At 41.1% G+C, this 62,818-nt stretch overlaps 3 protein-coding genes and 1 long non-coding RNA gene across 7 annotated transcripts; 2 read left to right on the plus strand and 2 right to left on the minus strand.

The window, feature by feature from the left end:
• Window positions 1-1,521: 1,521 nt before the first annotated feature.
• On the minus strand, window positions 1,522-3,777 carry LOC139433993 (uncharacterized). The gene is made up of 3 exons (XR_011643393.1): window positions 3,686-3,777; window positions 3,478-3,588; window positions 1,522-1,603 (listed from the first exon to the last, which is right to left on the minus strand). It is a non-coding gene; the product is annotated as an uncharacterized lncRNA (long non-coding RNA).
• A 14,820-nt stretch (window positions 3,778-18,597) lies between these two features.
• cax2 (cation/H+ exchanger protein 2) lies at window positions 18,598-31,449 on the plus strand. 3 transcript variants are annotated; one of them, XM_071203485.1, is made up of 21 exons: window positions 18,720-18,783; window positions 19,553-19,602; window positions 23,452-23,595; window positions 23,698-23,804; window positions 23,920-24,028; window positions 24,520-24,636; window positions 24,715-24,776; window positions 25,563-25,715; window positions 26,245-26,436; window positions 26,534-26,633; window positions 27,247-27,388; window positions 27,476-27,659; window positions 27,929-28,028; window positions 28,377-28,498; window positions 28,593-28,624; window positions 28,827-28,939; window positions 29,222-29,367; window positions 29,455-29,549; window positions 29,621-29,699; window positions 29,804-29,912; window positions 30,614-31,449. In XM_071203485.1, exons 3-21 carry the CDS (start codon window positions 23,580-23,582, stop codon window positions 30,685-30,687), a joined length of 2,052 nt encoding a protein of 683 aa, XP_071059586.1. In that variant the 5' UTR covers window positions 18,720-18,783; window positions 19,553-19,602; window positions 23,452-23,579; the 3' UTR covers window positions 30,688-31,449. The 3 variants fall into 3 exon arrangements, with proteins under 3 accessions (XP_033940381.1, XP_033940380.1, XP_071059586.1); XM_034084490.2 differs by lacking the exons at window positions 18,720-18,783; window positions 19,553-19,602 and adding an exon at window positions 18,598-18,685; XM_034084489.2 differs by lacking the exon at window positions 19,553-19,602 and having other exon boundaries at window positions 18,602-18,783.
• On the minus strand, window positions 31,435-37,794 carry LOC117447673 (kelch domain-containing protein 10-like). Of its 2 annotated transcripts, XR_004552259.2 has the most exons (11): window positions 37,540-37,794; window positions 36,315-36,407; window positions 35,407-35,628; window positions 34,559-34,713; window positions 34,336-34,484; window positions 34,156-34,240; window positions 34,010-34,076; window positions 33,879-33,926; window positions 33,652-33,791; window positions 32,589-33,206; window positions 31,435-31,870 (listed from the first exon to the last, which is right to left on the minus strand). XR_004552259.2 is itself a non-coding variant. In XM_034084491.2 (10 exons), the coding sequence occupies exons 1-10, from the start codon at window positions 37,616-37,618 to the stop codon at window positions 32,997-32,999; spliced, it is 1,248 nt and encodes a 415-aa protein (XP_033940382.1). In that variant the 5' UTR covers window positions 37,619-37,794; the 3' UTR covers window positions 31,435-32,996. The 2 variants fall into 2 exon arrangements, 1 of the variants encoding a protein (XP_033940382.1); XM_034084491.2 differs by having other exon boundaries at window positions 31,435-33,206.
• Window positions 37,795-41,614: 3,820 nt separating this feature from the next.
• LOC117447915 (ubiquitin-conjugating enzyme E2 H-like) lies at window positions 41,615-53,969 on the plus strand. Its single transcript, XM_034084919.1, has 7 exons — window positions 41,615-41,893; window positions 45,766-45,842; window positions 46,019-46,093; window positions 46,178-46,217; window positions 48,719-48,771; window positions 50,655-50,783; window positions 51,525-53,969. Exons 1-7 carry the CDS (start codon window positions 41,841-41,843, stop codon window positions 51,647-51,649), a joined length of 552 nt encoding a protein of 183 aa, XP_033940810.1. The 5' UTR covers window positions 41,615-41,840; the 3' UTR covers window positions 51,650-53,969.
• The last annotated feature ends 8,849 nt before the right edge of the window (window positions 53,970-62,818 follow it).

Here is a 62,818-nt window from a genome sequence, read left to right on the forward strand (position 1 = left end):
CACTTCATTTCACTGAAGTGTTTACTGTGGAAAATGATGGATGTACATTTGTGAATAATGTTTGGTATTTTCTTATAATCCATTATGACCTGAAGGTTTTCTTCCCATACAGGATTTTGTTACACATGAGTTCATGTGTAAAGAGGGGGAGTGTAAACTTCACAATCTATATTTTTCAATCTGACCATTGATTGACAGTTTTAGAATGAACCTGCTCCATATCTGGGGATAAGATACTGTTTGATGGATGTTGACATGTTTCTAATATTGATTGAGTTATAACAGGTAACACAGATGCAGAATCAGTGGCCAAGGGGCTACTGTGAGAGATGTAAGTCCAGAATGGAATACTGAAGAAGTTGACCTGTGATGATGAAACAATTTTGTAATATTTCAACAGGTATTAAAGTAACTGAGGTTTGAAATGTAGAAAGAACATATTGCAGTTAAAGAGCTTACGAAATGAAGGACAATACTGTTCTTATTACGATAATATATATACTATTATTAATGGGAAATCATGTCATTCATGACAATATGCCCGCTGTATTTATAAATCGTGGTTTATTACAACTTTCCATGCTCACTTCCGATGTTACACGACCGCTCCGAACAAAACAGCTTTCGCCGGTTAGTGACGTCACGCACGTCACGAGTAGAACACCTGTTGAATAATACACTACCTCTGTGGCTGATGTCGGACTCTGGAGACAGAATCGAGTGACAGACAAGACTCATTTGGCGGAGATCCGATGCGGCAACAGAACACAGACTGGTATACATTTGACTTTAATTCATAGAGATTCTCAATAAATAGTAAATCAATAATAATACATCGTAATGTAGCAGGCAAACTTGGCTCAGGCAACAGAACAGAGACTGGTATATACATTTGACTAAAATTCAGAGATTCTCAAAAAATAGTAAATAAATAATAATGACTCTGCTGAAATAACCAGTTTAGATAAATGTAGCTGGTCAGGCTGTTGTAAATTGACCAGCCAGTATATATTAGGCTGGAATGGTTGGCTGGAGAGGGACACTTCAGCTGGCCAGGATGGCTGGTTTATCCATCTATCACCAGCTTATGTTTAATAATAGTATTAAATATACCCTGCTGGGAGCTTACCAGGATTCCAGGTGACCAGCATACATTAAATACTGGTATGATTATTTAAACAAGAGAACATAAATATATTACAAAGATTCATTGTGTCATGTATTCTGGTATCTACAAATAAAGACATTGTATAGTGTTCATAATAGTATTTTTAATTTAATAAATAGCTAGTTAATATAATAAAATACACAGTAACAATACAATAATTATACAAATAACAACCAACCTGCAAATCAACCTACACATCAAAATAAATATATTATCTAAAACCGGTGCATTTGATTTAAAATAAAAGTAATACATAGAATTCAATATTTAAATGGTAACAAAAACCGTAACACTATGTATGATAAGAACAAGGCAACAAAGAAAGTGTTTGTTATTTTTCCTTGTTCATGTCTATAATGTTTCCCGTTGTGTAGCGTCCAGCCTTTCCCAATCTGGCCTGCACTTCTGTCTGTTGAAGCCACTTCTTGAAGCAAACTGAAAAGAAATGTACAGATATAAGTACACTGTAAAAAGAAAACTTAATATTTACGTTAACATTTGGGCTGCTGTGGTTGCCAGAACCGTTAAAGTATAATACATTACAAATTACAGTTGGTTGGCATAGAGTCTAGACGTTACAGTCAACAATTGCTTATGGTGAATTACAATGGCAAAAACAAATAGAGCTAGTGTACACGGTGCAGCTGTATTATCTGGGAAATAGAAGAATCGGATCAGGATTCGGTATTGGCAGACAATCAATATCAAATGAATCGGATCATTATTAGCATCTGATCACCTTTGTCGACTTGCAGCCTAAATACAAAGATAACTCCACTCCTCTCCTACCACTCTTATCTCTAATAAGCCTTGTTAGAACTAGTGTCCGAGTCATAGGGTCCAGAGGCCTGTACTACGAAGCCGGTTCAACCTAACCTGGATATGTTTGAGTTAGCCGGTTGGCCTAATCCAAAACATACGTGCTCTCGCTAAACGGTCCTACGACGCGGGTTATCAAGTGGATCGCTCAAGCCAGCCGTGTCCTATCTAGTTAGGTGCGCGTTCACATGAAAGGGGTGGTATTTGGAGCATTCGACCAATCACAAACATGGAGAAGCGTACTGACAGTGCAGCGTCATACTTCCTGAATGAAAAGTGCACTTTAATACTAGTCAAATATGAAGAAGTTAAACTTTAAACATCCATGACTTAAACACTTGATCAGGATCAAAGCCACAGAGCTGCACCTGCAAGGTGAACACAGCTGGGAACAGAACAAGTGTTTGAATGTGTACATCAACAGGTTCATGATATCACTGCCCGTCTAACACACCGTCTGACTTTAATTACATTTGACTCGAGTGTTTCCTCAACTTAATGTGTTGCTTAAAATAATGCTTCTGCATCCAGTCTGTGACGCTGTGAGTGTTGCACGGCCAGATACGGCTCAGCTGACTCAGATCAGGAGATATGTGATACATTATGAAGTGATATGCCGCGGACTGTACTTAATGTTACTCTGATCCGGGTACTGATGTTGTGGCAGATATTTCAGTAAGCTTTCTTAACGCTAATGTTCTAATAGTCAGATTGCTCTGAAGATGGAGGTGATATTCTATTAATGTTCACGTTCACACAGTCGGTGATTTTTGCCGGCCGTCTTTCCTGCAACGGCAGCTTTTCTGTGTTTCCTTTCTCCTGTGACTTGATCGCTTTAAACTCCGCACACTGAGCTCTGATTGGTCAGCAGGCAGTGCTTTCACTGAGTTGAGCTCTTAGCCTGCAACCTAACCTGCTCCGGGGCAGTTTAGCCGTTCAGCATAAGTTACCATGGAGATCTAGCCCGCTAAAAAGAGAACCAGCTTCGTAGGACCGGAAAGCCGGAGTTTTCCCTGAAGTTATCCGCGAAGAGAACATCCTGCTTCGTAGTACAGGCCTCAGGACTGACTGAAGACATGTGGAACAGAGGACAGGCATGGTTCCATGTACAGGAAACTGGAACTTTGAACAGGTGTTTTCATCTTTTCTGCCTGAAGATTCACAAGTTCTTGATCAGGTGTTTGATGTGGGCTGGCATGATCCTTTCTGCAGCGATAAATAAAGAAAACAAAGATTTTTTTTTTAATAATGGTAATGATGGTAACAACAATAATATTAGTATAATTATGTATATAGCACTTACACAATTGCAAAGTGATTCTCACAACAAAAATAAAGAACAAAACAATATCAACAATAAAAAAACTAATTATTACAGGAATGTTGAGACAAATAAATGTTTTTTCAGTCTTTACAATGCTCGGAAATGACCTTCCAAAGGCTAAATTCAAACTCAATACCATAAATAACTGGGTACCAAAGTGCTTTACCTGATAGAACACGCTCCACACGGAGCAGCAACCACCCGGCTCGGCCTTTTGCTGCATATCATCTCCTCCCTCTATCTCTCTCTCTCTCTGGTGTTAGGTTCCAGTAGATCTCTACTATCCAATAAAACAGAAATTCCCCAAAAAAATCATATTAAAAAAGTTAAAAACAATGACTGGCTGTTGGCATTGAAATGGATTAGAATCTCACCTTTTTCCTGGATGTCAGGAAGGCCATGGAGTCGTTCCCTTCAAGTCCGCAACCAGTCATAGGAGTTCAAATGCAAAGCCTGAATGATGACAAGAGCGAGAGACATACATTTTACAATTATATTTTTAATTCATACCAGAGCAGTGTGAACAGGCCCTGTACGACATGCAAAGAACAGATCAAATCCCCTGACAGACTCACACACTTTGGTGATGTCCTCATCTGATAATGTTTCATTTTTTAGCAGCAAAGTAACATTACTCAAAGTATATGTCAGACCCAACTCATTTACAGTATGTTTTGCATCTCCTCAACAATGGTCTGTATAGTTGAGTAGAAAAAAACTGTCCCTACAATTTCAGGTAGATTAACACACATTTGTAAGAAAAGTTTACAATGAAGCACAAAATCCCTCTTTGTATTAAGCGAGCTGCCACAGAAAGTGCAGCTTAACATGCTAACCTTTGGTGAGCTACAGTAAAGCTAACTTCATGCTCAACACAAAACCTTTAATGTGCATTACATTGACGATTTTAAACACAACTTAACTTTCTCTACTTGTAAGATAACGTTTAGTTAACTTACCCTTAAATAACTACATCACGTTTTTCAGTGGAAACACAAACTGCAGAAAACGTTAGCTGCTAACTGTTGTTAGCTAAGACAGCTAGCTCTTAAGGGAAGTAACATAGCCTCATGGCAAACGTAAGGTTGAGTTAACGTAACGTTGTAAGAAAGCAAAACGAACCTTCGAGAAAGCGTTTACTCTCTCTCAGTGTGCGAACTATACCACGGTCACCGGGGGAGCCGGGATTTTTTTTTTGCGGGGGCCTCCCCCGGGCTCTCTGCCCGATAAAAAAAATGCTGATCCGTGCATTAATAGCAACAGCACAGACATAGGCCTATTATATAGAGAAAATCTGTTGCACACGGGGTGGTGCCACAGGTCTACATTTACATGAAACGTCCCGATGGATCATGTTCATGTCAACAGATTTCCCGAGCATGTATGGGCTACGCAAACTTCAATCAACTTGATAATAAGTAATCCACGGACCACCAATGTAACGTTTGACTGTTTAATTAAATCAACTTAAAATGTCTCAAAAATGTGATCCACTCACTCCACTGTTGGCTGGCCGCGGGACCACCGCAGCAACTTCGCCCCCCCCCCCCCCATCTCGAGCAGCAGGCAGGGAGGCAGAGGAAGAACAGGTGGAGTGGTCATCAGTAGCATCATCATCATCTTCTTCCACATCTCCTTCGACCTCTACTATGGTAGTTGTAGTCATCAAGTTAGCTTCTCTTGACTCGTCTTCTTGTGTCTCTTCAGCCCCCAAGTTAACGTTAGCTGTCAAGTTAGCACTAGCACTGACGTTAGCTCCCTCCTCTCTCGGTTCTGTTGTAGCAGCAGTCACAACGTACGATGTGCTACCACCAGCTACATTCGGTTGGTCTTCTTGATCAGGTTGTTTGGCCGTCTTTTTAAAGAAATTGCCCAAGGTACGTTTTTTTTTTCTTTTCGACATGTCAGCAGCAGCAACAATGCCTGGTAAACATGCAGTGCCAACTAAACAAGCTTGTGAGTGAGTGGGTAGTGGGTGGAGCTGCGGGCAGCATACAAGCAGGCGACACTTTTTTCATGAATCATAAACTATAATTTTATTTCACTTATTTTACACCTTTGAAAAAAAAAACATGCCCAAAATGGAATTTATTTGGTCATCATATCAGTATTTTAGAGAGCTCCCCCCAAATTTCACAAACCATGTTCCCAGGGGAGCTCATGTCACCACTAGGGGAGCTATAGCTCCCCCTGCTCCCCTCCAGTTTGCACCCTGCTCTCTCTCCTTAGCGGGCATTTTTGATTTTTCGAAACACGATCTCTTGATGTGCTGCCCCACACATCGTCGGTTTCATCGACCCCGGGTTACCTGGTCTAGCAAACGTCCGCCTCCTACGACGCACTTGTTTTGTCCATATACGCAACATTTGATCATTTTTTGGCCACAAAAACATCCCATAACCAGATGTTGAGACGGCCCCACATCCCCATACAACATATCGCTTGCCAATTATTCTTGGCGTCTTATTGCTGTGCATCCTTTGTCGTAATATTTGGCCCTTCAATGCATTCAAACGGGACTGAGCTCAGCTGTGTTCCACTCATGACGTCACCGCCGGAAATGGCCGAAGTTGATGTTTCCGGCGCAACGAACGATTGTTACTAACTGACAACTTTTGTATGCTGTTATAATCGTGATTTATTAAAAATAGATCAATAATAAAAAAATCATATGGCACATTCCACAATACAAATGCAACCTCTATCATATACTAAGCCCACTAACAGGTGCTAAAAGCATTTCGTAAGCTCTTTAAGCTAAAACATAGTAATGTAATGACACAGAATTTAATTTAAACAACATCATGTAACTAGCCTGGTAAAGAAGTAAAAGCCATAGACTTTATTGTTTAGGTCATTATGGGGATATACATTTCATCTAAATTCATAATAGAAAGACATTTGATGACAGTTTGTTGGAATTCTGTATTCATACGCAGTGGGGGATCAAAAATCTGAGGGCCCAGGAGCCCTGAGCGTAGGCTTGAGGGATTTGTATCAGATTTCTCCACACAGGTTGCTGGCGCCAAAAGGGGGACCCAGGAGTCCGACACAGCGGAGTTCGTCTGGCTGAAGGTCATCAGGACAAAGTGGCTCAACCCCAGGCTCTCCGGCTCTGACCAAGTGACCCAGCGGACCTCTCATGCCGTCCACATAGGAGGAAAGGGGGACAGCTGGTGCCAGTGTGCGGCGGGGAAACCACCTGCTAGGACCGGGGACAACATCAGGACGGACGTGGCCCTCGCAGAGGAGGTCGACTCGGTAGCAGCCATCAGTGGACCGAAGGAGGAGGATCGTGAGGACATCTCTCCAGCAGTCGACTCGGGAGGCGCCATCAACGGGCCGGAGAAGGAGGATCGTGAAGACATCTGTATTCCCATGTATTCTCCTATCTGCGTAATGGCCTCATTAGCAAAATGTGAACCGTTGTCACTAGAAATTTTGTCTGGTAGTCCCCATCTAGGAATGATTTCCCTCAGTAGTGCCTTTGCCACAGCATTTGCTGTCTGTGCTTTTACTGGGAAAGCTTCAACCCATTTGGACCACATGTCGACCACCACCAGACAGTGCTTCTTACCCTCTGATGGGCTAAGCTCAATGAAATCGTCTACACTTCCAAATAGCCCCAAAATCGTGTACTACCCCGAAAGCATGACGTGAGTCAGTGTAAATAGTCACGGTTTTGCCTTCTGCAAACGTGCAGGCTTCAGTTAGTGCGATGAGCTCTGCTGCTTGTGCTGATAGGTGACATGGAAGCGGTCCAGAACGGAGTACAGCAGAATCTGAAACAACAGAAAAACCCACCCGATTAGTGCCCCCTTGGTCACGAGAGGCAGACCCATCAACATACAAAATGAGGTCAGCGTTGGTCAGAGGAACGTCTTTTAAGTCCGGTCTAGGTGTGCACACAATGTAAAGTACGTCAACCGTCTTCAGGCAATGTTCAAACTAAATGAAGTCTCTCCTTTTGAAACATCATGTGTTGAAATAAACACCTGCAGTTCAAAAATAAAAAGTGAATTGCCTAATATTTTGGTTGTGGAATCAATTAATTTATTTCTTTAAAGGCAAAAACATGAAAAAGCTAAGAGAAAAACCCTATTGAATACAATATTATTTGGAGCAACTTAATTTATAAATGGTTGTCAACTTAAAAACATGTGTTCATGTTCAACATGTGGTAATTAAGTACATACAATTTAATATTACATTTAAATTATACGGTAAAACAAGTTGGAACTTTTGGAGTAATCAACTTAAAAACTTGTGTTTATGCTACCAATTATTAAGTAAGTGGTAATTGAAAACACCTCTGATTGTAGAGGAAAAGCCTTCTCCCCTAACCCAAATAACTTTGTTGCTTTAACAACATTTCAATAGAAGTTGTCTTAACTCAATAACCATAGATGCAACCTATTGCCTTGATTTTCTTTGTTAAGCCAAGGCATTTGTTTTTAGAGTGTACGTAGACTGGGCCTCCCATATAACCTGGCTGAGCCGATATAAAAACCAATCAGCAAATAACTTTTCAATACATTATTGAATACTGGTTTTGAGGTACTTTTAGGTTGGAAGTGAACATAAGTCAGAGGTAAATGGTGTACTTTTACTCCACTACTTGTATTTAATACCTTTAGTTACTTCACAGATGTGGATGAATGATTGTTAAATCAGACTTTAGTTCCAGAGGAGAAAATCCACAAGCTACCCCGCAGTATACAACGTACTTCAAACTAGCTGCACCTTCACCAGCTTTGAGAACACTTTCATGATCGATCATTATAAAACATATCATATATATTATTCTGAAATGGACCAATCTGCACAACGACTACTTTTACTGTCTTTACTTTCACTATATTCTGATAATACTTTTCTACTTTTACTTGAGGAACCTTTTGAATGCAGGACTGTTACTGTAACACTCTGGTACTTATTCCTTTACTCAAGTACAATATCTGAGTACTTATTCCACCTCTAGTAGTGTATTAGTCTGAATTGTAGCTACAAAATCACACAGAGATGCATACAAATAGACTCACAATGGTAACAAGTGGAAAATAATATGTACTAATGTGTACAATGATTTGTAGGTAATTTTGACTACTCAAGACACCTGACTTATACATCTTCAAAGTATTGGCTTTCAGAATATTAAACTTGTTTCGGCAAATTCAGATGATAAATACAACTTTGAAGCTTGTAACGGCATAATTACAAGCAGAGAACGGACTAATGTAACATCACAGCAAGCATAACAACAGCTGTGTGTTATGAACACATACGCAAGAATGACATCATCTGTCGCTTAGTGACAGGTTTTGGCAGAGCAGCCAATGATGCAATACGCTGATCTGAAAGCGCTTTCCCCTCTCCTGAAATGACATGACCCAAAAATGTAACTGTTCTTTGTACATATTGGACTTTTTTACCATTTAGCCTTAACACAAACGTGTGAATGTGTAAGGTTTACCATTATATTCAAATGTGAACAAAAATGGACTGTCTTTGTGTACCGGAACACTGAAAAAAATGCATTTGAGACATCTATGGCAGTAAATATGTTGCAGAGGCTGGAACTTTTGGAGTAATCAGATAAGGATTCCGGACGAGCGTGCATGCACAGCTGCATTTACATCGTAAATCCTGGACAAATCTCCACTCGTCAGGAGGTTTTGTCTCTGTCTTTTTTACAGGAAACACTGGAATCGTTACACGGAATAATGACCCCTTGTTTAAGCGGAGAGGTAAACACTGGCCGAATGCCATCAACAACTTCACGTTTAAATGGATACGGGACGGAACGTGGACATTAACCCTACGTCATATCTGTGAGCTGCCCAAAGTGAGTATGGCACATCTGAAAGCGCGGCAGGAAGCTCAGAGATATGAGAATTACCTCATCATCCTCAACCAACAGCAATGTGCGCAGAACGGCTACGTTCGTGCACATTTTCATTTGATACACGTCACGTGACATAGAGTACATGACATATTCTGTGTGTGTAGGTGCCCAATCAGTGACTGACTCCCAATCTTTAACGATTGGACCCAAATCCCTCCATCTATCAGTGGGCCCCCTGGCTAGTGAAATGTGTGGACCGCCCCTGGGATTTGACACAGTTTGTGTTGTGTGGCTGTGACGTGTAACAGAACCAGCAAACTCCAATACATAGTTTTAAATATGAGCTCATCATTCACACATTCTAACAGAAAAACTCTCATCATAGCATTTACACGGATCCTTCAACCACGTTAGCAGTACAATGCAAATGAGAAGCCTCCACACAGCAGGTGGAAAAACACGTTGATCAGTCAAACGCAACAACGCCTGAGAATCAGGATATGTCAGCAGCCCATTGATACACATTCACCAGTTATTTATCATCAAATGACAGTTTGTTGAACCATCGTAGGAGATGGCTGTCGGACTTTAAGACCCTCATTTGTGGAAAAATGAGGTCCAAGCCGAACCGGAGAATCAGATCTCTGCCCAGTAAATGTATTGGGCAAACAGATGATAAAATAACTGTTTTTTATTGATGTGGGAAATGGATGACTGTCATCACCGTTATCTTTACTCTGAAGTGGTACAGAAACTTCTCCTTTACAGTTACCCAGCTCCTATTGAGTGAATAAATCTATCACTAAATTTGCATTCAGGCAAATCTGCCCTTTTTTTACCATAGAATGTGTAGCCCCAGAATCAACCAAAAATGTAACATCAACACCCATGACTGCCAAAGTCAGTGTGGGACATTTCTTAATGCAAACATTCACTGTCATATTTCAAATATGTACCCTCTTTAACCACAGACATGTTCTCTAATTGCGTGAGGTGCGAGGTGCGAGGTGTGTGTGTGTGTGTGTCACTTCCCTGGTTAGATGCTGCTGGCTGAATTTCCGTCTCGCTCGATTGGGCCCCTTCCTCCCCATCGTAGGTCAGTCTTTGTGAATGGTGGCCCCGTCCTTGCTGTCCCCCTCTGCCTCCATTGCCAGTGTTCTGTGAGCAGTCCCATAATCCAATGTTCAACACTGTCACACTTGAAACATCTTTCGTCAAATGAAGGTCTTGCTTCTCGTCCTCTGCCTCGGAAAACCTCCTCTGCCTCTCCCTCGGTATTGTGAGCGGCCAGCATTTTGCGTAGCTTGCGCTGTGTCTGTGAGTCCGTTGAGAAAGGCATTACTGATGTGTGTTTCCCAAACACCTGCTTGGTCTCCTAGGGCATCGGGTTTGTTTATCCCGCTGTTGTCCCCATCTACTTGGGCCTGGTGAGGGTGGACGAGCTTGTAGTTGACGCTGACTGCATGGCTGGGGCTTGTAGTGGCGGTGGAGGTGGTTGAGGTGTTCCAACCGGATTGCCAGGGTTGTACGCCGGAGGAGGGAAGGGATACCCAGAGTCGAGGAGAGGTCATTCAGGCCTGCAATGGAAGGACACAGAGATGTCTGGGGTTTACATGTCTTTTGGAAATAATGTATTTTCCTTCTTTTCTTCACATTCATCTTCAACCTTAATATTTTCTTTAATGCCCAAGGCCAACTGCCTGTTTTTACTCCCCAGTATTATAAACACTTTCTGTGAGTGTCCAGTTTTCTATAAGTCTTTTACTTTAACTTTATTTGTTACCCTTCATTCCATCTTCATGTTCTTGTAATTTATTCTTTAGGTTCTTGATTTTTAATTTACTCAAAAAACCTCCCTTAGGAAATCCGAACATTTCCATCCATATATTTAATTTAGACAGACTGTCCTCACCATATTTTGCTCGCATGACATCCACAATCGGACCCTCAGGAGGGTGTACAAACCCCCTACTCTGCTTTGCTCCCATAACAAAGTCTTTAAGTGTTACCAAAACACCCCGTGTTACCAAAACACTATTTTTTCATCCGTCGATGATACAGATATCCCAAATATCCTACTTTCGAGCAGTCCCTCTCATAAATGTCATGTCGAGTTTAATTACGTTTAACTTTAAACAATTTAGACTCTGTACATCTCACCGAGTATTGAAAGCCTTTTGAGTTTGTTGGATCTCGTGAAGTCAATCGGTTCCACCCCGGCGCTGGTCCTCTCGTCCCGTACGTTTTCTGTCGAGGTAGAGGAGGATCCGAGGATCCTGGAGCGCAACCACCAGCGTCCGGAGGTGTCCCCAATTGAACTTGCAGAGATCCTGCCGACAACGCCACTTGTTATGGAAATCTAGGACCCAACACGGCTGGAGAGTACAAGTCAAAGTGATCAAAACAAATAAATGGTGAATCGAGCAGAGCTGTCTTTTTGGTTATTTATTTGAAGCTTCAAATACATGATACAATAATAAAATAGACACAGGTCGAACAGAGTATACAATAGTCTGCTAGAGTGTGCGCAGTACAATGTGATAGCAGAGGTTATATAGAAAAAGAGTGGGAACGTTATAAATCTTGTGTTCACACGGTCACATTGTTATTAGACACCTTCTGTCCTTGAGCTGTAGATAGCATAACGGTTCTCAGAGTAGGGAAGTTCTTGTGTGACTGTGTGTGAGTCTCCCAGTAGCCAAAGCAGCTCTGTGGCCTTGAAGCGCTGGGGAATAAACCCAAAGTAGAGTAGAAGAAGAAGAAAACAGCACATGACATTTATGAGAAGCATTTGGTTTAAGCATATAAGGATATAATAAAAATGTCCACTACACATCTCTCCAGCATCGACCCGGAAGCCGCCATCAGCGGGCCAGAGGAGGAGGATCCGAAAGACATCTCTCAAGCAGGCAGCCCAGAAGCCACGGTCAGCGGATCGGGGGGACATAGACACGGCAAGCCAGGATGGCCCAGGAGACTCCACTCTCCGCTGAAACAGGTGGATATAGCCGGTGTGGAGTTTGTTCAATACCCCATTTTTTGAGGAACTTTGCTTCAATACCCCATTTTTTGAGGAACTTTGCTTCAATATCCCATTTTTTGAGGAACTTTGTTTAATAATCCATTTTTTGAGGAACTTTGTTTAATAACCCATTTTTTTAGGGAGAAGCTGCCCCTTCCCCATCCATCCATCTTCTCCCGCTTATCCGTGGTTGGGTCGCGGGGGTAGCAGTTCCAGCAGAGAGCCCCAAACTTTCTTTTCCCTGGCGACATCAACCAGCTCTGACTGGGGGATCCCAAGGCGCTCCCAGGCCAGCGAAGAGATATAATCCCTCCACCTGGTCCTAGGTCTACCCCTTGGTCTCTTCCCAGCTGGACGTGCCTGGAACACCTCCCTAGGGAGGCGCCCAGGTGGCATCCTAACTAGGTGCCCGAACCACCTCAACTGGCTTCTTTCGACGCGAAGGAGGAGCGGCTCAACTCCGAGTCCCTCCCTGATGACCGAACTTCTCACCTTATCTCTAAGGGAGACACCAGCCACCCGGCGGAGGAAACCCATCTCGGCCGCTTGTATCCGCGATCTCGTTCTTTCGGTCATGACCCATCCTTCATGACCATAGGTGAGGGTAGGAACGAAAATGGCCCGGTAGACAGAGAGCTTTGCCTTCCGGCTCAGCTCCCTTTTCGTCACAACGGTGCGGTAAAGCGACTGCAATACCGCTCCCGCTGCTCCGATTCTCCGGCCCATCTCACGCTCCATTGATCCCTCACTCGAGAACAAGACCCCGAGATACTTGAACTCCTTCACTTGGGGTAAGGACTCATTCCCTACTTGGAGTGGACAGTCCATCGGTTTCCTGCTGAGAACCATGGCCTCAGATTTGGAGGTGCTGATCCTCATCCCAGCCGCTTCACACTCGGTTGCGAACCGATCCAGTGAGTGCTGAAGGTCGCAGACCGATGAAGCCATCAGAACCACATCATCTGCAAAAAGCAGTGGTGCAATCCTTAGTCCACCGAACTGCAGACCCCCCCCCCCCACGACTACGCCTCGAAATCCGATCCATGTATATTACAAACAGGATTGGTGACAAAGCGCAGCCCTGGCGGAGGCCAACCCTCACCGGAAATGGGTCCGACTTACTGCCGAGGACCCGGACACAGCTCTCGCTTTGGGAGTACAGAGATTGGATGGCCCTGAGTAGAGACCCCCTCACCCCATACTCCCGCAGCACCTCCCACAGTAACTCCCTGGGAACCCGGTCATACGCCTTCTCCAAGTCTACAAAACACATGTAGACCGGATAAGCGTACTCCCAGGCCCCCTCCAGGATCCTTGCGAGAGTAAAAAGCTGATCCGTCGTTCCACGACCAGGACGGAATCCGCATTGTTCCTCCTCAATCTGAGGTTCGACAATCGGCCTGACCCTCCTTTCGAGTACCTTGGAGTAAACTTTCCCGGGGAGGCTGAGTAGTGTGATGCCTCTGTAATTGGCACACACCCTCTGATCCCCCTTTTTGAAAAGGGGGACCACCACCCCGGTCTGCCACTCCTTCGGTACCGTTTCCGACTTCCACGCAACGTTGATGAGACGTGTCAACCATGACAGTCCCTCAACACCCAGAGCCTTCAGCATTTCCGGGCGGATCTCATCCACCCCCGGGGCTTTGCCACTGTGGAGTTGTTTGACGACCTCAGTGACCTCCCCCCGGGAGATTGGCGTTGATCCCCCGTCATACTCCAGCTCTGCCTCTAACATAGAGGGCGGAGTTGTCGGGTTCAGGAGTTCCTCAAAGTGTTCCTTCCAACGTCCCAACACTCCATCAGTTGAGGTCAACAACGTCCCATCCTTACTGTACACAGCTTGGATGGTTCCCTGCTTCCCCCTCCTGAGGTGTCGGACAGTTTTCCAGAACAACTTTGGTGCCGCCCGAAAGTCCTTCTCCATGTCTTCTCCGAACTTCTCCCACACCCGCTGCTTTGCCTCGGCCACGGATGAGGCTGCTGCCCTTCGGGCCTGTCGGTACCTTGCAACTGCTTCGGGAGTCCCCCGGGATAAACAAATCCCTGAAGGCCTCCTTCTTCAGTCGGACGGCTTCCCTGACCACCGGTGTCCACCAGGAGGTTCGAGGGTTACCGCCCCTTGAGGCACCTAAGACCTTGAGACCACAGCTCCCCACCGCGGCTTCGGCAATAGAGGCTTTGAACACCGACCACTCTGGTTCAATGTCCCCAACCTCCACAGGAATGCCCGAAAAGCTCCGCCGGAGGTGTGAGTTGAAGGCCTCCTGAACTTGGGCCTCCTCCAGACGTTCCCAGTTCACCCGAACTACACGTTTGGGCTTACCAGGTCTATCCAGAGGCTTCCCCCGCCACTCGACCCAACTCACCACCAGATGGTGATCAGTTGACAACTCCGCCCCTCTCTTTACCCGAGTGTCCAAAACATACGGCCTCAGGTCCGATGATACGATAACGAAATCGATCATGGACCTTCTGCCTAGGGTGCTCTGGTACCACGTACACTTATGAGCATCCTTATGTTCGAACATGGTGTTTGTTATGGCCAATCCATGACTAGCACAGAAGTCCAGTAACAAACCACCACTCCGGTTCAGATCAGGGGGGCCGTTCCTCCCAATCACGCCCCTCCAAGTGTCTCCATCATTGCCCACATGTGCGTTGAAGTCTCCCAGCAAGACTAAGGAGTCCCCTTCAGGAGCCCCATACAGGACTCTTTCCAGGGTCTCCAAGAAGGCCGAATACTCTGAACTGCTGTTGGGTGCATAAGCACACACAACAGTCAGAGTTTTCCCCCCCATAACCCGCAGGCGTAGGGAGGCGACCCTCTCGTCCACTGGGGTAAACTCCAACAACGAAGCACCTAACCGGGGACTTGTGAGTATCCCCACACCCGCCCGGCGCCTCACACCTTGAGCAACTCCGGAGAAGAATAGAGTCCAACCCCTATCCAGAAGTAAGGTTCCAGAGCCGACGCTGTGCGTAGAGGTGAGCCCAACCAGATCCAACTGGTACCGCTCCACCTCCCGCACAAGCTCCGGCTCCTTCCCCCCCAGAGAGGTGACGTTCCACGTCCCCAAAGCCAGCTTCTGCCGCCCGGGTCTGGTCCGTCGAGACCCTCCGCTTTCACTGCCACCCGTCTGGCAGCGCACCCGACCCCATCGATGTTTCCCGTAGGTGGTGGGCCCCTTCCCCTTCGTACCAAATGCCCTTTTTGGCTTACCCGTCGGAGGAGGACGAGTACGATGACTCAGCCGACAAGGACAATTTTTTAACATATTTTGGTCTCCCTCCACTGTCGTAAGAAGTTGTTATGGTGGACTGTTCCTAAAGGTTTAAAGTGCTCTAAATCCCAGCTTCTGATGGATTTATATAAATGTTGGGGAACAGACATAGAAAAGAATGACAGTGGTTATGTTCCAAATGCTGTGTATAAGTTGATCTCTAAAGGTGAGATCAAAAGAGGGATTAAAGCAAACAGATATTGTTCTAAACTGTATTAAAGTAAACAGGTATTATCTTGAACTGTATTGAAGTGAACATGTATTATTTGGGACTGTTTTAAAGTAATCCTATATATATATAAACCTTCTTACTTACACTCCATGACCCAGACACCCTGACACACACACCATACACTCCCTGACCTAGATATCAACATACACACACACATACACTTCCTCTTACCAAACACACACACATGTCCTTTTCAAGGTTCTTTTAGGGGCCAATATAATCTCAAGCACCAATATATCTGTGTACAATGTTTGATACCAATATATCTGTGTACAATGTTTGATTGTTTGAGAAAGAATAGTTTGTGTGAAACCTTCCCTGGGAAATTAAAGGAGTAGAATCCGGTGGAAGATAAGCAGTGACTCTCCGCCCCAAATATGTCCATATATACTGTTGTTTATTCATGCCAAATGCCCCCTGTTGCTGACTGGCTGGTCCCGATATCTGTATCACACGGCAGTGGAGCGGGGAGCCCGGAGTGCTCTGTTACAGGGCACTCTGTATTTTCGTATTGTGTCTTTTTACCATTAAAATCTGATTATTGTTATAACTTTTATGCCGGTGTTTTGAACTCCTTTTCTTATTAATCTGACCAGGCTCATCTAACGGACGGCGAGGAGCAGAGCTGGGCTTTAAGCCACCACTACTGTGTTTGCTCCTACAATACCCACCGGTGCGCTCTCTCTCTCTCTCTCTCTTTCGCTCGCTTGCGCACGCACACAAAATGGCTCGTGCCACACACACAGAGCAGAGCTTGAATGAAACAGACCCAGAAGTAAGCTACTTGTAATCACGAGGCCTATTATGTGCAGAATCCCTCTCGCTTTCAGGTGGTTTTGATTGAGTGTCCACACGTGGACGTTTAAGGACTAAAAAACGATCAATTTGTCACTTTGCTGTTAGCAAATCATTTGGGGCTCTCGCTAACAGGAAGTCACTCAAGTGTCACAAAGTAATTTAGCCTATGGGTAGGTCAAAAATCGAATGGGTGCTGGCCATTGGCCTAATCATATCACCTGTGTTGGCTTTATGTTTTTGATCAAACATTTATTTGTTTCACATTTGCATTGATGTAATCAATAATTTTTCTGATTTAATTTAATAAAAAAAACAATAATTTTCGGGGGGGAAAAAACAAACACATATTTCTTGGGGGTGCTTAGGGGGTGCTTTGGCAAATCTAGGGGGTGCTTCAGCTCCCCCCTGGCGCCGCCCCTGATTATAATGCCGCGGAGGAGGGGGGGGGGGGGGGGTGTGTGTGTCTTCAGAAGGTCCAGTTGTGATAGACACGGTTCGCCACTGGGAAATAGCAATACCAGTTTCACTTGGAAAAGGAGAAGGAAAAGCAATAATTAAGAAGAAGGGTATGGAAATATGGCAGAAAAGGTGGGAGGAAGATCAGAAAGGGAGGAGATACCACAAGTTACATAAATTAGTCATAACAAAGATCTGAAAGGAACAGACGGGAGGAGATCATCATCACTAGACTCAGACTGGATCATACAGGATTATACGGCACAATGTTTATAATGGGAAAAAGTGAAGTTGAAGAATGCAGGGGGTGTAGAGTGAAAGAAAATGTGGAACACAACACATCATATTACACTGCAACATGTACAAAACAGAGAGGGAAAAACTAAGAGACAGGGTCAGAGAGGCAGGAAGGGAGTGGCGCCTGATGAGGATACTGGGAACAGAAGGTGAGGGGGTAACTAATGCGGCTTTCACACCAGCGCTTTTCAGTTTCTAGCTCCGAGCGGGAGCTTTTCTGGTTCAGCTCCGGTTTCCCTTTTCAGCTCCCGCTCTGTGCACACCGCCCACTGGCGCCCCAGAGCTGCCCTTGCTGCGTCATGACGTCACCGTTTACATCGCTGATTTGCCCCCCAACGGCAGCTCACAACAACAACAACAACTGCGTCGGGTCGATGATCGTGTTGCTTTTAATCACACGAAGCCAGAATAAATTGAATAACGACTTCTCCAACCTTATACTTTGCTCCAGAGTGCCGTGGTTCATTGTTTATTAATGTGTTTCTGCAGCATTTACCGACCGCTGCAGTTCTGCTCTTCCACGGGAGTTTATTCTCCCGTTAGCTCCCGGTTAGCTCACACTGCAGCGGCCGCTCTAAAGTATTCACTGTCCGACTCACACAAGCAGCTAATGCATATCCCCAGTTCCCCTAGCCTAAGTGAATGTGTGTCAGTCTGAATTGACACTGTTTGGTATCACAACGCTGTTATGAAAGTTTCTCTGGTATAAAACGGGTGATGTTGGCATAGCAACCGAAGCTAAACTGACTACTTGCATCCGATAGCTGCAATAATACAACACAACACGTCTGCCTCTCTCCACAATGATCGATAACAGCGAACGGATGGTCAAAGTAAGGCACAAATAAACAGAATCACACGAAGCCTGGTTAGTGTTGCCTGACTTTATAAAGTGTGTTTATAGGCAATACTGCTTGTAGGCAGGCATAACAGTCGACCCGTGGGTTTAGTTTCCTGCACGCCTCGACGTAAGAGAGACGTAAGCGACGTCGCCTCTTAGCTCCAAAGCTCTTGCCTCTGGACCGACAATTTTTTGGAGCTGAAAATGAAGCGGATCCCGGAGCTAAGAGCCGGCGCAGCTCCGGTGTGAACTGGAAAACCCGGCGCTTTTCAGGCTCTAGCTCCAAGCCGGAGCTGAAAAGGCGCTGGTGTGAAAGGGGCATAAGAGCTACCAGGAAGGCCATTTTTAAGTATTTGAGTGAAACAGGATTGATTGGAAGAATTTAAAAACAAAGTAAACACAGTGGTATAATTCCACAAGTGGATAGGTTGATATGGTGATATACACTCCTGTACAGTAGGTGGCGGTATGCACCTTAAAGTTGTTTGTAATCCGCCAAAAACTGAGAGAAGAAGAAGAAGTATAATCCTCCGCCGTGGATCGTGCGTCGTCTTCGCAGGAGTGGCGTCGGAGTTGACTGAGATGAGAATCATTTTACGGTGAGGTGTTTTTTGTTGACCCGTGGAGATGTCCCTTTCAGCCGCACAGAGCTCATACACCAGCAGCCGGAGGAGGAGGCCAGCTGAACACGACCAAGGTGAGCGGCTGAGGCTCATGCTCAGTTATGAAAAAAACAACTTTATTTGTAACTAGCAGACTATGTCCTTTACAGCGCTCTGAACGCATTCTCCATTGTAATTAATTCCCTTAGCATAGTGTGTATTAACTGTGATATCATGTGAATGGAAAGAGTAAACACGCAGAGTGTTGTTGCAAGTTTGACAGTCACGTAGTGTTGATTACGACGTAGTTCCTCACTGCGTGTGTGCTCGTGCATGCAGACGCATGCACCAGCACAGTATACTCTCTGTCAATGCACAAAATGTCTCTGTCACAACTGAACATGCATGGAGATGCTCGTTGATATCTATGTGTGTTGTGTTGGCTGCTATGAGTCTGAGAAACTGTCCACATTCGGGCTGCAGATACATTTAGCTAGTTATTTTTCTATTAGTCCTACTCGGTTGGTTATATTTAGTAAACTAATCTGTAAAATGTCCTAGAATCCAATATGACCTTTTCGGATTACTTGTTTGGGACATGCAACTTCATCAAATAAATCAAAGGCATTGGGATATATTTGTTTTAAATCCTCTGGAGCAGAGAGAGGAGCTGTGGACTATTGTTATTGATTAATGCATCAGTGTTTCTTAGGGTCACAAACATTCAACTCTCAACTTAAAATGAAAGCGTTTAGTTTATTTAATAAAAGAGCACATGTTCAATGTGAAAAGTGACAGTAGATATAGATTAGTTGCAATTTGGTGCTATATATATATTTTTTTTAAAAACACTTTGAATTTCAGGGGGGGCGCGGGTCTCCGTTGGCGGGGCGCAGCGCCCCTCCAATACAATGGTAGGTGAAACACTTAATGCAAACGTTTGAACTAAAACCATACTTCACCAATAATGTATAAAATATGTGGAACATGTTGAAGTCAGTATGAAGTCTCCATCAGACAGAAGAGATTAGGCTGAGACAGTGTGTTTGTGTTTTGAGGTGTGTGTGTGTGTGTGTGTGTGTGTGTGTGTGTGTGTGTGTGTGTGTGTGTGTGTGTGTGTGTGTGTGTGTGTGTGTGTGTGTGTGTGTGTGTGTGTGTGTGTGTGTGTGTGTGTGTGTGTGTGTGTGTGTGTGTGTGTGTGTGTGTGTGTGTGTGTGTGTGTGTGTGTGTGTGTGTGTGTGTGTGTGTGTGTGTGTGTGTGTGTGTGTGTGTGTGTGTGTGTGTGTGTGTGTGTGTGTGTGTGTGTGTGTGTGTGTGTGTGTGTCAAAGGTTACCATGGTGACGACGTTATCAAACACCTGTGTGCAGAGATCAAAGGTTACCATGGAGATGTGCAGTGAAAGGAGTGCCTTTCCATTTATCGGAATGAGAGATAAACCTCTTACATTTCTAACTATAGTTTAAAAACGGTAGCTGGTATCGGTAAAATGTCAACGCGTGCAGAATGTCAGGACCCTGACGAGCGTCTGAGTCTGCTGTTTGTGTACTTTCAGGTCAATAATGTGGCATTTTTGGCAGATTTACTAAAGGTGTGCAGCTGCTGCTCTGACGGAAGATCAGGTTGAATTTACAATGAGCCTTAAAGAGCCTGTGACACGAGTTTCCCCCATCATCCAAACCCATCAATTTGAGTAAATATTGTCCCCTTGAAAACCGTTACTGAACTGATTTTGGATATTTGTACTTTGATAACCATTAATCTGCCCTTCAATGTTGACAATTTTCTGGATCTTCTCGGGGATTCTTCAAGTCCCGCCAAATGATGGGTGACGTCATTGCGGGCACAGCGCTCCAGCTGCACCGTTCAGGATCCCAGCATCTGCATGTAAACCTTTATATATATACAGTCAGATGTAAACGCACGACGGCGCACACAGCAGCAAGCTCAGACAGCGATGACAGGTTAATGTTGAACGTATCTGAGAGCTCATATGAGGCTGAAGGATCGGTTTATGTTGTATCTGTTAGAAGTTTAGGAATGAGGTGCGTCGATATGGGCGATCATATGGTCATGTAGCTAGTGGTGGACTGGGACTAAAAATCATCCCGGGACTCTCGACCGGCCCACTTCGGTACCACTAGTAAATTGTCAACGGGGGGAGTGGGTGATGTCAGGGGCGGCAGGTGCTGTATATAGTAAATGTAAATATGTAAATATTTGTGTCACTGCATCCTGGTAAAATACAAATATAATGTATAATGTCTGTGTCTTTGACATTAGCGCTGCTAGCCACCTGTGCCCTGTACTACGAAGCCAGTTCAACATACCCTGGATATGTTTGAGTAACAAACAAACTAACAACAACAAACTAACAAACGAGATCTCGCTAAGCGGTCCTACGACGCTGGTTATCAACTCGGTAAATCAAGCCAGGGTTTCTCTCTCCAGCTGAGAGCGCGTTCACGTCTGACTTTAATTACATTTGTCTCGAGTGTTTCGTCAACATAATGTGTTGCTTAAAATAATACTTCTGCATACAGTATGTGACACTGTAAGTGTTGCACGGCCAGATACGGCTAATATGAATGATAAGTGCGACACGTCGGCGTCTTCTCTGCATACGGCAGTTTAAACTGTATTTCCTTTATCCTGTAATATGACTTGAGAGATTTAAACTCCGCACACTGAGTTGATCTCTTTTCTATAGACGCCGGAGGCGGGCAGCGTCAGGTAAAAAAAGTTATTTAGCCTTCTCAAACCTGAGCCTCACTCGCCGCCTATGGGGGATGTGCAAGTGACTTATCCGACCGGCCCACTTCGGTACCGACCCATCGGGATTCGTCCCGATGGCCAGTCCGCCACTGCACCCAGCCCACGTAAACTGTCAACAGGGAGAGCCTCGCTGCGGGGAAACGGTGGACCTAGTGTCCCGATCGGAGTGGGAATAATAATAATAATAATCCGTGCATTTTATCCATTAATTTCCCCAACATTGTGGTAAAAAAAACACACGTTTAATCCATGTTGGTGTACTACAACTACAAAAAGCATCGGTTTGTTTTCTCATCAGGAAATGCAGACCGGCTCAAACAAACGATTTGTAATCATCATCCTCACGATCATTTAATGTATCATATGTTCGCCGAATTGACATGAAAGCACTAATAAATGTAGTTTCATCCACTTGAGTTTACAATTACAAAAATAATCGATTTGTTTTTATATCACATCCGACGGGAGGAAATTCAGCAGCTCTCACTACCGATTTTTAATCCTAATGTAATCATCATCTTCACCACGATCATTTATGTTTATGTTCGCCGAATTGACATGAAAGCACTGACAAACATGAATATACTGTAGTCAACTTCATTAAAACGTTATTAACGTGCCTAATCTCAGTAATTCACCATTTCTACGCATAACAACACACTTTGTCCGTGTTTGGCTCGCTCGTCGCACAGTGAAGCGTTCCCGCATTGACGTCACTTCCGGCTTCCCCCAAAACTTCAAAATGAGTCGAAGGAATTTCCCCGCGATGTTCGAAATTATTGATATTTAACGGAACGGTATCGCTTTTTCTTTTTTAAACTGACGGTTCGAGATTACTAGTAGCCCAATATTTCATTGCACAACAGTTGTTGGGATGCTGTCACAGGCTCTTTAAAGGAGACATGTTGAAAGATTTTTTTTTAATTGCATAGCATTCGTACTAATTACCCAGTTCATGAATGATGTCCTGAATGAATGAATATGCAATAACAATGCATGTCTTTTTTTAGGTTATAATAAACAACCAAATTAAGAGTCTGTCTTTTATGATTTGATGCTTCTGATGAAACATGTGACTAGTGGCTTCCTTTCCTATTTTTTTAATCTTGATTCTTCATTGTGAACCTTAGGAGATGGGCAACACTATTATTAATAAATGATACTGAGTTTACATAGGACTTCTTATATCTTCTCACAACTAATGCACCCTTGCATGGCTAACACTGGTATTTTTTACATTTGTTCTACAGGAAGCAAATACCAAAACAGAAAGAGGAAACTTGTGAAGGCACTGTTTTAAGCAGCTTTAAAGAAGAAGTCACGATTCTTTCTGCTTGCTTGTCTCATGATGCCAGACAATATATCTGTATGCATTCATTCATCAAGGCTTTATCTTCTCAGAGACCAACCCTGGAAATTAAAGCATTAATGAATGACCTAGGGCAATTTCTACCCTTCGCTTAATGGCAGTCATGCCTCTGGTTCCTCCGCAGAACAAATCCAGCTCTTGTCAGGCAGTCAGAGGGAGTAATCACTTCAAAGATGGATGGATAGATGAATAGAACAAAATAATATCTGCCCCTGAGGTGAAGTTTGTTATCAGTGAACTGTACACAACTAAATACATTAACACGTATATATGCAGTCAGTGTAGTCATGCATGTATTGCTGCAATGGCTTCTAGTTAAATGTCCTTAAATGAATATGAAATTGAAATTGATGGCCACGGTCATGTGAGGCATGTGATGGCTCTGGTTGAGGTTTGGAAGGGCAGTCATTTTGGAAGCAGTGAGTGTGGTGTCTTCATCCAATATGCAACTTTACACAAATATGATTTAGAAAACAGACCTACATTATTATATATTTTTCAATTGGGTAGAAGAAGTCAATGTAATTGTAATAGTTCTTAAATATTTGAATCACTTGTTTTGGGACTACATAAAACATTTTACCATTGGCAATCTAAATATTTTGTTTCTTTGTGTTGCAGATCTTCCACAGGAGCATGATCCCCAGGCCAGTCTCGATCATGAACAGTTCCACGACCGACTGACAAATCCCACAGACACTCCATCTACAAATCACTCTATATGTCCTGCACTGTGCACAACTAAATGCATGCCTGCACACACATGTATGTAATGGGTACCAACACTTCTTCTTCTTTTTTTAAGTAACCGCAATGCCTCTTTAGTTACAAATATATTATTCATCATTTTGTTGCTTGTCAATTTAGGTCAGAGTCATCATGCCTACGATGAAAGCTGGGAGGAGATCCAAAGCAAGAGAACCATCAGAGCGGAAAACGAAGTAGAAGCAAACAAACTAGTCAACAACTACAGGGTAAGACGTCTATAGGCAACTGTCTTTTCTACGCAAATCAAAGTAGTTTGAGCGCAGCACAACTGACAGGACAATCCATCACACAAACTCAGTATTTGGTGTGTGTGTGTGTCAGTTTGGTTTCAGAAAGTGGAAGAGCCACGTGACGGAGCGTCCATTTGAAGTCAGGTCAGAGGTTGTGAAAGAGCTCTACTCTGAACTGAACATCATCAAACCATATTCAGGTAGGGGTATTGTGCTCACTGTGTATATATGCAAAGATGATTCAGGTTTCATGTGTTGTAAACAAGCCAACAGTTTAGCTATGTGACTTACAAAACCAAAAGCCTAATGCTGTTGCAGTGCTGCATAGAAAGCAGTCCTAAACTCACAAAAAAGCCATATTGATAAGCAGCAAGTAAAGATTATGTTCATCAGAAAACTCCAGGGTGTTTAGGCGGACACCAAAAAGAAAAACCAAGATACATTTTTTTCAATAAAAATAAAATCCCTTACAACAAAATTAGGTAAGTGCTGTAAAGTTGTACACTTGTCTCACAGGAGTTATGTAGTGTAAGCACAGGCGTTATGAGATGACACTGTGTTCCCAGATCTCAGCATCTAAGATAACCAATACAATATTGTAATTATTACTGAGAGAACATGCATTAAAAACCACAGAAATAAGATCGAAGCAAGTACTTTCATTGATTGATTTTGTTTGTCTTGGTGTTAGGTCATCTCATCACTTGTGGAAACGTAGCATATGTGCTTCTCTTTGGTTGGTGGATCTCTCTGGCCTATTTCCTGATTGGCCTCTTTATGTTCATCACTATCACTGGTGTACCCTATGGTATGTGGGCCATTCAACATGGATACATGTATTGTTTATTATGCATACAGTACATGCATCTTTTCTCTCACTCTTAAGGCAAGCTTTGCTTGAAGTTGTCCTGCTACTTCCTGTGGCCCTTCGGCAAGTCAATCCATGAGGTACAGTTTGGGTTCAGTTTATGTTTGAGATGTTCCGCTGTTGTCTCTTTATCAAACATAAATGTCAAACATCCATATCCTCACATTTTAAGATAATAAAGCGCTGTAAATGGGATTTATTTGACCTGTTGATCAGATAAAACGCAGTGTAGCAGCCAAAATCATATAGAATGAAACAGATAATTAACTAAAAATAACACTGCCGCTGAGCTACTAGTTAGCGGATCTTACGCAGGGCAATGATCATCCACGTCAAGACAAGAATTGTGCATGTATTATATGATCCAATATCATTAACATAGAACAATGAGCAGGTTTCCTATCTTTCTTTCCTTTAGTCTTTCCTATGGCTTCCTTTCTTGTGGCTTGAAAATCCCTGGTAAAAAAACATGTGCCTACTAGTGCTTTACTCCCACCACCTGTCTCCAATATATACAATTACACCAGGTGCTCTAATCACCCAGTGCCCAAACATGCCTTCAAAATAAAAGCATAGAAACTACTTTAATAACAATAATAACTAAGAATAAATTTGCTATGAACAATCACAGCAAGAAAACAAATGTTTAAGTGTTAAATAATATAAAGCGATATATATCTCCAACACACAGAATCTGAAGACTCCACCTAGGCTTTAGAAAAAGTTAACTTTTTTCTGACACAACGGATTAATTACTTGAAATAAAATCAGTCATCCAGTAAGGATCAATCACCATATTTAATGTTACTAATGCAAAGTTAGTGCTCTAACGAACACAAAATACAACTTTATTTGTGTTCATCCAGATTGGAAAAACATTGAGGATATGTTGTGAGCAAGCACCAGACTGTGAGTGTGACTTGGAGCGGACGGAAGATGACTCCCCAGTCCTGCTGCCGTCCCCCACAGACGGGCCGGTCCCAGAGCTGCCAGGACGACCTCTCCGCACTCCCTACTGGGTAACTTCAAATTCACATAGAAACAGCACATGAACACGGTGCTACGGTCTTTTACACCACCTGACAATTACAGGTTGAATTGGGCATGGACTTTTATGAATTGATTGGATAAGACAAAATAATAAGTTCTCTATTGCATACATTTCTTGTTTTTTTCAGTTAAGTTTTTATATTTTCAATAAATCTTTTACAGCCCTGCACCATTTTACAAAATTTAAATAACTACTAAAATTCCCTTTACACACAGCACAGTCAAAGCTTTATCTTTTTAACTGCAGAGTTTACATTACATGTAATGTTGTCTTGATGTCTGGGTAAACAGTGCTTGTAAATATAGTCAACTTTGATCAAATACAACGTTATTTACCAACATCAATACTGTAGCTTTTGAAAATGCAGAGTGGCTAGTAACTTTGGGAATCTACTAGCCACAGCGTCTGGATAGCAACAAGGTCATTTCAGGCCCTGTTTATGAATGACTAATTTCTCGCACATCAGTTGAAAGATATTTGTTTCCCTTGTTGCGTAGCATCGCTTCTCCACCTATGTGTGGTTGCTGCTGGGATATCCTCCTCTAGTTGTAATCCACTCCCTGGCCTGCTTCATCTCCTGGATCCTGGTCTTCACCATCCCTGTTAGCAAGATGAACGCACGGACACTGGGCGTCATCCTTGTCCTGGCTCCTGAGGACGTCTCTGTCACCTCCTGCACACAGAGGAAGGCAAGGCAAATATGTAATATTTATCACCCACAGCACATCAACCTGGAGATGTTAGCAGTGTTGGTTGAATGCACTTTTTATTTTGCTTGATCCTTAGCATCAAATCTATGAGACCAGAGCACTGCTGTGCTGCTACCAGGCGACAAACTGGTACTACTACAAGTACACTGTTGATGGGATCAATGTGTTCGCTGTCAGTATCCTTTACTGGTGTGAAATATGTGTCAGTATCTTAGTACTATTGAATTACCTTTTCAATTACAATTGTTTTCATTATGAAGAAAAAGATTATAGGGATTAAACAATTATTGTACCGCTGTTTAGCAATAGTGCTTTGGTTTTTCTTGCTTCTGCCTGTACTTGCTGAGTTACTGACTGGAGTATGTTGAATATAGCCAAAATGCTGAATTTATGTGAATTTATGCTGTGGCAGTGCAATATATCATTTTGATCTAATTTATTTTTGGTCAAAAATACTAATAAATATAGATTATTTTAGATATGAATATTAAACATTAGAAGTTGATTAGATGTTTTTTATTATTATTTTTATATTATGTATTTAAATATATATTATGTTTTTGGGGAGTTTTTTTACTTTTGAATTGAGTTGAATAAATGTTAAAGTTCAAGAAAAACCATGATTTCAATTAAAACTGTTTTCTTTTTAAAGCACAGGATTTTTCAGAGAATAATTCTACCCTCAATGTTGACCAAAAATAATCGTTATTCTTATTTTTTTAGTATGCCACAATAGAGCATTCCTAGTTTCATAAGAAAACCTGTTAACATCTTTAACTGCCTTCTCAGACCTCCTCCCTCTGGTAATAGTTGCCATTGTAATTGGATATATTGACAGAGAAAACCAGTATGCCAGCTCTGACGTCAAGTTTGCCATCGCAATCTGCTCCATCATACCTCTGTCTTATTATATCGGTATGGGCATTGCCAGGTGAGCTGTTTTCATCACTTTGAAACACACAAAGAGATTTTCCCTAAAAAGCACCTTCTGATGTCAATTCTTTATCATTTTTGACAGTATCTCAGCTCAGAGTAACTTTGCAGTGGGTGCGGTAGTGAACGCCACCTTCGGCTCCATCACAGAGTTGACCTTCTACATCACAGCCTTGCTCAGAGGTCACCGGGCAGCCAACCCGTGTCTGCAGGAGGTCGTCAAAGCAGCGCTGACTGGCACTTTGCTTGGCTGCATCCTCTTCATCCCTGTGAGCCTTCCTGCATTTACATCACATTTTGCAGCTTTTACTCAATACAAATATTTAAAATGAGCGCCAGTTTAAGAATGTAAACGGAGAGCTTACCAACAAACCTTTGCCTCACCAACAGTAAAAAGTCTTAAAAGTGTATTTCTTTTAATACTGTATCATTTCAGCAATCAGTGAAATCAAAATGGAGACAAGAGTCCCTTTCATATCACACCACCAATACAGCATGTGCAGTATGAATTTAGGCCCTCATTTTGTTTTTCTCTCAGGGCGTCTGTATGATAATCGGAGGACTGAAACACAGTGAGCAACGATTCAACAGTCGCTCTACAGGAGTGAGCGCTGCATTGCTTTTTATCTCTGTAGGAGGCAAGTATTTACACACACTATATCCTGTACCTTTAGGCTGTAACCGTTTTGAAAGTGTAGACAATTTTCTCTTTTCTTGCTGTGTTTTTAGATGCAAACCACTTTATGGAACTGGCCTCCCTCACCTAACAAAATGATTTGTACACATTTAGTAAGCTGGAGAAGCTGTTAGCTCTTACTCTGCCTGCAGAAAACCCTTTTCATTGTATGTGTTTTACATTTAACACTTGCAGAGCCTGTTGCAGAACCAGCTACATAGTTTGTTACACTCTGTTTCTGTCTGTCAAAATTGAAATCAAATGCAATATAAAAGCTTTACCAATGTCACACACTGTCTGTCCATGGCAGGTGTGTTTGCCCCCACGCTGTTCTCCAAGGCTTATGGAAGTCTGGTGTGCGACGCCTGCGCCAACTCCTCTGGAGGAAACAGCAGCGGGGCGTTTGTCTGTCACAACTGCCACTACGACCTGGTCAGCACTAGAAGTCTCAGCCTCACCAGCGCATCCTAACAAAACATATGACTTACTTCCACTGTATAATGTGCTTTTAATTTTTTTCCAACAGAACAATGGTACACTGTTCCGCAACCATGTGGAGTAAGATATATTTTTTAAGTCTCGTCGCGTAAAATGTCTTCTTGTTGGTGCATTTAAAACCCTGACACCAAAATTCAAGAGTTAACATTTCCACAATGTCCGTGTTTGCTTGTTTTTTGTCACACATTCTCAAATGTTTTGAGCTAACGTTTTTTATTTGTCTTACTTCTCATTTAATGTGCATCGTGTGTTCTTGTTGCAGGCCACTGGTGTACACAGTGTCTGCCCTCCTGCCAGTTGCCTACATAATTGGTCTGATATTCACACTGAAGACACACTCCCACATTTATGACATCCATGTTGGAGGCGGACAGGGTAGGACTCTCCCTCTCGTATTTCACCTTTTAAAGGAGTTGTAAGGAGTAGGGTTGAATGAGTATCTTATCCAAAGGCAGAGAAAAGCAATATACAGGGTTTTTTTCTGTGCTGGTACTCATGTCTGCTTCTCCAAATGGGGTGGGGTCCTGACTGACAATCTACTGTACAAACCCACTTCAAACCATCCTCTTAAACAGATAGCTGTACCTTGAATTATTCCACTAGAAGACAGTGAAAGGTGGTCTAATGCTAAAATAATCTCTTTGCTTGTCTGTGCAGAGAATGGCCCCCATGGAGCAGTGGTCCACTGGTCACGGTGGAGGTCTCTGGTCATCCTCATCATGGCTACTGTGCTCACGTCTGCTTGTGCCGATCTAGCCACCGAGCACATCCAGCCCATACTAAACCAGCCCAACGTCTCTCAGGTCAGGACGTGCTTCTGAGCACATGCAATCAGTTTCAATCTGGTGGTCTTCCTCTGGTCGTATCAATGCTTTTCTCTCCTTCTACAGTATTTCATCGGGGTGACAGTTCTCGCCATGGTGCCTGAGATCCCAGAGATTGTAAATGGGATCCAGTTTGCTCTCCAGAACAACATCAGTCTAAGGTAAATCCTGTCTTTTTTAAATGGTTACAATTAAAAAGTGATGTCTGTACATTCATTTTTTTGTTTTTCAGCTTGGAGGTGGGAAGCTGTATTGCTGTTCAGGTCTGCATGCTGCAGATTCCAATTCTGGTCTTATTCAATGCCTGCTATGTAAGACTCCCTTTCCTCTATGTTCAGTTTAATCATTGATTATTTCATAAAGTACCCACACTGTTTGCTGTTTTATAGTTTCTGTAATCATCTCTTTTGGACAGGATGTGGGATTTGTGCTGCTGTTCAGTGACATGCACCTGTGGGCCAGTATGTTCAGTGTGATTCTTGTCAACTACATCTTCATGGACGGCAAGTCTGATTATTTTCAAGGTAAGTTTATTTTTTGATATTTTATGTAACAAACCAGTGATAATAATTCAACTTAAAATGAACCTGTTAACCAATAGTAACCGCTTGATATTTGCTTTGTGTAATGCAAGACATTTGAAAAGTAAGAATCTATTAGGTCCATACTGGGGGTCCCGCATGTTTGAGATAATTTATTTACAGATTGCTACTGCTCACCGTTTTAAGAGCTCGTCAAACGTTTTAAGATGAACTCCTTTTATGATCTGAAAACCAACTTGCTTAATATCTTAGTATCTTGCCAGGACTCCCCCGTTAAATAAAGGTTTATTCGTAGTGGTTATCGTCCTGGTTAAGTAAAATGCAAATGCTATGTTAGATGATTTTAACCTAGAGAACAAATAGTCAGCACACAAGGTTGTTGTGATAAGGGTGTGAATGTGTTTATTTATTGCATTACAAAAACATCAATAGCTGCAACCTTGAATGCACAAAAGAGACTAAGAGCCGAGTTAAGTCCTTTATGTCGATAACTTTGCTGATTTACTTGAAGAGATTTGATTATATAGGTCAAGGAGTTTTATATAGCCAAAGATATTCAGACCTATAGTATAGTTAATTTTTTGCATGCCAATTCAGTATGGTGGATTGATTGACTGTAATCTTAACACATTGGGGATCACATCATGTTTAACCCTATGACATGTTACTTTCTGTCCCCTCAGGCACAGCTCTGGTGGTCGTCTACCTCATACTGCTGGCTATGTATTTCTTCGCTCCATCTCCAACAGGCTGCTGACCGTGGGACTTTCAGCCCAAGTTACTTTTTAAAGTCTGAAAGTCATTAGGCCCAATTCCAAACTGCCCCCTTCAACTAGACACTTCCTCCCAGTTTGCGCATTCACTTCATACATTTTATTGTAAAGTTTTGAATATATATACATACACGCGCACAGTTACAAAAACTAAGCAGCTTATGAATATCGTAGTTTTATTATCTAAGAGATCCTGATTTGAAACAATTATGAAATGTTACGGCATTTCCTGTTACTCCTGGGGAGAGGAGAGATGCCACTGTATTTACACCCTCCACCTGAAAGAAGGGAACCTAGTTTAGCCGTGAATGAGACTACGCCATCTACCCACTCCGTCACAGAGTGGGAGTGGGGCGGTTTCGAGTTGGACCTTAATGTGAAATGTAAAACCCCTCCCTTTCTGACTACATTCAGTGTAAATTCTGACAGGTTTGTAGTAATTATTTAAAAGTCCGTACAACCATGCAAATGAATGAGCCTTTTTAATTTCAGGTAAGTTGCACATCTATACTACTGTAAAATGCAGCGTTTGTAAGATAACATTTAACAATGTCTCCTTAAAATCTGCACTAAACCTTTTTGTTAAAAAAAAAAAAGGTACTGGTATAATTTTTAGACTTTAACTCCAAAATGTGAAAGATATTTTAGATAAAACACTGGTACCCTATATTTGGAAAGAGTGGCATGGCTGGCTGTGCTAAGCTATAATAATAACTCTTGTCAATACAACATTTTGAAAAACTGTCTGCCTGTGTTTTTATTGTTTGTACAGACAGGACCTGAAACATATGTACATTACAGCCATAGTTGCTTTTGAGAAGACATTCACCTTTTCTCCCGAGAATTTATGTAAAGTGACATGCACACCATACCGACATGCAAAGGAGATCATTTGACTTTCTTTGAACATCAAAAATGATGCCAATATAAACATGTCAATATTATGCAAGGCAGTCCATTTTACAAGTCGGAGAATGTAGTTAAGCTGTTGCTTCATAAGAAGATATAAATAAGGCAAAAATAACAATTAAGGTGGATATTTGAAATGAAAATGGGCATTATGATAGTTATAGATGAGACTACCTTCTGTTGACATTTTGATCAAAGCATGCCACATCCTGAGTACGCCTCTTACCCTACCTTATTACAAGTCCCATGCCACGTTCTCTGGAAAAACGACACAAATAAAAATTCAGCCTATGTGTAAGTATAAAAGCGTTTAAATAGAGTTTAGGCATCAACGGGCAGTGAAACGAGAATGAATTAAAACGGAATTGTAGCTACATGTTCTGCTACAAAAGAGCAGCTCAAATAAATAAATTTCTCTTTTAAACTTTGACTGCATCTCCAGGAGAAGAAAGATTCAGCAACAAAAGGCTCATTTGGAGAACACCAGGTAGATCACATGGGAAAGAAGGCTTTGTGTGCACAATTCAGAACAAATTAAGATCTTACTACACACACATTTACAAGTGTTAAAACGGTGTAACAATGCAGAAGGCACCAAATGTAGAACTGAAAAGTGCATGAGAATCACTGCGACTCTACAAGTGAATTCCTTAATTTCCAACTTATTAATTAAGCTTTTTCCTTTAAGAGGAAGAACAATGGAAGAGGCACTATAAGATTCACAGTGATGCCATGATGAGTTAAAAAGGCTTTTGAGTTACCTGATCCTAATGTGACAGGAACATTTTTAAATCTGTTCAGTACAGTAACAATCACAGCTTTGAATTGGAAGGCCTTTGAGGCTAAAACATAATGCCTTTAATAATTGACCTAATTAGACTTTTAAGTATACCAGTCATAAAGTGTCCTCTCTTTTAAAATAATCTGACTGATTACTAACAAAAGTAATTTGATATCAGCACTGTTACAGTCTTACCTATGTGACAGTGGGTGTAGCACCAGCTGATCAGTCTGACTTTGATCTAAAATGACATCAACGCAGGCAAATTAATTTACCCTTTTAAGAAGGTCTTTGGATCATTTCAATGTTCCTGCTTTAACAGCAATGTGGTAAAAACACAAACAACTGGGGAATGCACTAGATAGTGTATCCGAAAAGAGCTAAGCAAAAGGAGTGATTCTGGTGACCATGCTTATCCATGGTGTCAGATACACGCAGAACAAAGTCTGACACCAAAATATCCAAACATTGCATTTTGCCTAAAAACAGAAAAAATAAATAAAAATAAACTCACATTTACATAAAACTTAAGTTAAAAAGGCATTAAATGTTTTCCATAGTCCTCTGACATCAGCCTCTCTTGGTCCTTTAAAAAAGCTCCGTCTATTTGAGCCGCTGGATGAGTGTGTGCGTCAGTCCCAAACCGAGCAGCTGAAGGCTCGACAGCTGGGCCAAGTGAGGGAACGTTTTCAGCAGTTTCTCCCAGGTCAGTTCCTGCAGGCTGGGCACCACCAACCACACTTTGTACAAAGAGCCGGACCTTCGGTTCCCAAACATGTTGACGACGCCGCCATGGACGTACATGCAGCCAGCCTGGAAGGGGAAAAGTTGCATAAAATAGAGCAGCAGCAATTAGTTGATTAATACATTTGCAGACATACATTTAGTGAGCAACCATTTTGAAAAAGTATTAAATATTTCGGCATTTCTTTTTAAGCAAAATTACCAAATATTCTGTATTGTCGGGTTTACTAAGAAGATATATTGCTTCTAGATAATTCTAATTTAGAGCAGCATAAAATAAACAGACATAAGAACGTCGCTCTAGGATCTGGGAAATTGAGGTAGATATTTTGTTTACCATTTTCTGGCTACAGACTAAACAATTAAAACATTTAGAGCTGCAGATGACTTAATAAAGACAATACAGATAAGCTGCAGCCCTCCAGCACAAAAAAATAGTGTCTGTCTCACTCGTGCAGAGGAGAAGTCTGCAGCCCGAGTTAGAAGTAGAATGTTTGAATGATAGATAACTCACCGGAGTGACGGCAGCGCAGTGAAAGTAGGCTGGTTCTGGCATGGTGGCCAGCAGCTTGGTCCACTGGAATGTCTGCAGGTTGATCTTCCACAGGTCAGATAGGATCAGCTCTCCATTATAACCCCCACATATAAACACCTCTGGAAGTAGAAACAGAGCGAAACTTATATTTAAAAGAAATAAACATTTCAGTGTGTCCAGATTATGCCGTGTTAAAAACTCCGTACCATCTTTGACCTGCACACAGCTGTGACAACGACGGGCAGCAGGATATCCTGTTATGACAATTAAATGAGGTAAATTCAATGTGTGGTGCCTAAATACTTTATTCACCAAAGAAAATAAACAAAACACAAACCTATTTTTCCATGCTGTTTGGTGACAATTTCCTCCCAGTAATTTGTCTCCAAGTTATATGCGTGAATCTGATGAAGACAAATGGTGTTAAAAATGAGTTGCACATTGTTTCTCTGAAATATGTTGGTCTATGCATCTTCCCCTCACCTTGTCCATGGGATATGACGTCCAGGAAGTCCCACCTCCTAAAATGTATATTCTCTGTCCATCATGAGCTAGTTCATGTCTGTACCTGTGAAACCATGCATTCATTTTAGTCTATTTTAATGAAAATGTGGGATTCACGGTCACACACTGTAGTTGTTTACACTATATCTGCAGTCTGACCTCTCCTCAGGAAGATCTGAGGGTGTGTTGTTGGGTTTGAGGTGGGTCCACTCTCTGGTGCTCAAGTCCAGCCGGTGCAGGTCAGTGCTGTAAAGGTAGCCTGTTGTCCCGCCAAACACATAGAGGTAGCCATTTATGATGACCATCGCCTGGGAATGGAGATCAACATTTTAGGACTTGAGCTTTATATCCAGACCAGATTAAGAGAGACGGACGCTGTCACCTGTCCGTAGATCTTGTTGGGTTTCTTCCCTTTGCAGTTGAGGAGGTTCCACCGTTTGTACTGAACATTGCAAACATGGACCTCGTTGCCGTTGTTTTCCCCAAATGGAATCCCAGTGCCACCAAACACAAGCAGGTTGTTGCCGTGTAAAACAGCTGAGAATGATCATTGCTAAACAATTAGTAAATGTAGCTATAAAGTTGTCAAACATAAAAATGCTACTTGCAATAAACAAACAGATATGAATTAGTATTTTCACAGAATGAATGTAATTTAATAACATTTAACTATATTCAAAGGTGCAGTTTTGCAGTCTTTCACTTTTTATCTTGCAATGACAATGAAATAGTATGTATACTCGTCAGCCCAAGTCTCTACTACAGTTGAATAACTTGTTAAGAATGCCTAATAAGGTTGGTTCAAATCTACTTACTGATCATTTCACATTTCCTGAAGCTTTCAGTTGCAGCTTTAAAAATTACAGTATTAATAAGCATTACATTGTAAAATGTAGACCACTAGAAACATCACTAATTCAATGGTTTGAGGAATTGGTCCCTTTGTTGTTTATACAAATATTTACCCTGTGTTTGGCATGTGGTAGGCACCGATTTCATTCCCTGTTGTTTTTTGGTGCATTACCTCAACCGGTTATTTGTAGAATATTTTAAAGCCTTTAGCATGATTCTGTGTTGCGTTACCTAAATTCAAATATGTCATAAAACGTACACTCCATAGTCCCATATAGTGGTGGTCATAAACGCCAAAGGGTACCTTTAGAAATAATGGTAGGTGGTTCTAAAAAAGGAGAACATGTGTGTGCAGGGGAGCAGCATATCAATCTTTACCTGACATAGAAGCCAGCTCTGTGGGCATGTAACCCTCTGTGCGTATCTGCTGCCAGGTGGCCGTAGCGAAATGAAACTTCCAAAGCTCCCTGAAGAGAGGGTAGTCCCCATTATTGGACCCCCCTGCCTCCTCAAAGTCAGGGTTGTAGCCTCCAAACACATACAGGTTGGTGCTGTCTGCAACACAGCGGTGTCCGCTGCGGGCGGGGGGTACACAGAGTCCTGTGGGGGGAGCACGGTCAAGACACTGAGAGGGCTAATAGAATAGAATCGGAGGGATGAAACCCCTCTTTAATGGTCACACATGCAGAACACAGCGAAATGTGGCCGCTGCATTTAACCCATCCTAGTACCAGGAGTATAGTACTAGGATATTGAACTTGTACATAGACTCGTATTGCACATTCCTATTGTATTACCTATAATATAATGTACTTTAATATTGTTTTAATATTGTCTGCTTATCTGTATATTGTGTTGCATTGTTGGAGAAGCCTGTGACCTAAGATTTTCAATGACATAATTACTCTGTAGCTATGTTAGTTTGACAATAAAGACCCTTGAGGAGCAGCTATTGTACAGCCGCCAGGGAGCAATGGGAGTTTGGGGGGGGGGGGGGGGGGGGGGGGGGGCACCACGGCAGGGCCCAGGAGGTGAACTGGGACCTCTGCAAGTAGCAGTCCACACTCCATATTTAGGTCTGTTCGGGGACTTGAACCGGTGACCCTACAGCTCACAGTCCAAGCCCCTACTGACTGTGCCACTGCCGGATGAAAGAGAAAATTTAGCAATTGAACAGCATGTATAAGCATAGATACAACTGGGTGGGATTTACAAAACTAAAGTTTAAGTATACATTTGACAGGAGGGGGTCACTCGATCACAGTTATTTTGTGAATTTACAGCACCTTCTCTCAGAAACCTGTTGGGGATCCGAAGGTTGGGACAAGAAGGGGAGAAGATGCGCCGAGCCTGAAGCCACCGTGCCCGCTTCTTGGAGCCTGCCAATCACAATAAAAAAGTGAAAAGAAAGAGTGGGTAAGCTATAAGGAGTTAATTCAACTTTATTTAAAAACTTACATTCATACAATCATTCACCTCAAAGTGATTTACAGAGCACGTTTAAAATGGACCACAATAAATACAAGTTTTAGAAAAACTACAACAATAAAATGTTTGAATTCACTAGAAAAAAATAGGCTCATGGGATCAACCTTAAAGGTGGGGTAGGTAAGTTTCAGAAACCGGCTCGAGATACACTTTTTGTTATATTCCATGGAATGCTCTTAACATCCCGATAGCAATGAATATCTTAAAGGTGGCGTAGGTAAGTTTGAGAAACCGGCTCGAGATCGCTAGAATTTGAAAATAATAATTTGTGTATTTTCAAATTCTAGCGATCTCGAGCCGGTTTCTCAAACTTACCTACCCCTCCTTTAAGTAAAAGCCAGGCTAAAAATATATGTCCAGAGGTTTCATTTTCAAGTTGTCCAAAGTTAAAGTTGCTCAGATGTAATGGGTGGGTGTGTGTCAGAGGTTGGATTAGGGGCATATCTGAAAGATATGAAGAAATAAGAAATAAATACAAATCGTTTTTTGAGTCTTATATTTAAACGTGTACTATCTAGTACTAGTAGATACCGTAAAGGGTGTCTATTGACAGTGGCTGGGGGTTTTCTGGGTAAACATGTTGTGGAGTTAAAGGCCGTTTCAGACATTGAACTTACATAATATTAACTTTTTAAAACTCACTGTCGTATGCAAGTAATGGATATTTGTTTTCATTATAACAGTGAGGCAACGGGTACTGTTGTCCGAGCAGTGTCTCCACCATGAAGCTTATACTTGTACCCTTCAGTCTCCCATGATTGAATCCCCATTTAAAAGTGAATAACTATCACAATAGCGCTGTAGATGCCTGCTGGGAGTTCATTCCCTGATGTCTACTGGCTTCCGTAGCACGTTAGCTAGCTGTGGCCTGTGTGCACCACATCGCTTTATCACAGACAAACTCAGAAACAGGAGTCTACATAAAAGGCAAGAAAAATACTTACTTGGATTACAATTTAATTTTCCATTTGCTTTGCTGTCTACAACATGCTGCTCGTTGTTGCAGAAGGTTTGTTTACAGACCTGAGTCGCGGATGGAGGGCCTCCACGACAGTTTCTCAAACGTATTGAACTGACTCCCGTCCTGCTCGGCCGAAGACATCTCGACAGGGAGCCACACACACACACCGGCTTCACACCTGAACCGACACCCGCTTCAGTGTGACTACACGGAGTGGCATGGAGCTGCAATCACAGCATAATAAAGAAATCTTACTAACGAGCGTCCACACCTGCTGCTGCTGCCAACCACCGGCTGGTCTGCGCTGACCAATCAGAGGATGGGGAGCCTACATGTCGTGTTCAAGAGCCACATGGTCGTGTTTATATGTTTGGAAAAACTGCAGCGATCCTAAATGTTTACATACAGTATGTAGAATATGTTTAAAGAACAGCTTAAATATAGAAGCAGGTTTAGCATTCTATGTGTGTTTGGATTATCATTTACTTACCCCAAATTAGTGCCACATGTAAAACAACTAAGATATCTTAACCCCTAATGTAGCATTGCTAGAAGTGCTATGTTACTCAAGTAAGTACAATTTACTTTTTAATAAAAAATAATGAACATTCGCATCAGCATTTAATAACGGTAATGCCTTCGAATGCTTGGGTCTGGTCCAATTTACAGTTTATAACATTTGCATTCTCATAAAACAAATGATCCTAAGTGATGTGATAAGTAAACCAAGTCATGTAATACACATGAACAATTAGTAGATTATCCGAGACTGATTTTATGTCTATTTTCTGCCAGATAACTGCACATAACTTAATCTGATATAGTTAAACGTCTGGGATGTACATGGTGTGGCAATATCCCTTAAAAAATAAATGACCTTACAACACTACTTTTTAAATTGCTTGCAAAATATAAAACAAGATTAACTTTACATGGTAGATAAGGACTTCTGTTGAGTGACTATGAGAAGAACAAATGGTTGGAGGATCAACCTTTAACACAGATATTCTGGTGCTGCTTTGCTGACATGTGGTAATCTTGATTTGAAGCTCATCGGGATAGGATGAAAGAGCAAACAGATCAATCCCCATGAGAGGCTGCTAGGGCTTTTCCCACATAGACTGTGTGAAACAAAGTAGGCCTACAGTTTATAATTGTAAGCAAGAGTTGTATCAGTAACTCTCACAGAACAAATAGTGATTGTTAATAGAGTAGATCATACAATCTCTTTTGTCTTGAGTGTTTACCTGCAGTTAACAGTCTTAACATTACAATAGAACACTTCGGAGCAGATTTTTTTTGCAATGTGCATGTGGTCATGTTAATGTTTACATTTAACGACATTGCTGCTATGACCCTATACTTGTAACAATAACATATATTGTTGTTCTGCATTTCTAGCCTGTTTCTGCTGAGGTAGCTGCCCACAATGCACCAATTAATCAACTTAAGTTCCATGTCGTCCACCATGTTTATTCACAAGTTTCCCTTTGAAAACTTTGCAACTTCACGGTGGTGGTGGTGGTAATTTTAAGTAATTTTAGGTTATTTGTTAGCGGAGATGATCAGTCATTTAGTTTATGTAACCTTGTCCTCCAAACGATTATGTGTAGGAAATGAAGCCAGTCTATGATGTTTCTTTTCTGATTTTATGTAAAGCGTCTTTGAGCATTAGTAAAAGTGCTATACACATCCCATGTGTTATTATTATTATTATTATGAAAAGTCACTGACAGCATAAAAAGCTGCAGCTGTGCTAATGAGATTAAACAAGGGACGAGTTTACAACATTGTTTCATTCCGGTGATCTACTCAAAGATTCATGGAGGTCGTCACTGGATACCCTCTCATCTAGAGTGATAAGTCTGACTGGCAGATGCACTACATTCATGATTTCTGTTTGTTCATGACTGAAGAGACTCAAACAGATAACCAACTTATTCTGAATGGTGTAATTCACAAAAGCCATTTTAAGTAAGCCAACCAAAGTATTGTTTGTATTAAGATGGAAACATGGAAAGCCAATAGACATCAACTGGCACAAAATGATAGCTTGAACAAACATTTTACTCTGGTAAGCAATGTTGTCAACAGACGCTGACAAAGATGACACCACTTAAAATCCACCAATGTCCTGAATTCAAAAACATGGAGATTTAAAAACTCAGATGTAAATAACAAAAGCATGACAGCCTTTAAGGGTTGCTTTGATGAATTCCAAAGTGTCAAACATTTAAGGAAGAAGTAGCATAATACGAATATTTAACCCTCAATATACCCGCTTCAACACAGAACAGAACCACAACATATTCAGAAAAGTGTGTGCAACATGTGACAAAAGAGTAGTGAGAACCCTGTAGACTTGGAATAAGAGCAGATTAATTATTTCATAATGTGTGTTCTTGTGTTGTCACACATTTAGTTTAAGTCTTATTCATGGCTCTCTTCTTGGCTCCAGACGGCTGGAGAAACTCACCTGACATAATTGAAACAAAGGTTTCTGACACTGTACTTGTTTTTGTTGTCATCGTATGACAAGCAATGGTCCCATGACCTGAGGAGGTGTCGTGGATATTTTAAACTCGTCAATACTGTAAAGATGTACAATGAGGGCAATCAATAATAAACTGGTGAAAGCAAACAGCGTTGTCTTGTTGGTTCTTTATTTGAAGGTTCAAAGGCACATGTCTCACAGAGTATAGGATAGTCTGCAGGAGTGCACGCAATAGTCACAGAATAGCAAAGCTTATATACAAGATAGGGCGGGCAGACAGAGTTTTGTGTAGCTAGGCGGAACGCCTCAGAAATCTGCTTTCCCACGGATGTCTCATATTGTTATTAGACACCTGTGTCCTTGAGCTGTAGAAAGTATAACGGTTATCAGAATATGGAAGTTCAAACTTTGTGTGAAGAGGAGTAGTTTCAACATAGTCTGCCAAATCAGCTCTGTGGCCTTGAAGCGCTTAAGAATAATAAACCTCATTAGAGTATTCAGAGAAAACAGCACATATCAAGAAATGGTACAGTAGTGTTAGTGTTATAAGGTAACATAAGAAATTGCCACTACAGAGGTCATGTGAGATTCTCAAGGCATTTATGATTTGGGAATCCAGCATTACATGTATATATCTGACAATTTAATGCAAAGGAAATTACACCAAGTACAATTCAAAAAGTTGTAGAGTCAAATACACCAATAATAATGAAATATGCTGATCTAACTCAAGTGCTACACTTAGAGACAACAGGAGACTCTAAGATGAGTTTTCAGTCTGTTTTTTAGGTACAATTTTAAGGCTGTAGTACTTTCCTTGAGTATTTCTGTTATGCTACTCCTGTCTTCTGTTCAATAACATCTTAGAGGGAGATATTGTAACTACTTTTTCCTCCACAATGTTTAACAGCTTTAGTTGTATACAGATTTACCAAACTGATACAAGTAACTAATGAATTATAATGTATTATTATAGACTACCTATCAGCATATGTGATGAGTCAGCTCCACTTATGCAATATTAAAATTATGAACACATTAATGCCTCACTAGTTATAATCCACTCATGATTCTGGAATTAGCCATATTGTATAATTAGAGATTTATATATGGTTATATATTGTTGATGCAAATACTTAAGTACTTGTATTTTGAAAGAAAAAAATTATATTTTGTTATTGCGGGTTTGATAATTTTTCTTAAATTAGCAATTACTTGAGTGAGCTACATGTTTCAATGCTACTTTTATTAAGCTATGTGTCTACTTTGATCATATTGTGTCCTTTTACTGACTGTACTAGATATGTTAATTCTTCACCAATTGATGGGTATTTACCAAACTAAAGTCAGATAAGACGCTAAAATGACTGCGAAAAAACACAACTTTGGCCTAAAGTGTTTTTTGCAGCCTTCCTATAAATTCATTTTGTCATAGATGTGGCATTAATAGAAAGGCAAGCACTTTTACTTTGCACACTATTTCACCAGATGAGATAGAAAAAAAACTCAAATCTGCATACATCTTTTTAAAATATCGACTTCCATCTTTAAAAGTATGATCACAGCACTTTTATTCGCTGACTTTGATGACTCACTAACAGTGTAGTGTGTTCTGTGCGGTGTATTTCTATAGCTCAGCCCCTCCTCTCGCAGTCTGGTGGCTGGAGGTTGATGTCAGTCTTCAGGACAGGACACTGGAGCAGAAACACTGAAGATCCGTTGAGGAAAAGTGGGCGATGTTGCAGTTAGGATCTTGTTTATGGACATTAAGGAAAGGCTTTTGAGAGTTTGTAGGAATTTCCAAGCGGAAAGGTTGAGGTAGCCTTATCGTCGCAGTATTTTTAAATCACTTCTGAAAGGAATACAAAAATGTCGTCTCCAAGTCCGGGCAAGAGGCGAATGGATACCGACGTGGTGAAACTGTATCCTTTTCTGAACATAAACAAGCCTAAATACACAACTAGGCTTATTTTATAATCATTTGTCAGCTCTATTATGTTGATAAATGACAGTATTTGGTCCCGATGGCTGCTACAATGATGTATATTATGTTCTAGCTTTGTGATATTAATAGATTTGCTTAAAAGTGTGTAATGCTAAGCAGTTGGATGTTAATGGTTAGCTCTGTGTCTAACCTTAGATTCTGCGGGGTTGGCATACGTTAGCCACCTTAGCTAACTGTTCAGTTAGCAGTATAGCGAGGAAGCTACACATTTAACGTTATTTATGTGAAGTCACTCGCCATTGTTAGCTTGCTAATACATAAGCGATGGTGTTCTTGTTTTTATCAATCGAATTAGCAACGGGATCTGTCGCAATACAACGCTGACTGGAAACTCTGTGTTAGCTATAAGCGTTGTTAGCCTTGGCTCGGAAGCGATAAGTTAGCCTGTTTAGGCAATGATACGTGGTCCCCCCGGACTGACAACACAATGTGAAAGACTGGCGAGGAATATTTAGCATTTAGAAAATGCTTCTTTGGACAGACGTTTGTTTTTTCACGATTTAGCAACGTTAACGTCACGGGAGCTAGCTGTGTAGCATGATACCACGAAGGGAGAACAAATAAGGTCAATGTAGCGTTACGGAGACGATCTTTGTCAACAGCCAACTACATTAATTAACGTTAGATAACCACGTTTGACCTTTTGTGCTTTCAAAATTGCTGTCTCAATACAACAAAATCGTGTTTCATATTGTCGATAAACAAAACTCACATTTTATTTATAGTGAATAAATCACGGTTGGCGTGTTTTTAACAAACGATTCAAAAATAAATAAAACGACTTGTGATCTTTTTATAGAATTTTAACGACGCTGAAAAGGGAAACAAACGCCAATGGATATGTTTTTATTTTAATTACACTTTTTTTCTCACCACTTTTTGATGTCACATGATGTTTATGTTTTATTTGTATTTGGTACTATTGGTAATTCTTTGCAGTTATCAGATAAAGTTTGCATGAGGATTTCTGACAGCGTGAGCAGAATTGTTTTGTTTTTGTCTTGCAGCTAGATGCTGCTTTCTGATTGGTCAGACTGTTACCATCCGGAACATGGTAGAGGGCGGGGCTCCACATACAGCTGATCGAGGAAAAACAAGCGTGCTGTAGGGGCGCATGCAGGGAGGGGGGCACGGGACATCCTGTCCATGCATTGGGGTGGAGGGGGGGGGGGGGGGGTGGGCATTCAAATATACTGATGCTGAGTGGGTGACCATGTTGATAACAGGAACTAAGGCCTTTTTTAATAGAGTGGCAGCTAGTGCTGAAACAGCTCAATAAATATATTATTATAAATTAGCTAGTGCATTAGTCAGTCAAAAGAAAACTAATCAGCAACAATTTGGATCAATTGATCACATTTAAAAAAGATAACTACAGATTGCATAGATATTACTGCATATAAAGCTTTAGTCTTTAATAGTTGAGTATGTGATGGCAACAATTGTATTTCATGTACAAAAAAACACAATGTGGACTTAATTGGTTTAATAATAATACATGTGACTTAATACAAACCAACATGTATTGGAGACATATATGTAAGGGAGATATAAGTGTTTGCTCCTTGAGTCAGTCATTTTTATAATTTTAATAATATTTTGTACCCTTCCTTTTATTCCTTACATGTTTTATTTAATCTCTTCAATAACAAGTCATTGAGACTATTATTATTTTTCCCATTAATAATGACCCACATCTGAGACTGTTAAGATGTGTAATACTTGTGTGCTCCTACCAGTAGGGACAAGTAACATGCTCAAGTGCAGGAATACTAAATGAGGGTAAGCTAGTAAACATGGAGATGATAACATAGTCATTATTTGTACCAGCATGAATTATAATTGTCCACAAAACATGCAAACCAAGGTCAATACCAAGAAAGCTGATGGTTTTTGCTTTTATTATTATTGTTTTGTTTTATTGATGCCACTTTAAAGTATGTATGAGAGATCTAAGAATAGATAGTGGATGGCACGAGAAAAACATGTTAGGATCCATCAGTTTTGCTGTTGGAGATTTCGTTTCACCAGTTTCCAATCCTGAGTGTACACCACTGTTTAACAGGAGATGCCAGACATAGTTTCATAGTGTGCCATTAAATCCAATATGTTAGATTGAACTGCTGTGACAGTTCACAGCTGCCATTTCTGCTGTCAGTTTAATTTAAGTAACATGTAATTTATTGTCCTCACAAATGGACACACTCATCAGTTTATAGCATACATTGGGAAGGATCATATATATATGCTGCATATATTGTTTAATGTTGTAGTTTAATTGCACAGATATTGTCATACTGATATTCTGTACAAACTGAAGTCTACTGAGACAAATGTAACATTTGTGATATTGGGCTATATAAATAAACATTGATTGATTGATTGAGATAGTAAAATAGCTGACAAAGTAAATATCTTGAAAACTAGGTTTAATAATAACTTACAAACTGGGTAACTGGATATTTTTCTTAAAAATAAAGGATTTTCCTTGTGTAGCTAATATTCCTCTTGCGTGAGCATATTCTTGTGTTTCTATGAAGAATCCATGGGTAATCGCATTAAGGAAAGTTTTCACACTGAACAAGCCTGTATATGAAAAAGTAATGACAAACATTGCCTCAGAAACCTTGCTCAGTGGTTTGAAAACTGTTTCTATTCAGTCACTAGCTTTTCCAGCTTTCTTTTCTGGTTTACAGTTTTTTTCTCTCCTAACATGCTATTTGCGTTATTATTTTTGCTCCAGCAGTTTGGCTAAATTAGCATCCGAGCATTATTTTATTTAAGATTGTTTGGATAGAGGTGATGGAAGGGTAACTTTCCAAATCACATACTTAAAAAAAATAATAATTTGTATTAAATACTGAAGCAGTATGTTCTGATACATGCAGTATCCAGTCACCTGGGACATACTACTTCCTTCAAATGTAAAGGCGTTTTAATTCAACCCTCTTGCTTATATATCTGCAGTGCGGGTCCGAACAGCCATAAAAGCATGCTGCATTGCATTCTGCAAAATGCAACCAGATTTAGTGGGACATCCTGGTAATTTTGGCATACTGCACTTGACGTACTCTAAATTGGGACATACTAAATCTTACTTTGGCATGCTAAATATTATGAGAATATGTGCATTGCATTGTAAGATTTATGACCGGGAGATGAGCAGCATGGGTTTTTTGTCAATGTGCCAGAGTCAAATAGTTGTTAACTGAATACGCTCAATCTCTCTGTCGCTTTCAGACATTTAAGATGGCCTCATGTCTCTTTGTGTCCCCACACACTGTGATTATGACACATCCTTCCATCTTCTCTTTACTTGCACTCCGAGGAAATTTCCCATCAGTCTCCCTTAGAGCTCTATGTACGCTTACTGAAATTAGCCTTTTAAAGTGTCATTATACAGTAGGGATGAATAGTTTGAATTTTACATTAAGTTGAGTCTTTTCCTGTATTTTAGGAAAAGTTGTGATCATCAATGTCACCTGTAGTGTAGTTGGTGATTGTTGACGGTTTGGCAGATAGTGTCATGTTTAATCAGCTGTTATCCTGTGCTGAGTGTGAGGTTGTTTTGCTGTTAAGGTAACCTGTTGTGTGGGTTAAGCTTGTCTGACACTACATTATTGATCTCATGTTGTCGATCCAGTTTGACCTCTGCCCAGTTTACAGAGTCAGACGGAGGCATTTTGACCCTAAATGTTGACACACAAGCATGTTTTTGATAAATGTTTGTCGAACAGGTGTTTCTGTCGCTCGTGTTTTTGTTTTGCCTTTTCCTTAACCACACGTCAGCATTGAGAGCAAACATGAGGTCACCATCCTGAGTGGACTGAATGAGTTTGTGGTCAAGTTCCACGGACCACCTGGATGTAAGTTTGCAGATTTTTACATTGATTCTTCCTCTCATTAATCTGCATTACATCAGTGTAAGGTGCTTTAAATCAGGGTCGAGTCAGTTTTCCTTTTGAGTTAAAACATTACTTTTAACATCCTGTGTTCCAGTGTGGATTATTGATACATCTATTTTAATTCAAATTATTTCCAGCATCGTACGAAGGAGGAGTGTGGAAGGTCAGAGTGGACCTACCAGATAAATACCCCTTCAAATCTCCATCCATAGGTATGAATATTTAGCCTTGTGGCAAAGCCTGATTTATTAGATTTTACTGAACAACAATTAAAACCTGCCTTCCTTTGTTCACAGGATTCATGAATAAAATCTTTCATCCCAACATTGATGAAGCGTAAGTTGACCTAAAGTATTTAAGATATCAGCGATTACAGCTTTGTATACTTATTTGAACAACCTACATGGCAAATACTCGATTGATATTTGTTGCATCCATTCAATGCAAATTCATAATTGTATGCGTTCTGTCTGTAGCAAATCCTCCTTACCTTACGAAATATTTATACTATGGAGGCAAAGCTCCTTATGTTCATGTCACCCAAACCTCTGTGGGTCTATTTATGTTGTACTAACAGTAGGGGTGTTGAAAATAATCGTTTCTACGATGCATTGCGATGCGGACGTGGACGATTCGGTCTCGATGCAGTGACGGAAGATAATCGGTTATAGAGTAGTAACGTTGCTTCCTGATTTTCCGTCCGCGGCTTTACTATAACGTTTTTTCTGTCACTTTAATATCAAATCGGTCGGTGACGCAGAGATCAGGGAACAGACGTGACAGCGGCACAGCAACACCGAACACGGAGCAGGCTGCTTTATCCACCAACACAAGAACACCAGTCCAGAACCAACAGCAGAAGGACCCGCTCTGAGGCTGCGGCCCCACGAGGACGAAAACGGCAAAACGCATAGGATTAACGCAAACGCAATCGCAAACGGCTTCCGTCCACATGCAATAATTATCCGGATAGTGTCTGCCCACACGAGACCGCTCCGTTTAGCTCCAACCGCTGGAGAAGCTGCAGTACATATGCAGGAGCCTCTACGTGGCGCTGTAACTTCCTCCACAAAAGCAGCGAAGAAGCATGGTTGTCATGGTTGCCCTTCTGTTTATTCTCCGCGGTGGGGGCCGAGGGAACCGGGCAGAGTTTTTCGCCAGTCAGTGTGTATTAAAGTTGAAATCTTCCGGACAAAATTATAAAAGTGCCGGTCAAAGGTCTTCTTTGTTATTTATTGAGCTTTAAAACAAATGAATAATGACTCTATATAATATAATGATAAAATACACGGAGCCTCTCTTTTTCCTCCCTCTCTTCGGACAGCGCCAGTGTCTGTCTCATGCAGCAGCTCATCCAGTAATCAGTGACCCGGCCGACTGTAAAAATAAACATATTTATAACTAGTTTAGGGAGTTTGAGAGGTAATTAAAATAGCTAAGGGTGATGATCTGACTTGAAGTGTGTGTTTTGCTGCAGCGGGAGGAGCTGCAGGTGAGCAGAGCTGCGTGTCTCCGTCCTGTCAGATTAGACTTCACTCGCGAGAGAAAGATAAATAATCTGAATTCAGGGTGCAGTTTACTTTGACGTGGGGGTGAGCAGCAGAGGTGGGGAGAGGCGGGGCTATTGCCTCATCATTATTGCTGTAGATGTTGCACAAACAACTGGAGCATGGTCAATAGCGTCCGGAGCACGATAGCAACTCTGCGATCCGCCATTGTTGTTGTTGTTGGTGGCGAAACACTTCAGCACTGGCGCGGGGTAAGCGGAGGTGAGCAGAAGAGGTGGGGAGAGGCGGGGCTATTGCGCAATCACTATCAGTGATCTGAAAATGTCCGTATAGGGTGCACACACGGAGCTGTTTGACCCCCCAGAGAGTGGCGTATGCATTTCTATCCACCTTGGGACCCGTTGTCGTTTCCTCAGTCGTTTAGTGCCATATTCGGTCGTCCTCGTGTGGCCGAACGGTCTATATGACACTAAACAGTAACGTAAACGACCGAATTCGTCCTCGTGGGGCCGCAGCCTGAATCACTCCGTGTCGCTGCGGCTCAGAGACACAGGGATTTATGTTTTTCAAAAATAATCGCGTTACAATCATGTCAGGTTTTTGGTGGATTTAATTAAGTCTTGGATTGCAGAGTATGTATGTCCTCTAGCAATTTGCAGACGATATATACGTGTGTAAAGTTTGTGAAGGCAGGAGGAAAAAAGCTTCCGCGATCACCGTCTCCTCTCCGTTCCTCCAAGCCCCGCCCCCTCCCTGAAAATAATGAGTGACAGGCTGATAGTGACCCGATGGAAACTTTATTATTCACTTAATCACTGAGGTATAATGAAGCTAACTTAATCTCATACATTCATGGGATTTATGTAACAGTAAAACAGAGAATGTGAGTGTGCACCCACATGCACTATTTTAGTTGTTATATGCTGTTGTAAATACTCCTGTTGTCTGCTGTGTTCAGACTCAAGTCCTGTGTGTGATGCCACATTCAGGACATTCAGTGTCCTTTCTTAACAGAAGACCGTGGCTAGAAGCTGCAGCTAGACTGCAGAAGCATTTAGCAGAAGCAAGACATTTATGTTATTGATTTCTGAAGCACTTTCTAAATAATAAAAAGAGAGTTCATATGTATTTACTGCATGTATGCATTGATGAAAAATAAGCCATGTGCAATAATATAGAAAATTGAGGATGCAACGCATTGGTATGAATCGTGATGCACCGGGATATCGAACCGAATCGAATCGTTGACAGGATAATCGGAATCGAATCGAATCGTGAGACCAGTGAAGATGCACAGCCCTAACTAACAGTGTTTCTTTTTTTCTTCAGGTCAGGAACTGTGTGTTTAGATGTCATTAACCAGACATGGACAGCTCTCTACGGTAGGTTACAGCCACAGCTCTTTGACACACTGAAGATAAACCTTCTGCCATTAAACAAAGCGAGCAGCTTATACCTGTCCCGTGCAGCTTCAGGCAGAGCATCTCACTTTCTAGTTAAACTGCTGCTTATATTGGGGTCATGTATTCAGCACTGACAGATAAAAAAATAATCTTTAGCTATGATGACTAACAGACTGAAGAGCTTGAATTGATTTATTTAAAACAAGGGACAGTGTACATTAATCAACATATTAAAAACATGTAAAAGTACTCAAATTAGCCAAAAGGCTAGTTTTCATCGATAGTCCCTTTGCCAGATGGTGATAGACATCCTAAAAGCAATAATAAAAATACCACAACATTGTTATACCATTGTACATATTTACAATAGATGACATCACTGAATACAGATAAGAGCAAGTCATGATAATAAATAAATAAAACATTTACAATACACACTCATACACACACCTACACCCACACATCAGTGCTGACACTGTTGGTTTTCAATGAGCCACTTTTTAATACTGTGCTTGAATGTGTAGTAGGATGAGGATTCTCTTATTGGTTGTGGTATTGAATTCTATTGATGGGATGCGTGGAATGAAAAGACAGCCTGGCTGAATGCGCTTTTCCTAAATGGGATGGTGCAGTCTCCCCTAGCCGCAACTAGTAACCCTGGTTGAGGTGGACTTTAGGCTGATGAAGCCAGCCAGAGGAGGAGGAGCCAACCCACGAGTGATCTTATAAACTAAGCAGATGTTTTTGTAAACTATGAGATTTTCCCAGCTGAACAGATTATACTTTTTAACAATGTGACAATGATGATACCGGAATGGCTTTTTGTCTAGTGTTTTGAGTGCTTGTTTATACAGTAATTCCAGTGGTTTTAGAACTGGAGAGTGTACATTAGACCAGCTTATCAGACAGTAGTTGATGTGGGAGAGGACCATTGAGTGAAGGTATAGCTTAGCTGCTGCAGATGATAGGAAGTTTCTAATGTATCTGTAATTTGACAGATTGAACTTTACTTTATTGCAGACCTTTTTGATATGGGTTTGAAGTAGCAACATTATCTTGTTCTTGAATCCTTAGCAACATAATATAATTGAATTAAGTTTCAACATGATATTTAATTAATGTTCATCCGTACAAACAAAAACCTTGACATATATGAAAGTTGTTTCAGGCTGACAGACCGTCAATGACAGCTGACAACGATGTATTCAGAGTTCAGACACACATAAGTGGTCGAAAAATCCAAACCCAAGAACTATTCTAGTGTTTCTTCCATTTCTCCAAGTGTGACTAAAAGTCCTGCTGAAACACAGGAGACCTACACTCTATGTGCCTGAACGCATCCTGTGTAGACAGACAGTGCAGTGAAGCTGCTGCTAATGTACTGCTCACGCCACTCTTTTGTAAACAGTGTTAAAGGGTGCACCATCTAAATGAACAATTACATCATGTTATTTCCATAGTGGGAGGTTAAATCAATGTTTGTGAGGATAAACTCATCTCTTTTAAAGCCAAAAATCAGTCTTATAAGTCTAAATCCTGGAGCTGCTCTGTCGACAATGTTTTCTTTAAGTCTATAAAATCTAAAATGTCTAGAAAACAGTACATCATAAATGTATACATACTGCAAGGTTGAAGTAACTGTAGATTAGTATAGCTTCCATTGCTGAGATTGATTATGCCTGACATGAAAACAATACAGCATTACATCTGTTTGAATTTCATTACAAGAGAGCCCTCTAGTGGATCATGTTGTTTTTACACTCATGATGGAACGACTGTTGATCAGCTTGTACAGCTGGCTAATATTTCTCTGTAGTTTTTTTATTCTCTGTGCTGACTAATCTTTTCTCCACCCCCACCAGACCTCACCAACATCTTTGAGTCGTTCCTCCCTCAGCTGCTCGCCTACCCCAACCCCATCGATCCTCTGAACGGGGACGCAGCCGCCATGTACCTGCACCGGCCAGAGGATTATAAACACAAGATCAAAGGTAACACCCCAGTGTCTAACTCTGGGAATCTGGAGTGGTGGATGAGAGGTTGAGATACAAAAAAACATATTAATGGTTAGGGTAGGGTATATTCTCTGCATTAACGGAATATCAGATGTGGCAACAGTTTAGATTAAAGAACAGACAACACTATAATGAATACTGCAGAGGATATGTGTGCACGTGAATATAAATGCTATATTGTAACAAAAGTAGTAATTGTACTAGTTAAATAACACCAGACTTGGAAAAAACATCGGATGACAAAAACGTTGTGGAGCTTTTACCTGCAGCCCACAGAAATATCCAAATCTGATGCTTTTGTATTATCATTATTTTCTCTACAGTGGAGTGGAAGCTAGAGCGATGTTTAGGTCACATGCTTCATGCACACATTTTATTTTTAATTACATAAACATGAAAATGCATTTTGTATCGCACGTTCTTCAGCATATTTTGCTCAGTAGCCTGGAACATTTAGAGATCCAAACTTTCCATTCGTATCTCTTGCGACTTCGTATCCTTGTTGACTCAAAAGCCAAGCCTAATAGATTTATTCCTCGAATATCTCCATGAAAATTCTACTGAAGTAGACTGTGTGATAAGTTTGAAAGCACCAGAACATTTTAGTAATTGGACCTTGAGTTTAAGTTGTTTTTGTCAGGAGGTAAACACATTTGGACTTTATGTTGTTGTCTGTGACTAAGAGAGCACATCACCTCCTTATGTGTCTTTTTTCAGAGTACATCCAGAAGTACGCCACAGAGGAGGCTCTAAAGGAGCAGGAGGAGCACGGGGGCGACTCCTCCTCCGAGAGCTCCATGTCAGACTTTTCGGAGGACGAGGCTCAGGACATGGAGTTGTAGTGAAGGGGAAGACCTTCGCCTCACAACAGACTGTGATTCCCTAAAGAGCAGAAACTCAGTACTATATTCATATTTAAACAAGACAATTTTTTACTGCAACACAAGGATTTTTATTGCTACACAAGGATTTGCAGTATGATATTGCAGAATATTAACCCCATACTTAGGAATTCATGACCACCTGCCCCTTTGCCCCCCCCCCTGAGGGTCTGTTTAGATCAGAAAGGAGTGCTCATTCATTTCCAAGATCTTTGGTGGCTTCGATCAAGGCTTTCACGCTGCTCTGCTGAGCAGTGAGACGAACCCACGAGGAAAGAGGACTGACATAACATGCTCAAGTTTTCTTTATTTTTGTCTTTGTTCAACACTTAACTGCATCATCAAGCATCCTTCTCTGACAGAGAACTGCAGGATGAAAATCCACGATTTCTAAGCAGTCTCTTCTACAAAAGAGCGTGGACTCACATTTTTTGTTTTAAGTGTCACCTTTTAATTAGTCTCTGACACTGCTGCCCTGAGGAGTTGCCATAACAATCATCACTTCAGAGGAGCAGAAGGTCACTCTTTGTCCGTCGTGTACAGACTGGTGTGGCTGCAGACAGCCTCTCTGACAGGATTGCCCTCTGTGCAAACCTGCTGACACACACACACAAACTACCAATGCATCAACCACACAACTCCACAGCATGTGTGTGACTTTAGGTGTGTGTTAGTATGTGCGTGTGTGTGCATGCATGAATGTAATCCAGGGAGAACCATGTCATATTGAAAACCTGTGTTGTACTGACCCCTGAGAATAGATCACAAAAGAAGACTCACAGTCCTTCTCCTCTTCAACACCCATCTCCTTTTTCTCTCCGTTTTAGGAAAGTGTTTGTCATTCTTTGAGCATCTTTGTATATTGTGGCATGACACCGAAGTAAAGTTGTGTAGGGCTTTGTGGAGCTGTAGAAATGGGGAGGGCGCCTGTGAGCCGGGGCGGGGTTTGTTGCAGATTATCCAGGTTCTTGTTGAATTGTTGAACTAAATAACTTGCCTATTGCTTGTGTTGAACTATAATAGGTGTTTGACTTGCGTAGGGATAGTTTTTTTTTTGGTTTTTTTTGCGGTTGGTGAATCCTATCATAATGTATTGTTTAATACTTATATAACACAGTAGTTTAAAGACTAATTGTCCTGTATCGATGAAGAGAATTAATACATCTTTGTCCGTGGGATGACTCTTTGTGGAATCAAATCCTTCAAAGACATATTGCACCCCTGCTCCACCTGAACCCCCTTCTTATGCAAATGTGTCCATCAAAGCGGATTTACGTTGTCAGACAGAAGTGCTCTTTGTTTTAGCCTTTCAACGCTGTCACATTTTCTTTGTCATGCTGTTGATGGCCTGTTGTTTTTCAAAATGGTGGGACCAAAATCTAATGGATCCAGAAACGTAGTTATGTTTACCCCAAAAAACAAGGTTCTAGAATAATGAGTCCTAGCAAGAAGAAGAATTTAAAAACAAATCTTCAAAGTCTTCAACTCTAGTGAATCTCAGATTAGTTCAAATTTAAATCCAGGCAAAGTTTCTCCCTATTCAGAGGACAGTTTAAGAGCTTTAGCCCAGGAGAGGTTGTGCTTGTATGTGCGGAGGAGGCGTTACTAGAGCCAGTGACGGATTACTGTTAAATCTTATGATGGTACACTGGTATGTGTTGTAGCACAGGCTTAACGCTTGGTAAATGTTTGTAACATGCATTCACCGCAGTGCAGATCAGTTTGTATTATGTGTTATTTCTGGAAGGAAACAAAAATCTGAATCTTACTTTATCGCCAATGGGCTAATTCTTGTTTGGAGAGAATGTGATTATATTCAGAAATGCAATTTAATAATCCCTTTTATAAAAAGGAAATTAATATCTCTTCCATGCTCTCTTGCCCGAGGGGTATATTTGGTAGTTAACATAGGTTGGTAAAACTAGCATGTCTAAAATGGTATTTGTCAAACAGCCCAGTTAAAATGGCTCTAATTAGCCTCGGTCACCAAATATATGTCGATGTAGGTTTTAGGACTACAAGATGCCACAGTCATTTCTTGTTTGCAACAAAAAACAAACCACTGTCCAGCCTGGTTCATCTGAATTCATCAGTGTATTATGTATTTTTTATTAATAAGACACATATATTTGATGCCTATAATTTTTTTGAATGTTTTTATTTTCCTCTTTTAAGACCTTTCTCCAGGATACAAGTTAAGATATCCCTGATTTTTAAAAAGCAAAAAATAAATGTGCTTCCCTTGTAACTTGAAGAAAGAAATAAACAACAAAAAAATGTATGAACTTTGTGAGTGTCTTCATTTTAACAAGTTATTCAAATTGTAGGATTGTTGAATCTAATTGTCTGTGGGCTTGGGAGTACAAACACATAATGTATGTGAAATAGGGCTGCACGATATATCGTGTTGTGATGATAATTGCGATATGCAGGACATTAAAGTGATATTGCGATATTAAAGTGGACCTATCATGCTATATTTGAAATATATATTGTAGATCCATACCTATATAAAACATGTCTGTGAAGTTTTTTCATTGTAGCCATGCCTCATATTGCTCAAACCCCTCTTTTGAAGCCCTGTTAGAGAAATGCAGATTTTGGGTCCTTAGCTTGAAAAAAAGAAATAAGAGGAGGCGGAGCTCATGCCTGATCAGAATTCTATCGGAGATAAAGTTAAATTCGGTTGTGATAAAACGCCATCCTGTTTAAACCACACAAGGATTATTTCTGAAATAGTATGGAGCTCAAATGCTTTTTCTCTTGCAGGTTTATCACAAGGTGAGTTCCTTTCTTTATTTCCTGCTTTTTAAACACGTGCTCTGGTTAGGACAGGTTAGCTCTGAGTGTTAGCGAGGCTTGCTAATGTAAACAAAGACGTCCAAAACACGTCAGGCATTGTTTCTGATGGCAACTTTCTGTGGGTCCGCCACCGAATTGACGTCAGTTCGGATGGAATTTGTATCCGCTCAGTGTACACCCGTTTTTAAAAGATTTGGGTAGGCTACGGAGGAAAAGAGAGAGGGTTTTATTTTCTGACGCTGCGTGAGTTCCCCGACGCACCGGGGACACATATTTATGTATATGTTGAGCATATTTGTATAATAACAAAGTCATGTTTCAGTTCATGTGTATGACATCATCAGAATGTGCCTTAAACGTGGTGATGCTAATGAGCATGCGCAGTTACAATAAACGTCCCAGTACTCCAGGCCAAACTCTGAGCGATGTGGTCGTGTCAGAGCCATATAATAGAAGAGTTACGACAACGGAAGTCCAAAAACGGTTATCGTCACGTGGTTCATGTAGACGAGGATCGTTCCCCGGAAGTTCATGGCGGGCAATGTGAATGCAATGATAACAGGAGATAGAACTACGATTTTTGGTAATTATTAGTGAATAAAGGTTTTGATTTGCAATATGTATACAACAAATCGATATGTGTATGTATTTACATCAATATGTTTTAAAAAATTAAATAGAATTTTCTAATATTAAGTGATAATATTAGGATTAGTGTGAACAACTAGTTTACATGTTAACAGTGCCTTGGTTAAAGAGCCTGTTGTTGTTGATTTATAGCTTTGAATTCTTTAAAACCAATATTATCTAATTAAACTTGTACGGTAGTCAGGAGCATCACTTTCTAATGTTTATTGATATATTTAGCGGGAGGGAGGGTAATGCTTTAAAATGCAGATTAGATTAATTTCTACCATTTTCTTAAATTCATGGTAGTTTCAGTAATCCCATGGTAATTGAGGACACAAGTTATCTAAATGACTAATGTCATCTTTATGGCTTTCAGAAAGGACAGGAGACCGACAGGTGACTATCAAAGGACTAGCAGCAGCAGCAGCATGATGATGATGATGATGATGATGATGATGTTAAATGTGTTGTTTTAGGAACATCCATTGCAAATACATGGAATTCAATAAACATTGAATAGCATATCATGCAGTTTGTCTGTGCCTTTTCCTCCGTGTTGTCCTGGTGTGCTGTGCTGTCTCCTAGTCGCCACCATGGTTTGCTGTGCTGCCTGGGGATGCTAAAATCGCTCAGAGAAAGGAGTATGAATGTACGGCTTCCCCACTGACACAGAGCGGAGGAAGCAGGAGCAATTTCACGACCAACAGCAAAAAAATATGTGATTTATATACAAACACTGCATTTGCACTTTTTCACAAAACGAAAACCACACCATTAGGAAAGCTTAATGTTTTGTTTAATACAAAAAAAAACAGGGAAAGGCTTGAAAAACACAGAGTTGAGACTCAGGGTGCAGGGTGAGGGTCTCAGTGCAGGTATTCAGGCTCCATTGAATCCCCCTCTGGTTCTTGTGCTGAAAGAGGGAGTAACAGACAGGAGAAAGGGTTATACACACCTATATAGCACACCTATTGCCTTGGGGAGATAAGGTGTGGTCTCTGTTCCCAACTGAAGTTATGGAACTTTATTATTTGTGAGTTTAACAAAGTATGACAAATGGCATCAGTAACAGATGTGATATGAATTTCTATAAAGGTGTCTCACATTCTTGGTCATATTTTATATACAGTATGTAATGAGTATAACATGTCCAGTAAGTATAAAGTGTTTCCTAATACTGTGTATTCAACCACTATGGAATATGTATGTGGGCAGACAAAACTGAGTTGTTCTGTGTGTGAAGTAACCTCAAGTCACTCGTTTGTCAAGACAAAAAAGGGCAAGACTAGGCTGAGAGCAGAGGCTATACCCACCATCTTCGTGCATCGCCCTGTGGTCAAAAAGAGAAGGGCCCCTGTATCTACAAAGCCCATAGCTCATGATCACAGCGATAGTGTGAAAGGTGACACAGGTTTAATAAGTATGAACTCTTAGTAACAAAAGTAATATTTCTTATTTTTAAGTGGTATAATATTTTAAATGTTCGAACATTTACAGTGCCATGTCTTCTACTTACATTAGTCTCAAAGATTGAAGGAAGAAGGGAAGGGATCACTGCCCTCCACCTGCCAGCACCCAGCCAGAGGAGCGCAAACAACAAAAACAAGCAAGGTGTCCCGTCATGTACCTGGAAGTTTGGGTTGGCAAAATGGAGTAAGAGAGGGACTTGAAAAACCTTGGTGGCTCTCTACTCATGTTGTTACAGTTGTCTTGGTTACAGCTCTCAAGTTTTTTTTTTGTGCCATTTCCACATCTTTCGAAAATATGAAAAAATTGAAGTGAAATCAACCTCTTCTCTGGAGAACAAACTTTGATTTCTCTGTCTTGTGAGTTTGCAGTCTTGCAGTTTTGCTCCTCCACCTGTAACATCACTGCCCCTCCACCTGCCATACAGTAGGTTACTAACAAGATTACTTATATAATACAGTGATAGAATACATGTTTAGTATGCTTACTTATATAAAACAGTAGTATTAAACTTACCTTGTGTTTTCCCTCTCACTTAAAGGTGGGGTAGGTAAGTTTCAGAAAACGGCTCGAGATACACTTTTTGTTATATTCCATGGAATGCTCTTAACATCCCGATAGCAATGAATATCTTAAGTGCTTTAACAAAAAATCCATTAAAAAAATTCATCTGTAGAAGCCGTAATACTGTAAAAAGTACAACCTACCTGCCTGTCAGCCTTCCATCGGGGCACACATTTATCTCGTGCCCTCATTGGTCATGTGCGCCTTCGTGTGTGTTGGAGGAGGGGCTCTGTAAGGAAGTGGCAGATTTTCTCCGGTTGTGTATTTTCAAATTCTAGCGATCTCGAGCCGGTTTCTCAAACTTACCTATCCCACCTTTAAGTCCCTCTCCCTTTGCCATCAATCCAAAATCAGCTGAGCTGCAACATTATACAGACAGGTAATAATCAACATAATCACATATGGTTCTGCTAAAAACACTCACTCTTACACGCACCAAAGTTATATTTATCTAATATTTAACTCCCTCCACCCCCGCATACAATCCCGTTTAGAAAACCCTCTTCTATAATTCAACAACGTTGGACGAAATGACATTAAGAGAACGGAATTTACAATTGAAATGCTGTTCAACGTGTGTTGCTAACTTGCTTCGGTATCCTAGCTTGATCTGTTATCTGTAAACGTTCCCTAAATCTACTAATTTAGGGATAATCCACTGACATCCTTTAATACACATGTTAATTTGAATCAGATGTACTGATAATATCCGCAATATAAATCTTTAAACTTCTTCTTACCTTTAAAAGTCCGTCACGAACGGTCTATTATGCTGCAACTCCACAGCTCTGCCAGCCTTGGCGCTAATCGCAATCGCAATGTCAGGTTTTTCCAATATCGTGCAGCCCTAATGTGAAGTCAAAGTAACATTATTGAGGGAACATCTGTCTCTCCTCCACTAGGTGGCAGTGATACCCGTCTGTGTTATAGACTGCATACGTCTATGATTTGGAATGAGGAGGTTAGACAATTAGGCATTCGTCCAATTATTATTCATATGTTATTCTTTAAACATACACCTTGGAAAACTCAGTTATACTCAATCACATTACCAATATGTACATGACCCATATGTATAGAAAACTATACATGGATAAAATACCTAAATTGCCTTTGTGTTCTCACAGAAATACTAATAATAAATAAATACTAATAAATATACAAAAAATACTAATGATATTAACAATAAAGTATGTGATGTTTTTTTGTCTCCATGCACTGCTCCAGTTTCAGGGTCCTGGTGCTGCTTGTTCTGTCATGACATACTAAGACATATCAGAATGTCTGCCCTGAAAAGGGCCTGCTGGTGAAAGAGTAAATATGACAGTCAATTTCTGCTGGGAACATTTAAATATATAAGTTACTCAGGATAAAGAATACAATGCTAATAATAGTAATAGACATGAAATTTTGAAGTTATGATGCCATCTCATCATTTACATAGATAGATTTAGATTTGTGGAATCACCTCATAATTGTGATTTACCAAGCAGTAGTGGAAAGTAACTTGGACTATACTTCACTACAAATTCAAGGTAATCTTTGGTATCCCCTTTTCATTCATACTTCTACTCGACAACATAGATTGACATTTTTACAGTTTTTACTACATTTTTTTTGATAAATGTTACAGATTTAGATTATTTATACAAATATAATCATCATATCATATCAATAAAATGTTGTTTATATTTTAAGCTACATTTTAACAGCAACATTTCAATTAGATTTATATAAATCCCTCAATCTGCAAAATGACTGCTTTTACTTTTCCCATGGGTATATTTTCAGACTAATACTTCTGTACTTTATCTTTTTCGTATCGTATTTCTACACTGTTGTGTTGCAACTTTTACTAAAGCGAATGATTTTATGTTTTTCCACCACTGACAATATGTTTTATGTATCATGCCTTGTGTATTATGTTATTTATTTCCCTAGATAATTGTCTAGAAACTAATACATTTCTAGAAATGTCTAAGCTCAACCTAAACTATATTGTGAGAATTTCTCCTCAAATTGCTGCTTGTTTCAGATATGGATCATCTTAAATGAGTAAATAAATAAAGGTGGGTCTTGCACGATGCTGGAGTATGACGCTCCTCAACGGGCCGGCAGTATAATGAAGTTATTAAAAATTCATTTCTGTGTGGCCATGCAGACTCTCTCTGAGCATATTCAGGTTTCTTGTTTCAACATCAGTTTAATTTGGCTCGAGGTTTGGAGGGTGATATGATAAAGTATTCTGGACGACTAACTCCTATTGAAACCTATTTCTTATTATCCTTTCAATTATGGAACTCAAAGCATATAAGAGGGACAAATGTATTTAGGAGAGAGATTGCAACACTTTAAAATCGTTGTACTCTGGATTAGGTAAACATTTTTTTAGGCCTAATTAAGGAGGCTGACTGGAGTGAGCAGCAATGAAAAATTGCATAATAATCGAGAAAAGCGAGTAAGAATGAGTGTCATGAGTGATGAAACAGAGGTATCAGTGTTTTATATTATTATATGGTAAAGTTATGTGATAGTAACGCGAGCAGCAGCTTTGCGCAGAGGGCGATGAGCCGCTGCTGGCCGGCTGCGCCTCCTTCATAATGTATGGAGAGGACAAAGGCTGCACGGGTGGATTTCAGCGTCAACTTTGAAAGAGCCGTAACCCAAACCTTTCCTATCCCACTCTGACGGACTCACATCAGCTGAAAGGAAGATGCCGATTTTTCCACCTGCAATCTGTCTAATAATCACCGACAGCAGGTAAATGAGCCGTGCAGGGACCTTTGGGTGCATGTATATAACGAGGAGCAGCAGAGGAGGCCTGGACAAACTTTTGGTCCCGTGCAGGATGAGACGGAGCTGCAGCAGGGAGCCACACCCGGGGGATGCTGGTAGGTCTGCTGCCTGGTAGCCAACACCAGGGTTTTAATGTCAATGTGTCATTTTACTAGAAATGGAGCAGAGTAAGACTATTATTTTTTTCTTCGTCTTTCGTATATCTTGGATTTTAATTAGACTAAGTTTTATAAGTGGCATCAATCTGCGTTATTTCAGACTTGTTTTGTTTCATTATAACTTTGGTACTTTATTGTAATTTCATGATGATCCTGTTTCTGTTTGAACAACACCACATTATTTTTGGTCACTGCAGTGCGCGTCCTGTGCGTAAAATGCGCATAGGAAATGTGCTGTAGGCCTGCATTCAGAAGCAGCAGAAGGAGCGGGAGGAGGGCAGCGTGGATTACTATACCACCAGTGGGTTAAGATGCTTAGCTACTTATTACCTGTCTACTAAAATCTCCTTCCATACAGCCCAAACAAGCAGTGAGGGACGGAGAGAGAGAGACACGGAGAGTTACCTGACACACTGGTACGGACTGAAGAAGTACCAGACAAAAAGGTCCAGCCCAGTCACTCCAGATGAATACCACCACAAAGGTTTCTTCTTGTCTTTCTTTGAACTAAACTGTAAATGCATGCAGTGAGGATGGATAATTTGTATAAGGTAAGAATCAGATCAACTCTAAAAGAATCAGATTATCTTTGAAATAATAATGGTGGTGTTTTTTTAAAGCTTCCGGCTATGCTTTACATTTCATTATAAAGATACAAACACAGAGTAAAAACATTTCATCATCCTCCACAGCAACATTGATTATATAACGGGAAATACGTTCATAATAATATTGTTATTTGTGACTATTATTCAGTATTAGCAAATAAGATGTGAGACATGAGGAGATGTCTGTTATTCCCTCTCCCTCGCCCTCCCTCTCTTTCTCTCTCTCTTTTTTTACTCTATTGATCTCTCCCGGAAACGGGAAGATGAGCCCTGCTTTGGGACCCATTTGGAGCATCTCAAAAATCACTTAGCACATCATTCCCTACAGCCAGAATCAATCGGAGCAGACTGCTCTTCCACCTGCATCAGGAGGGATCTCAAGGAGGCCAGATATGTCCCAAAAGCTAACGATAATATAACTTTGAGAAGGATAAAATGCAAGCTAATTTGTGTGGAGATTTTCTAAACTGGGTGACTAGCACCTCTATAGGCCTGTCTGTCCCAGCAGATGGTCTGTCTGGATTCACTCCCTGAAACAGAGATGAGGGAAGGAGGCCGCTGATTCTGATAATGTCTGCTTATTCCCACTCTGCACAGGACTGTAGAGACGAGACCCCTCACACTTTAAAAAGGTCACAATAGGTTTTACAGGGAGTCTGAAGAGGAAGCTGCAGACAAATGAAGGAAAAGACGGTCAGGTTATAGGACAGCTCTGAGTAACGTGGCAGGACTGCACTTATATCTCCTCCTGTTCTGTGTATGGCACTGGTAGAATTCACTGTCACGGCACACAATCAGTGAATTACCATAGGGCCATAAACAGAGTAGAGACTGAACCACACTGGGGCTACTCCTATCCAACTGCAATTTCTCGTCTTCTTTGCCCATTTTGGCACTAGCACATTTTTGCTTTGTTTCTTTTCGTTTGAGCAATCATGTGTGGTGCCAATATAGGACAAGATAGGCAATCAGCTGATCATAAATGTCCAGGCCTCTTCTTTGAAAGAGAAAGACAGAGAGAAGAGGAGGATAAACTATGGATCTGATCGATTGCATATCCCTCTCAGATATCACTGGTTACCATGGAGGCTGGTGCTCCACCACTGAGACTGAGCTGTCCTGTGTAACCTGAACCCTACTTGTCACTCGGATCTGGTGGCTGTGACAGCTGCACTCTCCCACAGTGTTTGGCAATGGTAGAACTCACTCTGGTGGGCTGGAAGGATCCGGTGGTTCTAGACTTGCCAACAACTGACTGAGAGCTTTGACCTGCCGTCCACCATCATCCCAGGGGGAGGATTACTGTGTGTTTAGGAGTATGTGTTAGTGCTGTCATGGGTGGCAGGTTGTTGGGTGTGTGAGTGACTGGCGGAGCAGTGATGGCTTCAAATTGACCATCCCCCCCTGAGCATGCTTGCAGTCTCAGAACATGATAGAAGCTCCACAAGGACAAGCAACAGGTTCACCATTTCTGTAAAGAACAATGCTAAATGCTCTTTGTCCTGCCTCTGTCCTCCATCAGATTTCCCGTTATGTCTCCTCGGGGTTGTCTTGGCCATACTTAGCTGATCATTACATAAAAGTGTAATCTTTGACCTAAAACACCAAAGGTATGAGATAAATGATTTGTTTGAACTATTAGGAACATAACCCATAAATCCATACACAGGCCATTAAGCACTGGGTTGACTATTATCTTCCCCGGTCAATAAATCAATGGCGACCCCGCTCAGGCACCAAAGGTCTGAGATGAGTCCCTGCTGAGGTTCTTTATAAGTGATGATAGTGCTACATCAAACCATTTAACCTGGAATGGACATGATACGTTTAATAACTCGGGTTCGTCTCATTTATACAGAGGCACATTTATTAAATTCTGACTCTATTAGACTAAGTTTTATAAGTGGCATCAATCTGCGTCTAAAGTATTTCCACTGATTATAACTATTCCTTAACTGAATACAAATCTGTAATTTAAGTATAGGGGGGAATTTTTATTTACCACATTCTTGAGAACTGCTAGAAGATTTTTAGGTTTAAAGCTAGGATAATACTGACAGAGGTTTAGGCCAGAGCGAAAACGTAAGGAAGGGATAAAAGACGAT

The sequence above is a fragment of the Pseudochaenichthys georgianus genome, chromosome 6 (assembly GCF_902827115.2).
Source record: "Pseudochaenichthys georgianus chromosome 6, fPseGeo1.2, whole genome shotgun sequence".
NCBI classification, from domain to species: domain Eukaryota; kingdom Metazoa; phylum Chordata; class Actinopteri; order Perciformes; family Channichthyidae; genus Pseudochaenichthys; species Pseudochaenichthys georgianus.

Bases quoted from the DNA above. Each gene is read 5' to 3' on its own strand.
- cax2 (XM_034084489.2), top strand. From the start codon at position 18,714: ATGTCCCTTTCAGCCGCACAGAGCTCATACACCAGCAGCCGGAGGAGG. The intron at 24,637-24,714 runs GTATGTGGGCCA...CTCACTCTTAAG, and splicing joins TATCACTGGTGTACCCTATG to GCAAGCTTTGCTTGAAGTTG. The intron at 26,437-26,533 runs GCAAGGCAAATA...CTTGATCCTTAG, and splicing joins CCTCCTGCACACAGAGGAAG to CATCAAATCTATGAGACCAG.
- LOC117447673 (XM_034084491.2), bottom strand. From the start codon at position 37,618: ATGTCTTCGGCCGAGCAGGACGGGAGTCAGTTCAATACGTTTGAGAAA. The intron at 35,629-36,314 runs GTGCTGTAAATT...CTCCCCCCACAG, and splicing joins CAACAGGTTTCTGAGAGAAG to GACTCTGTGTACCCCCCGCC. The intron at 33,207-33,651 runs GTGAGTTATCTA...TTCCCCTTCCAG, and splicing joins ACTGCGCTGCCGTCACTCCG to GCTGGCTGCATGTACGTCCA.
- LOC117447915 (XM_034084919.1), top strand. From the start codon at position 41,841: ATGTCGTCTCCAAGTCCGGGCAAGAGGCGAATGGATACCGACGTGGTG. The intron at 45,843-46,018 runs GTAAGTTTGCAG...AATTATTTCCAG, and splicing joins GTTCCACGGACCACCTGGAT to CATCGTACGAAGGAGGAGTG. The intron at 46,218-48,718 runs GTAAGTTGACCT...TTTTTTCTTCAG, and splicing joins CATCCCAACATTGATGAAGC to GTCAGGAACTGTGTGTTTAG.